The sequence below is a fragment of the Apium graveolens genome, chromosome 4 (genome assembly GCF_009905375.1).
Source record: "Apium graveolens cultivar Ventura chromosome 4, ASM990537v1, whole genome shotgun sequence".
Taxonomy (NCBI): domain Eukaryota; kingdom Viridiplantae; phylum Streptophyta; class Magnoliopsida; order Apiales; family Apiaceae; genus Apium; species Apium graveolens.
The window spans coordinates 11,730,624-11,802,712 of record NC_133650.1 but is presented as its reverse complement, the minus strand read 5'-3'; the positions used below and the strand labels follow the sequence as shown (position 1 = coordinate 11,802,712).

Sequence of the window (72,089 nt, the reverse complement as noted above, 5' to 3'; positions counted from 1 at the left end):
AAACTTAACAAGGCCAAAGGATCCAAGCAAGTCTGGGTCCTTAAAACTAATCAATAGTGGTCTTTGTGATTGCAGGGCAGCAGGAAAAACATCATGGTTCTGGACAGTGGATGTTCAGGACATATGACTGGAAATAAAGCCCTGCTATCAGACTTTGTGGAGAAAGCTGGCCCAGGAGTTTCTTATGGAGATGGCAACATGGGAAAGACTCTGGGATATGGCAATATCAATCTTGGGAATATCATAATTGAATCAGTAGCTCTTGTCTCGGGACTTAAACACAATCTGCTAAGTGTGAGTCAAATCTGTGACAGAGGTTATCAAGTGGATTTCTTTGAAGAACACTGTGAAGTTGTAAGTAATTCTACAAGCAAAGTGGTTCTGAAAGGTTATAGACATAGTAACATATTTGAAGCCAGACTTTCAACAAATTCTGATGGTTCTGCAATCTTTCTGGTTAAGCAGGGCATCAATTGAAGAAAACTGGAATTGGCACAAGAGACTCTTTCATTTAAATTTTAACAACATAAATGAGCTAGTAAAGAAAGATCTTGTGAGAGGACTGTCAAAATCAATATTTGCTCCTGATGGTCTTTGTGACTCATGTCAAAAGGCAAAATAAAGAAAATCTTCATTCAAGAGCAAAACTGAATCCTCAATTCTTGAGCCTTATCACTTACTGCATGTTGATCTATTTGGTATAGTCAATGTCATGTCTATTGCAAAGAAGAAATATGCTATGGTTATAGTGGATGAGTTCACAAGTTACACTTGGGTGTATTTCTTGCACAAGAAGAATGAAACCACATCCACTCTAACTGATCATGTTAGACAGCTGAACAAGTTAGTCAAAGATTCTGTTAAAATAATAAGAAGTGATAATGACACTGAGTTCAAGAATTCAATCATGGAAGAGTTCTGCAAAGAGTAAGGAATAAAACAGGAATTTTCTGCACCTGGAACTCCACGGCAGAATGGAGTTGTAGAAAGAAAGAACAGGACTCTTATTGAAGTTGCACGAAATATGCTTGATGAAGCAAAGCTACCAACCTATTTTTGGGCTGAAGCTGTGCAGACTGCTTGTTTTATACAGAATGCTACACTCATAAACAAGCATGAAAAAACACCATATGATATGGTGAAGAAAAAGAAGCTAAATCTGAAATACTTTCATGTATTTGGATGCAAGTATTTTGTTCTTAAGACTCATCCTGAACAGCTGTCAAAATTTGATCTAAAAGCTGATGAAGAATTTTTTGTTGGATATCCACTTTCCACAAAAGCCTTCAAAGTCTACAATTTAAGAACAAGGGTTGTCATGGAATTTATCAATGTATCTTTTGATGATAAGAAGATTACTGGACTTGAAGATTTCAATGATCATGATCAGCTGAGATTTGAAAATGAAGATGTAAATTCTGATTCTGTAAATTCTGATGACCTAAATCCTGATTCTATAAGTTCTGATGGGTTAAATTCTAATGTTATTGAAACTGTGGTAATTGCTTCAGAGGAAAATGCACATGTTCAGGGGGAGCAAGATGATGATCATACCACATCTCAAGACTCTCATGAAGCATCAGAACCAGTCTCTGGCTCTTCAAGTTCTGATTCATCAAGTTCTGATGAGTCAAATTCTGATAATTCTGAAAATTCAAATTCTTCAATTCCCGAAGAATCCAACTCAAATTCTGGAATCTCAGAAAGCATAACTTCAGGGGGAGCATTAGAAAATGCTGATGGAGACAGCATGGATCATGGGGGAGGATCCAGTTCTAAAGATCAACTTCCATCTGCAAGAAAGTGGACTAAATCACACACACTTGACTTAATAATTGGAGATCCTGAAGCAGGTGTCAGAACTAGAACAACAACAACTAATGAATGTCTCTATCATTCCTTTCTATCTCAGACTGAACCAAAGAAAGTGGAAGAAGCTCTTCAAGATGATGATTGGGTGCAAGCAATGCAGGAAGAGTTAAATGAATTTGAAAGAAATAAAGTCTGGACCCTAACACCAAGACCAAATGACAGATCCATTGTTGGTACAAAATGGGTGTTTATAAATAAAACTGACAATGATGGCATAATTACAAGAAACAAAGCAAGGTTGGTTGCTAAATGTTACTCTCAACATGAGGGTACTGACTATGATGAAACATTTGCTCCAGTTGCTAGATTGGAAGCCATTAGAATTTTTTGGCTTATGTTGCTCACAAGAAGTTTAAAGTCTTTCAAATGGATGTGAAAAGTGTTTTTCTCAATGTAGAATTGGAAGAAGAGGTAAATGTTGAACAACCTCCAGGCTTTGTAGATCCAAAATTTCCAAATCATGTCTATAGGCTTGATAAAGCACTTTATGGCCTTAAGAAAACTCCTAGAGCATGGTATGAGACTCTGACTCAATTTCTTTTGAAAAGTGGATTTCATAGAGGCACAATTGACAAAACTTTATTATACCCCAACCATGGAAATGACTTACTTTTGGTACAAATATATGTTGATGATATCATCTTTGGCTCTACAAATACAAAACTTTGTGAAAGATTTTCAAAGCTAATGCAGTCAAGATATCAAATGAATATGATGGGAGAACTTAGCTATTTTTTGGGACTTCAAGTCAAGCAAACTGTAGAAGGTACTTTCATAAATCAATCCAAGTACACCAGAAATTTACTCAAGAAATTTGGAATGCAAGACAGTTCAACTGCATCCACTCCCATGGCCCCTTCCACAAAGTTAGATAAAGATACTGGAGCATCAGTAGATATTACTAACTACAGATGTTTGATTGGCTCTTTCCTATATTTAACTGCAAGTAGACCTAATATCATGTATGTTACCTGTCTTTGTGCAAGATTTCAGGTTGATCCAAGAGAACCTCATCTAATAGATGTGTAAAGAATTTTCAAGTACCTCAAGGGTACAGCTGATATAGGATTGTGATATCCTAGGGAATCAGATTTTAAGCTAATGGGTTACTCAAATGCAGATTTTGCAGGATGCAAAATAGACAGGAAAAGCACTAGTGGAAGCTGCCAATTTCTTGGAGGCAGATTGGTTTCTTGGTTTAGCAAGAAATATAAATCAATTTCCACATCTACTGCAGAAGCAAAAATATATTTCTGTAGGAAGCTGTTGTGCACAGATTCCGTGGATGAAGAATCAGTTACTGGACTATGGGTTAGAATTTTCTAAAATACCCATTTACTGTGATAATCAAAGTATTATTGTTATTACAGGAAATCCAGTTCAACACTCAATGACAAAGCACATCAGCATTAGGTACCATTTTATAAGGGAACATATGATGGAAGGTATAATGGAATTGCATTTTGTTCCAACAGATCAACAACTAGCAGATATCTTCACAAAACCACTATGTGAAGCTACTTTTACAAGACTGGTAAATGAACTTGGAATGGTTTCAGGTTCTTTCTCAAAATCTGTTTAGTTTTTGTTCTCATACATCAGACTTTATGATCAGTGTTTACAGATTTTCTTATCTCAATATAATCTATGCTTAAATTGTAACATATTAAACACTGCTTATTATCTGATGTGATTCTATAAACTCTGAAAGTGTTTTGAATGTTCTGTGACTATTCAATCCAATGAGGATTATCTTGTTAGATGCTGACTTAGTAGTTTTTAACAAACTATGTATCCCATGTTTGAATTAGTTATTTATGTGGAAATCAATAACACAAGCAAATTCTGATTTTGATCTTAGTCAAATTTAATCTGTGTATCTTATTACTAAGTCACAAACTAGATTATTGCTTTTTATCTGTCAAATTCCGATGTCAATAAATCTTAAGGATGAACTACATGCTTGATAAGTCTCAATTATCTGAAGAAAATAAAAGAAAAGAAAAATTGAAATCAGGTACTCCTTTGAGATCTAGAGTAAATATGTGAAAGGGGAGATCCAAGTGCATTGCTGGTATTAAGTTATATGCATTAGAAAATCAAATTTTTTCTTGGTGACTTTTCACATTCTCTGATTACTAGAGAAATATTCTGATAACAACATAAATTCTGATGGCAGTTGTAACTCATTTACACTGAGAAGTCATTGTCAAAAGAATTTTAAAAGATGCCTAAAATAAGCACAAACAGTTGAGGTGGATTCTTGCATAACTTTATTCTACAGTAGACTTCACAATTCAAGACAGATTTAAAGCATTTTTCTTAGTTATGCCTTATTTCTAAGATATACTGAAGTTTATCAGAGTTTAATCTTTATCTGATCATTTGCACATACACACACTATCACTCCATATGAATGATGAAAATTACTGTGGTGATGTGGTGATTAAGTTGTTTCTGATAAACAGTTAAGCATTATTTGCATAAATTCTGAGGACAAGTTCTGATTATGTTCTGATGATTAAACTCTGAAGAAACCAGTTAGTATTTGTGTGAAGAATCACATAAACAGTCATTCATTTTTTTGAGTACAGAAGTCATGTTCTGATGACCGTTAAATTCTGATCATAGTTAAGTTCTGATGCAAATCCTGATGCTTACGTGGCATTATTTATTTACTTGACTTATCTTTGATATTTACTATAACGGTCATTTTATCTAAATAATTAAGTGAGATAAAAACAGTGATAATCATTTTATTAATGGGTTGCGTGTTGGTTTTTGCATATGCATGTGTGCAATAATTACTGCACATTTACGTGCCCACTAATGATTGCCTTGACTATTTACTGCATGACAGGTGTAATTATGTCGGTTATACTTCCAAAAAGAGTCGTTGAGTGGAAAGAGTATAAATATTAGAGATAAAAGATTATACAAATCTTTTAACTTCTCTCTTACCTAATCTCTTATTTCTTTTACTCTCTCTCTCTTTTTCTCTCTATTTACTGACGGACTTTCTTACAGGCATTTTATCAAACACCTTGCGAACACACATTATTTTACTTAATTTTTCACATAAATGGCACCAAAGGACGTTATTTTTAATGGAGCCAAGTTCGTCCCCAAAAACTATATGGCTATTCTCAGCAAAGACGATGCTCCTTCAGATCTTCACTTCATTCAAGATTTTCTGACTCGCAGTGAGATTGGATATGCTTTGACCCAACCACAAGCACTCTCAGGAATACAAATTCTGGAGTTTTGGAGGACTGCATTCTATGATGATGGTAGTGAAGATGGATCTCCAAACATCATTTTCACAACTGGGGAGGATGAGCACCTGGTTACCCTGTCTACTGTTCGACAAGCTCTGCATTTGCCAGAAAATTGTACTTTCAATGCCCAGGTTGAGGATCCACTTCTACAGAGTATGATGGCCAATCTTAGCTATGAGAAAAGTTTGTCCAAGCTGGGACAACTGAAGAGGCCATACATCAGAAGGGAGTGGAGCTACTTTTTAGATTGCATCACCAGAGCCTTTGCCAACAAATGCTCCAACTTTGATGTTATTCAAATTCCGAGTCAGCAAATAGGGTATGCACTTCTTAATCAAACTCATTTTGATTATGCTACTGTTATTTTGGGTTTTATTGGGGATAGGTTGAAAGAGGACCCAAATATTGTTTACTTTGCTAGGTTCTGTCAACTTATTTATAGTTTTTGTTGTTCTGATAAGCCCCAAGCCTTTAGTGACTTGATTCAACATTTTAAACTTCATAAAAGGGCCTTCACAGACTTGTTATCTACTGATAATAAGAAAGACATACTAAGACCTCTTCAAATTCCTCAATCTGTAAAATAGTTCTTAGTAAATTCTGATCCTCAGACATACACAACCATATATCCTGATGTTGCCTACACAGGCTACTACTCCTCAACCTCCACCAACCCAGCCTTCTAATACTCAACCACAGCCTACTATGAGAACCTACTATCAACCAGCACAATCCTCTAAACCACAACCATCAGCACCTACTATCAGAACCTCACCACTCACATCCAAAATCAAGCCAACCTCTGGTACCTCTCAAAAGGTGCCAGTTGTAAAATTTGACACATCCTCTAGGCCCAAAACTTAAAGAACTATCTCTATGCCTAAATCTCCACCAATGAGAAGAAGAAGGATGATTCTGAGAGATGAATCTGATGAGGATGAACAAGTCCAGGTTCCTGCATCAGAACCTGTGACATTAGAAGCTGAAGAGTCAACTCTTCAAAAGGAGAATGAAGCTGAGGGTTCTGGGATTTTAAAAAGGAAAAGATCTTCAAATTCTGATAAAGATCATATCACTCCACCATCTAGAAGATCAAGGAAGACTAGAGCAGGTGTGCATATTGCATAAATTCAATATGAGGATACTGAAGATATTGAGGAAGGGGATCAAGAATCTCTGATCTCATCAGAACCTACAGTCATTGAAGCTTTGACAGCTGCGCCTCAACCTGAAGACACTGTTCAAGACACAGTGATCACACCTCCTATCTCTCCATTCAAAGAAACTGCTCCAGTTGAAGATTCAGGGTTAAGTCCTGAAATTGACATTCACAGGTTGAATATTCCTTTTGTTCTCTATCTGGAAGCTCCACCAACAAAACAACCAACATCTCCTGTTTCACCAATTCTACAGGCTGAAATTCCTACTACACAAATTCTGAATTTGGAACCTGAAGATCAGAATTTGGAAACAGAAGCTCCAGAATCTCCTTCAGTAATACACGCTCTGGTGTTATCAGAAAATGATGAGATTTATCAGATTCTGGAGATAGTGCTCCAGCAAGTGCTCTAGTAAATGCTCCAATTCTTAGCAAGAAGGCACTACTTAAATTTAATGAAGAAGATGTTCCTGTTCCATGGGAGGAAACTTTCAGAGGAATTGAGTGGACAAAGAAGTGAAATGAATCTGACTTCATTCGCAGCCCACATGTTTCGTCAGAATATGTTTCAAAAGCTGATGAGTTGCTGATAAATTCTGATTTCAAAACACAACTTAAAGTCACTGCTCTCAGTACCAAAACACTTCAAGGTCTACACTCCAAGACTCATGAAAAGGTTGATAAACTTCAGGAAGCAGCTGATAAGCTAGACCTGATGCTCAAACTAGACAAGAATAGGTTTATCAGACCGATTCAAGAAAAAGTGGAGGTAATGATCTTGTTCAAGAAAAGCAGCAGGCCCAACTGGATGAGGTCCTGCAGAATCAAGCCTCTCAACAAACACAACTCAATGAAATACAATCTTCAGTGGAACTCCTTCTTTCTCTACTCCTGTCAGATGATGCCAAAAAAGGGGGAGAAGGTAGTTAAGTCAAAATGCTCACCAAGCCAAACACTGAAGAAAAAGGATGATTCTGAAGATGACCAGGGAAACCCTTGCAAGGGCAAAGGTCAAAGTCAAAGCAAGCAAGGCAACAAAGTTTCTTCACAGAAACTAATTTCTGATTCTAGCAAATCTTCTACACAGAAGAATATAAGTTCTGAAGCTGTGAATGCTCGAACTCTGATATCAAGTTATGATATTATGATTCAGTCTGGAAGTCAAGACTCTCAAAAGTTTTTACAAATTCTGAAGCTTAAGGGAAGGGAGATTGTTGTCTACTATAAGGATCCCAAGATCCAGACTCTTGATGAAGAAATTGCTAAAAAATTGTTTCTCAAGCATAATCCTGGAATGGATTTAGAGACTATAAAGGAGGAAGAAGCTAGATTTGATGATGAGAAGACAAATCTTAAATCTAAAGCTTCTAATGCAAAGAAGCCTCCCAGACCTAAGAAGCAAGGTATAATGATAAAAGAAAGATCTGCCACAGAGATTCCTACATCAAGGACTAGATCTCAAACTACTACTGATCCCAAAGACAAGGGAAAAGGAAAAATTGGGGAAGACAGTCAAGAAGCAGGAAATGAAGATTCCTCAAATTCTGATGGATCCTGTGTGCAAGTTGGTTCAAGTCTTCGATGATGCTGCTGTAGAAGATGAAACTGTTGAAACTCTGAAAAGAAGAAAGATGACAGAAGAATCAAAGACAACCTCTGACATAGCTCAAGCTGTTCAGAGTGAAGAAGTTCAGAACTTGACAAATTCTGAAGAAATTTCATAACAGCAAGCTACAGAAGAATCTGCAAATCCTGAACAAGTCATCAAGACATCAACCTCTGACAGAGCTCAAGTTGAATTGGGCAAGATGACAATTGCCGATAAGAAGAAACTCCTATGGAAAAATGTTAAACCATCAGATCCTAAGAAAAGTCAACTGCTATCTGATTTCATGACTGTTGGATTGAATGCCAGAGAAGCAAGAGACGGATCCAGGTTAGGATCAAATGAAGCCAATATCAAAATAGGAGTTGAAGTAACTATCAAAGATCCATTTTTATTAACTGACAAACCACTTGAGAAAGTTACACAGAAACACCTTGACAAGGTTATATCTGCTCAAGTGGTACTGGATACTCATGATAAGAGTAAAGTCAAGGAAAAATTGATTCTATTTCTTAAAGATGGAAGAATATACAGAATGTTATAATCAGATGTGTTGAACAAATCTCTTAAAGAACTTCAATTCATTCATTATATTTTGGAGATAAAGTATGAGGTTACCTGAAGATGGTCAAATTTCTTTATGAAGACCGTAAGGGATAAAGCCAGAATCTCTGGATCAAGGGTTGCAGAATTTATTCCAAAGATAGTTGAAGATGATGGAAGAGAAATTCCTATAAGGAAGAATTTTGCTAAGGTAGAAATAATTCTGAAGGGAAAGTATTTATGCTACAATGAAGACTCTTCACATCCCAGAGTTATCAGACTTGGAGATGGACTTGAAAGAACATCAATTCCTGCACTCAGAGCAACCATTTATCAGATTGGTAATAATGAAGATAAAGAACTGATGCAAGTCAAAGCACAGTTAGTTGAAGTTCTGAGAAATGTTGAGGACAAGCTGGTAACAGACTTTACAAGGAATCGCTTTAGATTCAGATTGATCCAGTGATATTGGTAAATCTACATCATCTGTAAGTTATATTTAGCTGTTTTAAATAATATCTCATTGCATTTGTACTTAAATGTTTTTGACATCATCAAATCTATTAACTTGTATATTTTTCATAATTTACAAGTTGGGGGAGATTGTTAGATATATTTGTGATGTCATGACTAATCTGATAAGTTTAGTTTCAGAACTTATTATCAGAATATCAGAACTTAACTGGAAATCAGAACTTACTGAAGACGGGAAGTTATCAGAACTTAAGGCATCAGAACTTATATCAAAACTTAAGTGCGAATACACTTCAGGGATGAAAAGCGGCTGATTTACAGGAGAGGATCTGGATTAAACAAATAAAGATATGCATGGAGAGTTGGACAACTAAAGGACTACAAAAGATAATATCTGATTGATATATTTTAGGAAGAGATATATTTCATATTAATTAGAAGATATCTTGTAACTGTGTACTATATAAACACGGCTTCTGGTTTACACTATATGTATTATCATTCTCGGAAATATTATTCTTTGTAACTCTAGCAGCTCTTAGTGATATCATACATCACTGAGAGAGTAGATTAACCTACTGTAACAGAGTTTGATATATTGAATAAACTTGTTTTCTGTTACATACTTGTGTTCATAATCGAATTGATTGTAGATACTATATTCAACCCCTTTTATAGTATCATTGAGGCCTAACAGTTATATTCACCATTTTATAAAACATTATTTTCTTATCAAGACGATCAAAACTCTAATCAAATTGGAGTTATTGTATAATCGGAGAAGATGAGTTGATTTATGAGAATGAAGGAAGATGCTATAATTTTACCACTCAAATTAAAGACCTTAATTTCTAAATTATAATACAATCATCTTCAACCTTCAACTCGTCACAGAGAGCAACAAATTAGATGGAGATGAAGAAAAAGCAGAACGAGCGGGAAAACGCTCCTTGGCATCTAGAATTCTCCAGAACCACTATTGTTGCTTTTTAGAATAACGACAATTCACGTATATATATTTTCACAGTAGTTGTTAGATGCCATTTTCACTATCATTAGCAGTCAAATATATTTTTAAGTATATTTCAATTATTAAATCTTCTTGTTGTTTAAGTTGAACAAAGTGGTATCTTAACCTTCATCCTATTCATATAGTCATTTTCATAACCCATTTCCCAAAAAAAACACTAACAACCATCAATTGCTAAGGAGATATTAGAGATTTAGGATACAACTACGTGGAAAAACATATATCTAGGCAAGCATGAGTGGACATAAACTACAGTCGATAAGGATGAGCTTTCTCGACTGTAAGACCCTTTACGAGTAAGGGAATTGAATTTTATTTTTCTGAAAAAGACTTCATTTTTCAGTCAGATTCTTGTTTAGTTTATTTTGACTTGGCTCTTTCCGAAAGATCGAGAGTACACTAGAAAGAAGTATTAAGTTAGTGTTAAGTGAGGGTCATAGTTTCAAATGATGTTACTTTGATGTGGCGCGTGTAAAACTCTTTCGCCGCGTGCACGATCATGATAGGATTCGAGTAAGAAGCCTCGGCTAATTCCGTGCATGTTATTGTTCACACATCACACGTGGATTGGTGGTTATGTTAAGAGATAATTGAGTATGCCATGAAGATCCTCTCATATTTCTAACCAATGAATGAAGAGTGTCTCGCCCAGAAGGTGAGAAGTAGAGGTGGCCATAAGTGCGGTTCTGAACCGCCCGCTCGGGACCGGACCGTACGGAAACCCGAATTTATTCGGCTCGAACCGGGCCGGTTCAAACCCGCACAAGTTGCTGAAATAAACGAACCGAATACGAATATATAAATCAGGAGCTCGGACCGAGCCCGGCCCGCACTAACCCGCACGACCAACGAGCCGTACGAGCCGCACATGCACAACCCGCCCAACCCGCCCAACCTGCCCAAACCACACTAACATTCATTTGATTACTTAAAATAATTGCTTCCAGTAAATATTGGTAATACTACAAAAACTTAACTTCCTTAATTTATGGTGTGTAAGAATAATTAACAAGATGATTACTTAATTCATACATTACATCATTTTTGCAATTTTTTTAAATAAAAAAAAATTATACAAGGTACCGTCCTCTTTTAAATTAAAAAATTAAAATAAGAGAATTAATCAAATATTCATTTGAGTAATTAAGTTAATCAAATATTAGAAATTAATCGAATATTTAATTTGAGAATTTATCGAATATGCAGTATTAGGAAATGTTAGGAATTCAGACATATAAGCTGCTAGTCTTGGATTATTCAATCACATTCTGCTAGACTGCTATTGTCTATAATATTTAAATAATCAAAATTTGTTTTTGTACTATTCAAAGCATATTCAGCCCGCGTGAACCGTCAAATTCGGCACGCACGACTCGCACAAGCACGCGAGCTCGCGAATCTCAGTGCCGATTATGAGTCTTATCTTCTTTATTCAAGCCCGGCCCGGCCCGGTTCGTGAATCATATGTGTCGGTTCAGTGTTCATATTTCACGAGTTCAACCCGCATTCAGCCCGGCCCGGTCCGCACGGACCGCCCAACTGGCCAGCTCTAGTGAGAAGAGTTGAGAACAAAGTGGCGAACGGGTGCGTCCTTTAATCTATTATTTTTCTGAAAAAAGAGTCAAAATTGTTTTGATGATTAAAGCCGACTAGGCCCTAGCAGGCTTGACCAAGAAATCTTATGTCGTATGAGTCAACTTCTATGTAAATATTAACTCTTCAAACAAGAATATTAGACTCTCGGATAAGCTATCAGAAACAAGATGTCAAAGCCCGTACCTGCAATTATTTACAAGTTGCTTATGGAGTGTCGTTGTTCACGCACATGCGTTCTTGATGGAAAAAATGTGAATGAAAGATCCTAATGGAAAGTATGGAATGAAAGTCATTCTTCTGTGCCAATTTTCGTAGCACAAATATTCTTAGTTAGAATGAGACTCCAACTCAGCAATTTGAAATCTCTAATTCTATGAAGAAGATTCTACAGAAGCCACGAGCCTTTGAAATTTGAATAACCTTTTAACCTCACCCGTGAAATTCAAAAGGCCAACTTAGCGAATCATGTCCGGAGCCACTATGATGGCCACTTTAAAAATATTCAGTTATCATGTTGTCTCAAATAAAAATTTAGTCACTTTCATACAAAAATAAGAAATTTTAAATTATGTATAGTGCAATTAAGTCTAAATAATATGTATTATATATTTGAAATAAAATTTGAAATTAATATTTATGTATACAAATAAAAGTAGTAAAAATTAATGGATTAAAACCTTGATAACTGAGTAATTGGGCTATTAGACAATTTGACCGAGCCTTCAGCCAAAAATTAGTTGAAAAATTAAGAGTTATGATGTAGTTGAAAAATAGAATATGAAATTGATTTCTAGAAAAAGGTGGGTAAACTCGTCAGATGTAATGAGGCAAAGAACAGTGTATAAATAATAATAAAAAATTGGAATGTAAACAAGTGAGTAAAAAATTAATTAAATATCAAAACATTAAAATAAAATGACAAGGGCTGTAGCTGCTACGATGGGACTGACCGGACGTTTTCCACAACATATCCAATGCAATATTTTATAAAGTATATTATCAGGTCATTTTTGGAGTTCCGAGACAAGAAATAGGGCTCCACTAAAATTGCTTTTAATTATATGCTAACCGGACCTAAAGTGATTTTTAATTGGAGTGATCATTTTTGTTACAATACACAAGACACATTTTTTGTACCATTTCAACTAATTTGGGTTCATTAGTATGTAACACGATGAAATTAAGTAATTTTTATATACATTAAAAGTGGTGATGATACGGAATATCGCAGTGATGGGAAGAATGAGCTGACCACTTTTTTTCCTTCCTATTCGGCGCAGTTAAAAAGGGGCATTTCCACTTTTCTATTCCTAATGCGCTGCAGATGCTCTTAGATACCATGTTTAAAATATAAATTTTAGTTCTTATTTTTCAAAGTCATTTTTTTATTCACCATGCTTGTCTTAATCTTGTTTACTAGAATATCTAATTTATGAAATTAATTTAATTTTAATTAGAAATACTGTATTTTATTTCATAACTTATATACTATAAGTAATTTTTCTAATGTGCATATGTTATTACTTTTATTTTTTTGGACAAGGACCAATTTGATAGTTTAGGATTTTATGAAACTAAAGAATTAACCGTTGAAGTCTATTATTAAAATCTTATATGCTTATTTTGAAAGAAAAATATTTTAGTAAATTTTATATATTTTTCAACAAGTACCATATGTTTAGATTAACTTCATACGGCTCTGATCTAGGGTTTATTCTCTCATGAGAATCAGCCGCCCCATCTTCCTCTAATCTTAACCGCTTCATCTCCTTTTCCAGCATTTCTACCCATCTCCATCTTCATCCCTTTCTTCACATCTAAACTCTCACACTCTCTCTCTCATACCCATCTCAATTCCTAGCCGCCCCTTCTCCATCCATATAACACCTCTTCTCTTATTTTTTATTTTGTTTCAATAAACATCCTCCTTTTGTTTGCTTCTTCTTCAATGAAATCGAGTTTTGTTCTGCAAAACTCAAAAAGTTCATTTGAGTTTTCACTTTATTTTTCAGATCTAATGAGATAAGAGCCCGAATTTTATAATGAAATCTAGTTTTTGAATTCGAAATCTATGGTGTAACAACATATTAAAATTAGGTATCATTCTAAGACCTTTAAATTTTGGGTTTATTTCATTTCATTTTGTTTGAGTTATAATTTGTGTGTTTGATTAACTCGCTTTATGTGATGTGTCTCGTTTTATGCAATGTGGTAATTGTGTTGAAATAATTAGGGTGATCGCGGTGCGGGTGATGCGGTTTTTTCCTCAAAGCGCAAACCAAAACTACACATGCGGTTTGATCAAATTTTCAAACCGCACCGACACCGCGTAATCTCAAAAACCGTATAAATCATACCACGAAAATGTGGTGAGGTGTGGCGCGGTTTGTGCGATTTATTTATTGAAAAAATTAATATTTACATACAAATATAATAAATATTTATCTAATAAAAAGCTAAAAATAATTGAAATTTTGTGACAAAAAAGAAGGCAATTCTCAGTATTTAGAAACATAGAGCAAAACGTTGTTTGATAGAAAGTTGGGTACGTTTATTAAAAATAAAAATAAGTTGGTAATTTGTAATATGTAAGCTATCATTTATAACAGAAAATCATACTAACAAGAAATGAATCTATAATATATATATATATTAAATTGCGATGCGTTGGAGTTTGAGCCGCAATGTTAAAATGTCAAACCGCAAGCGCAACCGCACCACAAAAAATAAAAAACTACATTTTGCGGTGCGGTGCATGCGGTTTCTGTGCTTTGATGATTACCCCTAGCTGAAAATAAATTTTACGGCGTATTAAGAGATCTGGATATCTCGCAGTAACAATAGTTTTGACAGGTTTATTGCTGGTGTCCGACAGCTAGATAGCTTGAGTGTGTTCTAAACGGTGGTGAAAATCACATGCGCTCGCCTCTCACAATAATATTTGTTCATAATATGAGGCCTTTAAGCTCAATTTTTGCAACTGAGTCTTGTTATCGGTTTTACAACATTAATACCAGAGCAGTATCGCAACAAGTGGTATATAAATTCGTTCCCACGAAGACTATTGATAAGTTGTTAAATACCAGTTACTATATTTCTTTCAATTCAAGTCAAATAAAAATCAAGAAAATATTTACTGAATTATCGCTAGATAATTAAACTAACACAATGTCGAATAATTAATTTTAAAAATGAAAACTAGGTCTTTAACTTCATCCAATGTTCTTCAACAAGCTTGTTCTTTAACCTCTATTCTCGTGATCTAATTGCTAGTATAAGACAATCATGTATTCACAAGGATCTTCTCAATCTCAAGTAACGCTAATTTATGCAATAACCCCCTTATTCCTATGTAAAATTCAAAAGCATAAATAACATTAAGTTTCGTCTTAATTGGACTGCTTAGGGTGTTTAGGTATATTCATATCCTAACCACAAATTAATATAAATAGTTATCACAAAATATATTGATTAGGTCTTAACTTAAGGATCTCTTTTAAATCCGTCCATATTACGAAATCAATCTCAGGGGTGATCAGTATTTGAGAAGCATTAAACACAAATCACTACAAACAACTAATGCGACCACAAAAACACAGTGAAAAAAAAATTATATATAACAAAATAATCCATTAAAGGCATAGAGAGATAATTAGGTTATCATCTCGAAAGAAACAATACACAAGAGTATGTAAACATGGTGGAAAAGTAAGAAAAAAGATGAAAACTGTAGATGCAACAATATCTTTTTCTTCTTCAGTTCAAATTAAGCTTTTTATTCCCAATCCTTCCAAATTTATGATTTCTTACTTCATACAATAAAACATTAAATTTATGTAAAAACATATAATTAAATGTAAAATATAATAGATATGATGAATTAAAATTATGTTATATATATAAATATATATTCTATCAAACATTGCACTATCCATGCAATTAATATTAGGGTCAATTGTGAAACTACTATTTTCAGGGGGAGATGCGGTCTGGATTGCTCGGGAAACCATTATTTTCAATTATAAATTTTCGGAATATTTTTATGTAGTTAAGTAAGCAATCCGAAAATAAAGAACCTAATTATTTAACTCGTTTATTTATATTTATAACATGATTTCATGTTTAGTTGGGGATTTGTCCCGAATAAATCTCCTTGAAAATATTAATGAAATCTATTCTAAATTTGGGGAAAAAAGTGTTTGCTTTGTCATTTTTATTGAGGGTGCTTTGTAACGGGAACTCAATAAATCATAACTGAATCAACCGAGATCTCTGAATAAAAACTGAGTTGTTGACATTGTTTGTTATTTTTTTGGGATAAATAAATATAATTAGCATATACATTTAATCAATTTTTTAAGGTGTGGGGTCGTGAACTTTGTGCACACAATAAATTCTTGGGCGATATTTTTTATCAATACTTATCTTATTAATAATGATGGATTCTTCTATACACAAAATTTTCACCGATAAAAATAAGCAACTCACAAAAAATATATATATAATAATTTAGTACGAGGCCGTGCCCGAAAAAACTTATTTAGTTATTATTAATAATTGTTGCAATTGGTTTGGGCCTAGACAGGGTGATGATATGTAATCGGGCAGGGCTTAAAAAAGGAACGACATTGGGCTACACAAACGAGCAAATAAAACCCAAAATCACATCATCCAAACAAACAAACCCTAATCATTATCATCATCATCAGAGATCTAGTTACGAGCGTGAGATTAAACACAAGCAATGGAGGCTGCTGGTAAGACTGTTAAAGATGTGTCACCGCACGAGTTCGTCAAGGCCTATGCTGCTCATCTCAAACGCTCCGGAAAGGTACCATTCATTTCGTTAATTTTCGAGTTAGATTAATTTCTTATGTTATCTGTTTTAATTATGTACATCATGAATTAAGAAAGGATTTGCATTTTATTAGTATGAATATTGTGTTTCGAGCTCCAGATTTTAATATTTGTGTTTTGTTTTACGAATAAAGGCCTTGATTTAGTATTAATGCAGTAATATGTAGGAAATCATGTACATTTTTCAAGTTCTAGCTGCTTTCGGTGAATGAGTTGGATTTGGATTATATTGAATCCTACTTGTTCGGTGTTTGGTTATGTCGTTAATGTTAATGACACTATTTTTGGTGTTGTACTGTAAATTCCTGCAGTTATTGTATGAAATTATGAATGGGTTGGAAAGTTTGTGTAATTTGTTTTTTTAAGTATGAAGACGGTAGTTTTGTTGCAAACATTAGTACTGTTTTTAACTATGGAGTGTATCAGATGGAGCTTCCGCATTGGACTGATATAGTAAAGACGGGTACTTTTAAGGAGCTAGCACCGTATGACAGTGATTGGTACTATATTAGAGCTGGTATGTTGGTTCTTCACTTTTTTAGGACTATAACCAAATTGTGCTGTATGGATTTTTACTAATTTTATATGATTTGATCTGCAGCATCAATGGCAAGGAAAATCTATTTGAGGGGAGGTCTTGGTGTCGGTGCCTTCAGGAGGATCTATGGAGGGAGCAAGAGGAATGGCAGTGCTCCACCACATTTTTGCAAGAGCAGTGGAGGTGTTGCCCGTCACATTCTTCAGCAGTTGCAAACAATGAACATTGTTGATTTTGACAGCAAGGGGTGAGTGCTTTATTTTTTTGATTTTTCGATCCTGCAAAGCCAGGTTGCAATTATTTTGGCATTCTTAGTGCTGATGAGTTACATGTCATGTTAAATATATCATTCCAGAAGTGATGACATGTTTTTTATGTTAAATGATAAGTCTACTTAAGCTTTTGTCATGTGTCAAAAAGTCTATATGTCTAAATGGTTCGGTAAACAATTGAAGGTTAAAGGACTTGGGAATCATAGTCATTTGAGCTCTCTATGTCGTGCATGTGGGGCTGATGATAAAAGAAGAGTTTTCAAAATCCAGACGTGAACAATTTTGAAGAGCACGTTTTTTTTTGTTGCTTAATTACCTCAGTTTAAGATCCACATTGCTTCCAGCTAGACCTGGAAAATTGGATAAAAAACCATGAAAACCATCCAAACCAAACCAAACTTTTGGATTTGGATTGAAACAAAATCACATTTGTGAATATGGATTTGGTTAGATTTTTATCACACATTTCCTCCACAAATATGGACCGAAAGAATGAGAACCATATTTGGATCCATATTTGGGTCTCCTTCTTAGATTTGTCTGAGACACACCTCAACTGGAATATATATATATGAGGCTGAGCATCCATTCTGTCTCGTATTAGTCATCCGCAGTTCTTCAAATCAGCTTATAGGTGTTTGTCTATTTATGTATACTGGCCTATAACTCGTGCGATGCACGGACTAATTATAATATTTATAATTTTATTATTTTTTATTATATAAAATAAAATTATAGCAGATAATAAATATGTTTTTTTGAAATTCATGACAAAGTTAATAATTTATATATCGTGTTATTGACAAATTCAAATTTTAAATAGTTAAAGTAATAAAAAGTCCTCCGGCCGTGGGCGCTTATCGGAGCAGTATATGCGGTTGATTTGGTGTATGCGGATGATGTGATAAAGATTTTTTTTTAATTTGTTCTGGATTTGTTACTAAATTGTTATTTTTAAATTTGAATTATCTTGATTTGTTAATAAATTGTTGTTTTTAAATTTGAATTATTAAAATTAATTTTGAAAGTGTTTGGTTCCCTACGAAAAAGGTGAAAAAGAAGTTGAGTGCGATTAGAAATCAAGTAAAATTATCATTTAAAGAGTTTGTAATTATATCAAATACATGATTTAATTTTTTTCAATAAAATATATTTACTTTAACTTTGTTCTGGAAAGTGTTAACAACCATTTTAGGAAGGTGTTAACAAACCGACCAAACGAAACCATGTTTCGCTTATAATAGTATAGTATAGATTTATAGTACATGTTATGAATTTATACTTGTAAATGAAAAAGTTTAATTTACCATTTCAAATTCTGAATTGCTTTCTTATTTATTATTAGCCTATTAGGAGGAACACGTATTGTTAATTATACTTACATTTTACTAATTTTGAATATTATATAATCTAAGTTTATTTGTAAAATTATATTTATTTAATTTATAATATATACTTTCTTTTAGTTTTTTATAACACGTAAAATAATTACTTGTATATTTTAGATATGGTACATATTTTAAATCGTAGAAATCACTGGGACCATTTGGTTTAATTTGTACGGTCACTGCATCAAATTTCTCACTTACCCCAGTATTATTGGCCTAAGCCACAACACACAGCCCACACATCTGGAACACAATACAGTTGAGTTTTGGCACACTTTGGTAAAAATATTTATATATATATATATATCCATATTTGGATCCATAACCACAATGATCCAAACCCGTCCAAAACTATTTTCAATTAAAAATAGACTGAATATGGATTTGGATCAAAAACCAATCCACGTCCATATTTAATCATCCAAAACCATCCATATCCATATTTTGCCACCTCTACTTCCAGCACCCTTGAATTTGGTTATGTTATGTTTGCTTAATATTGTTTTTGTGCACCAGTGGGAGAAAAATCACATCCAGTGGACAACGCGACCTTGATCAAGTTGCTGGAAGGATTGTTGTTGTTGCAGCTTGAAAGGGACAAATGACCTTGTTTTAGATAACATTTAGTACTCAGTGTCGCTTTTGAACTACATTTGCAAGCTCGGTCTGCCATATTTTGTCATATTGCAACATTTTTATATTAGTATTTTTTTTTGAATTTTACAAATGTTTTGTTTCTAAAACTCAGTCTGCATTTGTAAGCTTTCAGTTTTGAGATGTTTATTGCCTTTGAAGCTCATGCTAGATGCTTAAGATGAGAACTGCATTTATAAAGAATGGAGTGGGAAGAGTATTGTGAATACGTCTCATTTGGTTTCAAATGCACACCAACTGCCCAACCAACATAAAATATATGTTTTCCTTAAAGTGTTTCTTATTTTTATGCCAAACTGGAATCACTAAACTTGTTGTTTTTTATATCATTAGACTTGCATGTGTTTGAGATTGAATCAGAATCAAGACACCGGATTTGTAAAGTCTGATAATAATAAATTATCACATTATAGTAAATTTTAGTAGTAATTAATATTAAAGATGAAATTGTAATAATTATAAAAAAAAGAAGTTATAATAATAAAATTAATAGAGTAGTAATCCCAATTTTCTGTATGGAATGAAAGTCATTCTTCTGTGCCAATTTTCGTAGCACAAATATTCTTAGTTAGAATGGGACTCCAACTCAGCAATTTGAAATCTCTAATTCTATGAAGAAGATTCTACAAAAGTCACGAGCCTTTGAAATTTGAATCAGCTTTTAACCTCACCCGTGAAATTCAAAAGGCCAACTTAGCAAATCATGTCCGGAGCCACTATGATGACCACTTTAAAAATATTCAGTTATCATATTGTCTCAAATAAAAATTTAGTCACTTTCATACAAAAATAAGAAATTTTAAATTATGTATAGTGCAATTAAGTCTAAATAATATGTATTGTACATTTTAAATAAAATTTGAAATTAATATTTATGTATACAAATAAAAGTAGTAAAAATTAATGGACTAAAACCTTGATAACTGAGTAATTGGGCTATTAGACAATTTGACCGAGCCTTCAGCCAAAAATTAGTTGAAAAATTAAGAGTTATGATGTAGTTGAAAAATAGAATATGAAATTGATTTCTAGAAAAAGGTGGGTAAACTCGTCAGATGTAATGAGGCAAAGACCAGTGTATAAATAATAATAAAAAATTGGAATGTAAACAAGTGAGTAAAAAATTAATTAAATAATATCAAAACATTAAAATAAAATGACAAGGGCTGTAGCTGCTGCGATGGGACTGACCGGACGTTTTCCACAACATATCCAATGCAATATTTTATAAAGTATATTATCAGGTCATTTTTGGAGTTCCGAGACAAGAAATAGGGCTCCACTAAAATTGCTTTTAATTATATGCTAACCGGACCTAAAGTGATTTTTGAATGGAGTGATCATTTTTGTTACAATACACAAGACACATTTTTTGTACCATTTGAGCTAATTTGGGTTCATTGGTATGTAACACGATGAAATTAAGTAATTTTTATATACATTAAAAGTGGTGATGATACGGAATATCGCAATGATGGGAAGAATGAGCTGACCACTTTTTTTCCTTCCTATTCGGCACAGTTAAAAAGGGGCATTTCCACTTTTCTATTCCTAATGCGCTGCAGATGCTCTTAGATACCATGTTTAAAATATAAATTTTAGTTCTTATTTTTCAAAGTCATTTTTTTATTCACCATGCTTGTCTTAATCTTGTTTACTAGAATATCTAATTTATGAAATTAATTTAATTTTAATTAGAAATACTGTATTTTATTTCATAACTTATATACTATAAGTAATTTTTCTAATGTGCATATGTTATTACTTTTATTTTTTTGGACAAGGACCAATTTGATAGTTTAGGATTTTATGAAACTAAAGAATTAACCGTTGAAATCTATTATTAAAATCTTATATGCTTATTTTGAAAGAAAAATATTTTAGTAAATTTTATATATTTTTCAACAAGTACCATGTGTTTAGATTAACTTCATACGGCTCTGATCTAGGGTTTATTCTCTCATGAGAATCAGCCGCCCCATCTTCCTCTAATCTTAACCGCTTCATCTCCTTTTCCAGCATTTCTACCCATCTCCATCTTCATCCCTTTATTCACATCTAAACTCTCACTCTCTCTCTCATACTCATCTCAATTCCTAGCCGCCCCTTCTCCATCCATATAACACCTCTTCTCTTATTTTTTATTTTGTTTCAATAAACATCCTCCTTTTGTTTGCTTCTTCTTCAATGAAATCGAGTTTTGTTCTGCAAAACTCAAAAAGTTCATTTGAGTTTTCACTTTATTTTTCAGATCTAATGAGATAAGAGCCCGAATTTTATAATGAAATCTAGTTTTTGAATTCAAAATCTATGGTGTAACAACATATTAAAATTAGGTATCATTCTAAGACCTTTAAATTTTGGGTTTATTTCATTTCATTTTGTTTGAGTTATAATTTGTGTGTTTGATTAACTCGCTTTATGTGATGTGTCTCGTTTTATGCAATGTGGTAATTGTGTTGAAATAATTAGGGTGATCGCGGTGCGGGTGATGCGGTTTTTTCCTCAAAGCGCAAACCAAAACTACACATGCGGTTTGATCAAATTTTCAAACCGCACCGACACCGCGTAATCTCAAAAACCGTATAAATCATACCACGAAAATGTGGTGAGGTGTGGCGCGGTTTGTGCGATTTATTTATTGAAAAAATTAATATTTACATACAAATATAATAAATATTTATCTAATAAAAAGCTAAAAATAATTGAAATTTTGTGACAAAAAAGAAGGCAATTCTCAGTATTTAGAAACATAGAGCAAAACGTTGTTTGATAGAAAGTTGGGTACGTTTATTAAAAATAAAAATAAGTTGGTAATTTGTAATATGTAAGCTATCATTTATAACAGAAAATCATACTAACAAGAAATGAATCTATAATATATATATATATTAAATTGCGATGCGTTGGAGTTTGAGCCGCAATGTTAAAATGTCAAACCGCAAGCGCAACCGCACCACAAAAAATAAAAAACTACATTTTGCGGTGCGGTGCATGCGGTTTCTGTGCTTTGATGATTACCCCTAGCTGAAAATAAATTTTACGGCGTATTAAGAGATCTGGATATCTCGCAGTAACAATAGTTTTGACAGGTTTATTGCTGGTGTCCGACAGCTAGATAGCTTGAGTGTGTTCTAAACGGTGGTGAAAATCACATGCGCTCACCTCTCACAATAATATTTGTTCATAATATGAGGCCTTTAAGCTCAATTTTTGCAACTGAGTCTTGTTATCGGTTTTACAACATTAATACCAGAGCAGTATCGCAACAAGTGGTATATAAATTCGTTCCCACGAAGACTATTGATAAGTTGTTAAATACCAGTTACTATATTTCTTTCAATTCAAGTCAAATAAAAACCAAGAAAATATTTACTGAATTATCGCTAGATAATTAAACTAACACAATGTCGAATAATTAATTTTAAAAATGAAAACTAGGTCTTTAACTTCATCCAATGTTCTTCAACAAGCTTGTTCTTTAACCTCTATTCTCGTGATCTAATTGCTAGTATAAGACAATCATGTATTCACAAGGATCTTCTCAATCTCAAGTAACGCTAATTTATGCAATAACCCCCTTATTCCTATGTAAAATTCAAAAGCATAAATAACATTAAGTTTCGTCTTAATTGGACTGCTTAGGGTGTTTAGGTATATTCATATCCTAACCACAAATTAATATAAATAGTTATCACAAAATATATTGATTAGGTCTTAACTTAAGGATCTCTTTTAAATCCGTCCAGATTACGAAATCAATCTCAAGGGTGATCAGTATTTGAGAAGCATTAAACACAAATCACTACAAACAACTAATGCGACCACAAAAACACAGTGAAAAAAAAATTATATATAACAAAATAATCCATTAAAGGCATAAAGAGATAATTAGGTTATCATCTCGAAAGAAACAATACACAAGAGTATGTAAACATGGTGGAAAAGTAAGAAAAAAGATGAAAACTGTAGATGCAACAATATCTTTTTCTTCTTCAGTTCAAATTAAGCTTTTTATTCCCCAATCCTTCTAAATTTATGATTTCTTACTTCATACAATAAAACATTAAATTTATGTAAAAACATATAATTAAATGTAAAATATAATAGATATGATGAATTAAAATTATGTTATATATATAAATATATACTCTATCAAACATTGCACTATCCATGCAATTAATATTAGGGTCAATTGTGAAACTACTATTTTCAGGGGGAGATGCGGTCTGGATTGCTCGGGAAACCATTATTTTCAATTATAAATTTTCGGAATATTTTTATGTAGTTAAGTAAGCAATCCGAAAATAAAGAACCTAATTATTTAACTCGTTTATTTATATTTATAACATGATTTCATGTTTAGTTGGGGATTTGTCCCGAATAAATCTCCTTGAAAATATTAATGAAATCTATTCTAAATTTGGGGAAAAAAGTGTTTGCTTTGTCATTTTTATTGAGGGTGCTTTGTAACGGGAACTCAATAAATCATAACTGAATCAACCGAGATCTCTGAATAAAAACTGAGTTGTTGACATTGTTTGTTATTTTTTTGGGATAAATAAATATAATTAGCATATACATTTAATCAATTTTTTAAGGTGTGGGGTCGTGAACTTTGTGCACACAATAAATTCTTGGGCGATATTTTTTATCAATACTTATCTTATTAATAATGATGGATTCTTCTATACACAAAATTTTCACCGATAAAAATAAGCAACTCACAAAAAATATATATATAATAATTTAGTACGAGGCCGTGCCCGAAAAAACTTATTTAGTTATTATTAATAATTGTTGCAATTGGTTTGGGCCTAGACAGGGTGATGATATGTAATCGGGCAGGGCTTAAAAAAGGAACGACATTGGGCTACACAAACGAGCAAATAAAACCCAAAATCACATCATCCAAACAAACAAACCCTAATCATTATCATCATCATCAGAGATCTAGTTACGAGCGTGAGATTAAACACAAGCAATGGAGGCTGCTGGTAAGACTGTTAAAGATGTGTCACCGCACGAGTTCGTCAAGGCCTATGCTGCTCATCTCAAACGCTCCGGAAAGGTACCATTCATTTCGTTAATTTTCGAGTTAGATTAATTTCTTATGTTATCTGTTTTAATTATGTACATCATGAATTAAGAAAGGATTTGCATTTTATTAGTATGAATATTGTGTTTCGAGCTCCAGATTTTAATATTTGTGTTTTGTTTTACGAATAAAGGCCTTGATTTAGTATTAATGCAGTAATATGTAGGAAATCATGTACATTTTTCAAGTTCTAGCTGCTTTCGGTGAATGAGTTGGATTTGGATTATATTGAATCCTACTTGTTCGGTGTTTGGTTATGTCGTTAATGTTAATGACACTATTTTTGGTGTTGTACTGTAAATTCCTGCAGTTATTGTATGAAATTATGAATGGGTTGGAAAGTTTGTGTAATTTGTTTTTTTAAGTATGAAGACGGTAGTTTTGTTGCAAACATTAGTACTGTTTTTAACTATGGAGTGTATCAGATGGAGCTTCCGCATTGGACTGATATAGTAAAGACGGGTACTTTTAAGGAGCTAGCACCGTATGACAGTGATTGGTACTATATTAGAGCTGGTATGTTGGTTCTTCACTTTTTTAGGACTATAACCAAATTGTGCTGTATGGATTTTTACTAATTTTATATGATTTGATCTGCAGCATCAATGGCAAGGAAAATCTATTTGAGGGGAGGTCTTGGTGTCGGTGCCTTCAGGAGGATCTATGGAGGGAGCAAGAGGAATGGCAGTGCTCCACCACATTTTTGCAAGAGCAGTGGAGGTGTTGCCCGTCACATTCTTCAGCAGTTGCAAACAATGAACATTGTTGATTTTGACAGCAAGGGGTGAGTGCTTTATTTTTTTGATTTTTCGATCCTGCAAAGCCAGGTTGCAATTATTTTGGCATTCTTAGTGCTGATGAGTTACATGTCATGTTAAATATATCATTCCAGAAGTGATGACATGTTTTTTATGTTAAATGATAAGTCTACTTAAGCTTTTGTCATGTGTCAAAAAGTCTATATGTCTAAATGGTTCGGTAAACAATTGAAGGTTAAAGGACTTGGGAATCATAGTCATTTGAGCTCTCTATGTCGTGCATGTGGGGCTGATGATAAAAGAAGAGTTTTCAAAATCCAGACGTGAACAATTTTGAAGAGCACGTTTTTTTTTGTTGCTTAATTACCTCAGTTTAAGATCCACATTGCTTCCAGCTAGACCTGGAAAATTGGATAAAAAACCATGAAAACCATCCAAACCAAACCAAACTTTTGGATTTGGATTGAAACAAAATCACATTTGTGAATATGGATTTGGTTAGATTTTTATCACACATTTCCTCCACAAATATGGACCGAAAGAATGAGAACCATATTTGGATCCATATTTGGGTCTCCTTCTTAGATTTGTCTGAGACACACCTCAACTGGAATATATATATATATGAGGCTGAGCATCCATTCTGTCTCGTATTAGTCATCCGCAGTTCTTCAAATCAGCTTATAGGTGTTTGTCTATTTATGTATACTGGCCTATAACTCGTGCGATGCACGGACTAATTATAATATTTATAATTTTATTATTTTTTATTATATAAAATAAAATTATAGCAGATAATAAATATGTTTTTTTGAAATTCATGACAAAGTTAATAATTTATATATCGTGTTATTGACAAATTCAAATTTTAAATAGTTAAAGTAATAAAAAGTCCTCCGGCCGTGGGCGCTTATCGGAGCAGTATATGCGGTTGATTTGGTGTATGCGGATGATGTGATAAAGATTTTTTTTTAATTTGTTCTGGATTTGTTACTAAATTGTTATTTTTAAATTTGAATTATCTTGATTTGTTAATAAATTGTTGTTTTTAAATTTGAATTATTAAAATTAATTTTGAAAGTGTTTGGTTCCCTACGAAAAAGGTGAAAAAGAAGTTGAGTGCGATTAGAAATCAAGTAAAATTATCATTTAAAGAGTTTGTAATTATATCAAATACATGATTTAATTTTTTTCAATAAAATATATTTACTTTAACTTTGTTCTGGAAAGTGTTAACAACCATTTTAGGAAGGTGTTAACAAACCGACCAAACGAAACCATGTTTCGCTTATAATAGTATAGTATAGATTTATAGTACATGTTATGAATTTATACTTGTAAATGAAAAAGTTTAATTTACCATTTCAAATTCTGAATTGCTTTCTTATTTATTATTAGCCTATTAGGAGGAACACGTATTGTTAATTATACTTACATTTTACTAATTTTGAATATTATATAATCTAAGTTTATTTGTAAAATTATATTTATTTAATTTATAATATATACTTTCTTTTAGTTTTTTATAACACGTAAAATAATTACTTGTATATTTTAGATATGGTACATATTTTAAATCGTAGAAATCACTGGGACCATTTGGTTTAATTTGTACGGTCACTGCATCAAATTTCTCACTTACCCCAGTATTATTGGCCTAAGCCACAACACACAGCCCACACATCTGGAACACAATACAGTTGAGTTTTGGCACACTTTGGTAAAAATATTTATATATATATATATATATCCATATTTGGATCCATAACCACAATGATCCAAACCCGTCCAAAACTATTTTCAATTAAAAATAGACTGAATATGGATTTGGATCAAAAACCAATCCACGTCCATATTTAATCATCCAAAACCATCCATATCCATATTTTGCCACCTCTACTTCCAGCACCCTTGAATTTGGTTATGTTATGTTTGCTTAATATTGTTTTTGTGCACCAGTGGGAGAAAAATCACATCCAGTGGACAACGCGACCTTGATCAAGTTGCTGGAAGGATTGTTGTTGTTGCAGCTTGAAAGGGACAAATGACCTTGTTTTAGATAACATTTAGTACTCAGTGTTGCTTTTGAACTACATTTGCAAGCTCGGTCTGCCATATTTTGTCATATTGCAACATTTTTATATTAGTATTTTTTTTTGAATTTTACAAATGTTTTGTTTCTAAAACTCAGTCTGCATTTGTAAGCTTTCAGTTTTGAGATGTTTATTGCCTTTGAAGCTCATGCTAGATGCTTAAGATGAGAACTGCATTTATAAAGAATGGAGTGGGAAGAGTATTGTGAATACGTCTCATTTGGTTTCAAATGCACACCAACTGCCCAACCAACATAAAAAATATGTTTTCCTTAAAGTGTTTTTTATTTTTATGCCAAACTGGAATCACTAAACTTGTTGTTTTTTATATCATTAGACTTGCATGTGTTTGAGATTGAATCAGAATCAAGACACCGGATTTGTAAAGTCTGATAATAATAAATTATCACATTATGTATAGTAAATTTTAGTAGTAATTAATATTAAAGATGAAATTGTAATAATTATAAAAAAAAAGAAGTTATAATAATAAAATTAATAGAGTAGTAATTCTAAAAAAATAAAAAAAAAATACAAATGTGATGCAACACATTATATATTGGTCAACAGTCAACACGGTCTTAACGTCACCTCAGCCAGCTGACCTTATAGTATTTGGGTATATTCTGGTTTAAAAGTCGCCGATGAAAATATAAATTGAAAACCCAGCCAAAAATCAACAGCACATTGTTAATTTCTGGCTGGGTTTTATATTGTTTGTCCAATTCACTGTACAACACCCTGGTAGTGATTATACAATAATTATTATTGTCTCTGTGTATTCATCATCATCGGAATAAAGGGTGGGATGGGGTGTTATAATAGCAAAAATGGGGATTCTTCTGCTTCTCGTCTTGCTCGTTGGCGATCAACTGGCATTGTTGCTCTACGTGACTCCAAATTGAAGGTCTCTCTCTCTCTCTCTCTCTCCCCCCCCTCTCTCTCCCTCTCTCCCTCTCTCCCTCTCCCTCCCCCTCTCTCTCCCTCTCTCTCCCACGTTGATTAAGTATCTTCATAATTCTCTCTGATCATAAACTAATGAAGTTAACTTTTTGACAATAAATATTAAATTTTGATTCTCATTTTTCATCTGGATTTGTGTTTTTGACACGAACTACTCATTTCCCCTCACTTTGTTTATACGTAGGATTATAAAGTTTTGATCTTTACTTTTACTGGGTATCACTGTAATTCCTTTGTACTTTCAGTATTAATGATTTCTTACTGTGCTGATTGTAAAGTTTTGATCTTTATGTTTTTGGGTTTTATTTTTTTGCAAATAGGATGAGCTGATTTTACTCTTTGATTGTACACAGACTTTTCCTAGTGAAGTACTTAACTTGGACAAATCTGTCAGAACTCTTGATTTAACGCACAATCGGCTAGGTAATGCTATTCTGATGAGGCATTGCTTTTTGGTTTTGGAGTTGTTTTTGTTGCTTTTCTTCGAATAAAGCTTATGCTAAAAAACGATCATACACTTCCATTCTTTATTTGCTACTACTTGTATAACTTTTTATCCTAATGACTAATTTGGCAATCTTCTCCTTGCTAATCTGATGTGTATCTAGTGTCTGTTCTTTCTTTCACTCTCAAGTTCTGACTCTCTCTATCTCATTCTATTGGGCTGCTGCAGTTGAAATTCCAACCGAGATTAACAAGTTGATAAATATGCAAAGACTGGTAAGAATCAAAGCTTTATTCACCAGAAAAAGAAAAAGACAAGCTTATAATCCATGACTATATGGTCAAGACTCAAGAGTCAAGACATCAAAGATCTAGACATCTAATTAACAAATTTCATGCATTTCAGATTTTAGCTGATAACATTATAGAGCGCCTCCCCATGAACTTGGGAAAGCTCCAGTCTTTAAAAGTTATGACAATGGATGGAAATCGCCTCACTACTCTGCCTGATGAATGTAATTTTCTTAAACTCTTGTAGGACAATGCCTTATTGTGTGCTATATTCTTAAGTGTTCCAACCTATCTTTTTTATTACATCTACGAGAGTTGGAGTCTAATATTTTATCATTCATCTACTTATCTAGTTATTTTCCCATCGTTCAAGTTGATACCTTATAAATAACTGATACAAACTATTATGCATTCCAGTGGGCCAGTTGGTGAGACTTGAACAACTATCTATCTCTGGAAATTTATTGACGAGCTTGCCTGAAACTTTAGGAAGTTTGCGCAATGTGAGCAATTTGTAAATGGCGTACCACTAAATCTATCTGTGATGTTAATCGTTATCATGGCCTGGCAATTAGAAAAACTATTTTGGCTGACTTTATGAAGTGCTCATATGTTTTCTACCAAAAACTTTTTACAGATACTGTTAATCTTCAATAATATACACTGTGTACTTCATTTGTTTCAATCCTTAAATAAATATTGATAATGCAGTTGATTCTGCTAAATGTGTCCAATAATAAGTTGAAGTCTCTTCCGGAATCAGTCGGGAGTTGCTTTTCTATGGAAGAACTACAAGCAAATGGTAACTTTAATTTGTCTTCTTCATTATTCTTCAAAATATCGGTCTTGTTATTTGCAATGTCTTTTGACAACCGCTGTTATATACTAGTATGCAGTATCCACAAAACAATATTATAATAAATAATTTACAAGAAACTCTAGCTTTTACGATAGAGAGACAGCAGGTTAGATTATGAACATAAAGTCTAAGACATGGTGATTATTCCAACAACATAACTTGGAATCAATTTGAGTCAAATCTCACCAAGCTTCACGTTTTAATATCATGTTAAATCACCATTATGCTAAATTAAGACTTCTAGATAACGAAGCGAAAATTGCAATAATGTTACACTACCTTCTTGGTTGGTTTAGTGTCAGAACCAAGTGGTGGTTGTTTTTCTATCATTATATAGAATTTCAAGTAACTATTAATTTTTTTTGGTCTTGCATTTTTAAACTTGACCCTGAAGTAGGTCGCAGTTAAATTGAGCACAGTTATTAGTTTATTTTTACTTATCAATGCAAAGCTATACTCGAGAACTGACAATATTAGTTCTACCTAATGTTTAATTTATTTTTTTAGGTATTGCCTTGATATTGCAATTAATTTATTCAAACAAATATCTCCATGTTATGAATTTTGATGAGTACTTAAACTTGTCATGTATTTGCAATGTTTTATTTGATTAATTCTCCTTTTCCCAGTTTAACTAAGCCTTTTCCTATTTTAATTTTTACAGAAAATCAAATTGACGAAATTCCTGCTTCAGTTTGTAATCTGATTCACTTGAAGTCACTATGCTTGAACAGTAATAGCGTGCAAAAGGTGTTTGTTTACTATTTCAATTGAATTAGACTTCGCTTCTTTCATGATTAAATAAGTTTTCTGCTTTGTTTCATTGGTCTTGATAAATACTTGTTCATAAAAGACGCGCGCACAAGCATTATTATCTATTGTATTCCAATAAATTCCATAGAGATTCTCTGAATTTACTTATCATTGATACACATTGCTAATAATTACAAGCACTGAGCACTACTAATTGCTAATGCAATAAAGGTTATGAATTTTACAACTATAAAGCTTTAGGAAATGGCGGTTCGTCATTAGCCAAACAGTGTCCACTTTTATGTCAGATATTATACACTTTTTAGAGGGATTTAGCAATATAGGGAGGTTGCTCTGTTATGGATGATTGTTTTATATGTTTTACAATTCTTTGTAGTTTCAGTGCTAAATATTTGTTAGTGAATATGAGAGCCCGCCTCATGTTTATGCGTGGGTGCATTCTTTTCATTTTTTTTTCCTTCTAGGGGGTTTGATCCATCTCTAGTTTTTTAAAGGTGTCTTGTTCCAGATTGCATATGAGAATTTATTTCGTTGTTTCTCTCTATCTAATAACAATATTTTAAATCACAACATGTAGAGTTTATTGCAAATATTCATGTCTATAGCATAATAGCTTCCTTCTAGGTGTAATATATTTGTCGGGGTCTGTTGTATCGTTAGCGTTGTTAAAGTGCTTAAATTTATTTAGCAAAAAAAAAGTGCTTAAATTTAAAATTATAGTTTGGTTTTTGAAACTGTGCAACATCCTTCCAACGATAACATGAGATTCTACATCTCTGGCATGAATTTTTGAGATAAGATTATAAGTATGCATAGAAGCAGGAGGTTCCTTGTGCCACATATTGACATGTTACATATTCTTTATCTTGCAGATTCCTACTAATTTATTGAAAGAATGCAGAAGTCTTCAGAATATCTCCCTTCATAATAATCCTATTTCTATGGAACAATTCCAGCAGGTAAATCGTAATTACTTTGAGCGTTGATAGTTGCATCTTTCATGCGACACATATCACAATTTCACATATTTTTTTAAACTAAATTTTACCAAATTGCTCTCAGATGGAAGGGTTCCAAGACTTTGAAGCTCGGAGGAAAAAGAAATTTGACAAACAAATAGATTCAAATGTGATGATCAGCTCGAAAGGACTTGACGAGGGTGTTGATCTCTGATATTTTGATGTCACACTTCTAATTCGTGAGTGTTTACATTGAAACGTCGTGATTTATTTGGATTTGTTTTGCATATGAACTGTTTATCTTGCTTGATTTTTTTTTAAAAATTTCAGAATTCCGTTACTTGATTTGGAATCACAATTTCATTGCTCTTATAATTTTTAAACACTAATTTTCATGTGATGCCTATTGATTACACCCCCCCCCCTTCTCACACATTCTCAGCAAGTCCAAGAGTGCCCTAAAAACTTGTCCTAAACTAAAATTTGAGGCACTTTGGATAAAAGAGTGCTCCAACAATGTCCTAGCGGTGCCTTAAAACACTAGGACATTCATTCATGTGCCTCATTTTTAAGGCACCACTAAGCATGCCCTATCTCATTTATTGCAATTAAAATATTATTCCCCTCCCTTTTTTACACATCCCTCTCCTCCCATTATTTACTTTCTCTCCTCATTATAATTCAAATATATTATTACTTCAATAATAAGGCACAAATATAAGGCATATTATTGGAGTTGATGTACAACAAATTTGTCTTAAATCACTAGGACACAATATTTTATTATATTTATGAGGCATTTACTAGGATACTGTTGGACTTGCTCATTTTTTCAGATGCTCACTATCTCTTACCTTATGATCTGAGTTTATGGAATTCCCTGTATATTGATTATTAAGATATCTGAAAGATTTCAATGCATCATGCTATGCTGCTCTCTGTTTTGTGTGTGATGCTGTTTTGTTTTGTGTACGATACTGTTTCCTTTATCATTTTTGTTGTGCCTGACTGACCACTTAAATCTCTCCAGGTCTGGTTCCATTATGTATACTGAAACTCTTACATTCAAGAAATTTTCTTCGTATGTTAATGCGGTTATCCAGCCTTCCTTTGAAGATTTTTGATGTGCATCAGTAAACTGCAATGTATAGAGTATCACCAATGGGGCTGTCTTACATAGTTCAAATTGTGGCTTATCTATGAATTGTTTTTCATGCTAATATCAGCAATATATGTGAGCTTCAAACTCGTAAATTGTTGTTATAAACTCAATTCATTGTAAACTCACAGTTGCATATACCTAGAATACAATGTACCCTATCAAATTCCAATACAGTGTTTAATGAATCTCACATTTTCTCCCCAAACTGCATCTAAAGTTCCAAATCTATAACATAATTGAATTCAGTTGAACTTTACAAAGTAGAAGGTAACATAGCTTTAGCTAGGTAGGTAGAAATGAGGACAAGTGCCTTAACCTCAAAGACAAACAATGAGATTGTAGCTTAATGTTTTTTGAACTTATGATGAAAGTTTATTACAATTATCATAATTGCCAACAAGTAAGAACTAACATGATTCAGGAGAAGATAACTGCTTTTAGGGTGTAATTAGTGATTATAATTAAGCTCCTCATTGTCTAGCTAATGAGCAGACATCATTGTCTCTTCCAACTAAACCCACTTTCTTAGTATATGAAGGCAACTAGATACCTACCTAGTTCTCTAGCTTTGACTTGTTAAATAAGGGTGTTCTCAGTTGCTGGTTCTGATTCCTGCTCCACTTGTAAAACATGATATTCATTTAAATTAAAAATTCATAGAAAATAAAATTTATCTAATAAGATATGATTTCTGTGAATGCACTAACATGCACACAGAAGAATGTGCCTGCAAATGTCAGTTGTTAGTAATGAGAGTCAATAGCATGCTTAAGAAGGTGGCAACCACGTATATTCATACTAGTATTCTATTGTTCTGTATACTTCTGTTAGCAAGTACACGAAGTACTAGGGGGTCGTTTGGTTCGTAAGATGGTGTCAGTTTGGAACGAGCAATCGGGTTAAGACAGTATGTGATTCCTGTAGCTAGTGAATATAAAGTTAGGGACTCGGTGTATGTGAGCGAGTATCTTGAGCATCTGCTACAAAATCTCTAAAGTTCGAGATTCAGTAGAAATGTGCGATAATGCCTGTCAAATTCTGCAAGAACGGCACAATTTAAAAAGTTTAACTTAGATGACAGCATAATATGCATGATCGATATTCTTAACAAGACATCTGTATGACGGTCAAGGCAATCGAAGAGCCGGCAGGTTCTTCATTAGGATTACAGTGGCCGGCAGTAGAAGCGTATCTATCCAAGTATATTCATGTACTTTTAGTTCTTCACTAATCACTAGTTGGCCAGTAAGTGACAACTTATAGTGAACATTACCTAAATTCCAACCCATATACTAGTAATATTTATCTGTTAGTTTTAAGATTAATTAGCACTCCTAAGACTCAGATAGTGCCAACATCATGTTAACTTTATGTTAAGTGTACTTTGGGATTAGTGATTAACCTTGTAGTACATTATCAAACAGCTAATCAGCTTGTTCAGAGATGAAATCTACTTACAGTTTTGAGCTGGATTCTTCAAGTTATATAATAATGTTCAACAGTGGATTTATAATCTGTATATAACTTTTCTTTTGGTTTCAGTTTTGTCTCCATTTACAGACAGCCTTGCTAATTGCATTTTTAGTCATTAATTTTCTTAGGATTAAGTTCTTAGAATAGTTCCATGTAGCGAATAAACAATTTTTGCATTTTACGGAATCAGATCGAGAAAGTATTCGAGATACTAGTGACCCAGATGGAGCAGTTTGCATCATGAAGCAATGTTGATCCTGCTGAATTGTATAGGAAAGAATGACAACATACAATTATAAGATACAAAAACCTCAGAATAGTGAGATGCTGAGTATAAACTAAGTGGCTTCCAGCTCCACTTGTAGAATTTTTTAACTAGCTTCACTTTATTTCTTGTCTTCAAGTAAAATCACAAACTTAAGTCCAATTATACTATTCTCTTTGTATCCTTCGATGCAATTCAGACATCGATTAGTGTTGAGTACGTCTGGTTTGGTTTGGTTTGGTGTGGTTTAACGGTAGAGCTTCGAGCAAACAAACACAGAGTTTTTTGTGTTTGGGGGGCGGTTGGTCCAGCCTGGAGACTGGAGTAGAGCTCCAACTGCAGGCTTGTAGTAGGAGCAACATATGAGTGCAGTACCATGTTCCAAATCATTTCCCACCAATCATTTGCACAACAACTAGGGTAAATAACAAAACTACCCTCATTCCTTTACTCATATTACCAACTGTCATCAAACAGATTTTAAACTATTCTCAACTTGCCCTGCTGTCAATGACCATGTACTTGAAAGAAAGCCTACTAGTTACATATATATCATCGGTTATCCATAATGTCAACAAATACTACTAATACTACCTTTTTATATACAACATGATTCTCTTAATATGACAGACTTGATCAGTTTATCCCTGAGCTAAGAATCTTTATGTTTGTAATATGAAATTAAATATGATTGTGGTTAAATATATTTAACACGGTAACAACTAGTGTGTGTTGGTAGTGGCGGAACCTGAATTACAAAACTGTCGGGGTTATAAAGAGTTGTCGCAAATTTTTGGACGTTAACCGGGGCTAAAAATTTGCTAGGCAGGGGGGGGTGCTTGAGACTTGAGAGTGAGAAATGAATAAAGAGAGAAATGAAGCAAAGAATAGAGTTGAAGCTTCTACTTGATCACTTGGGGGTGGTGGGGGCTTTCCTTAGTAACTAGACAAAGGAAAGAATAGTGAGGTTAGAGTAGGTTGTTGTTCCTCAATCATAGGGATGCTCAATGTAGGACACATCCTCAGCCGTCTGATTAGTTTGGCGTAGGATCCTTAGTTGAGTACACGTGCTGCTCTTTCCCTTTTCCTCTTTTCATCTATCTTTGCTTCCATGCATGGATTTCTCCTTCAATTTCACCACCCTCTTTTTTTACATATAGACAGCTAGAGAATGAAAGCAAAAAGGGATCAGAGCTGAGAGAGTAAACAACTCTCTTATTCTTCTTCTTAATTCTTCCATTTGTTCATATATCTCTTCAAGTTTTGATTTTTTACTTCAATCTTTAGCTACTAAAAGTTGCTAGTAAGACAAAAGGGGGGCAACTGCAATATTCATGTTACATATATTCTGTCATTTGCTACCCTGTCTTTGCTTTTCTTGACAGCTGATCTTGTTGCAGCCTAAACTTTGATGTGTGTTTCTCAGATCAGCTCATTGAACAAGCACATTTTCGATTTTAGCTTTTGATTCAGTTTCTTCATCCGGGTATTTGAAATTTCACCTCGTTTAATCTGAATTGTAGTTCTTCTGCTTCAGGCCTTTTATTTCTGTAATCTGGATTTTTACTGTTCAGTTAAGTAATATCAATGGATATAGATCAAGAACTGAAATATATGTGCAAATTGTGCGACAAGAGCTTCCCTTGTGGCAGATCATTGGGGGGTCACATGAGGTCTCATGTTATATATACATCTGATCAAGCTGATCACCAAGAAAAGCTTCACAGAAAGAAACTCTCTTTAGTCAACTGCGGTGATAACAATGATCCTGCTAGTTATCGTCTTAGAGAGAATCCCAAAAAGTCATATCGATTTGAAGATTTAAGTGGAGCTAGCCTTCTCGATGACAAGATTTGCAAAGAATGTGGTAAAGGTTTTGGGTCTTTGAAGGCAATGTTTGGGCATATGAAGTGCCACTCTGATAAAATTTCTCGAACTCGGCTGGAAGAACAAGATTCAGGGACTAAAGCTGATCAATCAGATAATGAAACCGCTCCAAGTCGGAAAAAGAGAACATCCAGAAAAGTCAGACGCTTTGACAATAATAACATGGTTAGCGCTGCTACCCCAACTTCATCTTCATTATCTTTCAATGCAAATGCTTCATCATCTGTGTCCGGGATTGAGCAAGAACAAGAAGAGGTTGCCATGTGTTTGATCATGCTTTCGAAGGATGTTAGTCATCGGAATGGTCTGAATTCTGTTGGAGAGTCCTCTGGTAATAATTCTGAGCTGCTAGAAACTAAGATTTCAGCGAGTAACAGTGGTGAGCTAGTCAACTTAAAAAATCCAAGTGAAGGGAAGTTGGAGTTGGAATATGGACCTAAGATGAAGATATCAAATATGAAGGTTGGTGCGCTTCTTCTGAATGACAAATTGGAGACATCTGGGATGGTTGAGGTATCAGATTTTCAGGATTCTATTCTGGAAACTGATAAGATTTTGCCAAAGAGAAGTGAAAATGATCTAAAAGCTGATTTGGTCACTAAGAAGAAACAGAACTCAAGAAAGAGAAGAAGTCCCGAATTGTTCAATCCTGATTTGGGAACCAACTACTCAGAAATGTACAGTGAAAATCTTGAGAAAAAGAGCAATTTCGAGTGTGCCTCTTGCAACAGGGCCTTCCATTCATACCAAGCTCTTGGCGGCCATAGAGCTAGTCACAAGAAACATAATGGAAGCTGCTACGATTCGGGCCGTGAAAGCAACACCGGGACTGGTAAAAGTCTATTACAAAACCACACTGCTGATAAAAGCGGCCAGCTTGATCAAGAAGTTATAGCAGAGACAAGTAATGGGAGAAGGAAGTTAATAAACAATGGAGTCTCACATGAATGCTCAATTTGCTTCAGAGTTTTCTCATCAGGACAAGCTTTGGGCGGTCATAAAAGATCACACTTAATTGCTGATGCCAAAAACAATCAGAGCACAAGTACCAGCACTGTAATTGATCAGAAACCAGTTCTAGAAACTCGCAACTTTCTTGATCTCAATCTGCCAGCTGCTGATGAAGAAAATGACACTTCAGCGCTAGATTTCAATCGATGGTGGATCGAAAGCAACCACAAGCATGATTCCTTCCTCAGTCTTCTGACAAACTGATGATACATGTCATTCAAGAGTGTACAGATGCATTCATTCTTTACATTCTGGAGTGTCACCTGCAGTCTGCATTTGACAGTTAACACTATTCTTTCAGCTTAAGTAGCTGCATTATTCTTATCCGGGGCTGAAGTAGCTGCAATCATACTTATTTTGTCTGTAATTCTTATTGTCTGCATTTTACCATCCTTGCTCTGAATAAGCTAAAGCAGGGCATATAGGAAGTCCTAAATTTTACTTGTGCTACATGTAATTTGGATATCAAGACTTGTTTGTATTAAGCACTTTGATGATTTAATATTAAAACTACCTTTTAAAGAATGTATAGTACAAATTTCAGTAATGCACTTTGAATAATGCATTGCATATATATATATGTACAGTATGACAAAACAAACAGTAGAGTAGTTGACTATAAAAGTGGAACCACCAGGATCATTTTCTTATCTTTTCTTTTAGAGAGTGAGGTGTCTAAACATGGATTGAGCAAATGTGCAGTGCTATATCTTAAAAAGTAGTGTGCTAGAAAGTGGCCTAATGTAATGTGATTGTTTAGTCACCAACCTTTGAACATGACAACTATTTCCACTCTCATCTATTTCATCCCATATGTATATTACTTATTTATGTTAACCATAATTATTGTTGCCTTAATAATCTATATAATTTAAAATTAATTGGACAGACACTTGCGAGCCTCCCAACCTCACCTGCATATTTCAAAACAAGTACTCCAATACGGAAAATAAATACTTGAAAAATCGGTCAATTATTCGAATTTTAGAGGGGGCAACGAACGGATTTTCCAATTTCATAAATTTAGTTACGTAAGCAGGCCCGCATGCATGAAGCCCAAAACGTTTTTAACCGACTGACGTGAAAGACCAAAACAATTGATTGAAATTAACTACACTTCTGGAAACATTGACACTCAAATTTTCTATTGCTCCAGAAGATTAAATTAATTAACATTCATTAACCATAACACCCTTAATTCATTTCAACTCAAATCTAAACTTTAACAATTACAAATTACAATTAAACCTCTTTCAAACAATAGATTCGGTACCAAGAAAAAAATTACTTTCACAAATTTATTACTTTATCGAAAATAAAAATATACTGTATTCATTATGTTGCAACCGGGTATTTTAACGAAATTATTACTTTATTGATTATTACTTATTTAACTTATCAAAGAATCTAACAAAACATAACTGCTCTCCTACCAATGGCCTGGTCAGCACTCAGCAGAATGGGCTCCCACAGAATAAATGAATAAAAACTGAGAATACCTAAAAAGGGGGTCTATTTTCGTGTGCTAATCTGCTTAGAACTCGCATGAGCACGACGAGTTCAAAGTCAACTTCCACGCGCTACTTTTCTATTTCCCTATTAATATTATTTCATAATTAAATTAATTAAAATCAGTTATATCTTGTTTTATAATAATTTATTTCTTTTTTTATTTTAGCAGTTGAATATTTCCTCTTTCAAAAAAAAAGCAGTTGAATATTTCGTTCATATCTTTATTATTACCCCTTCTGTACTATTTTCCCCACTAATGCAATACTAAATGACAAATTTTTAATTTTTATTAATAAAAATTAAAGAAGAAAAAATAAAATATTTCCCAAGTTGTGTACATGTATGAAAGAATAGAATAAATCTTCCAGAGTTAAACTGCTAAACCATGATTAAAGGGAAACTGGTAAACAGACTTTCTTGAAGATATAATAAGTCCATTTTCAAGAATTTCTCAACACTTTCCACCAACTAGACCTTTCTTTCCAAAGATTTTATTTACTTACATACATACATACATGTATATATACACTGCAGATTATGGGTTTTTCCCATAATTTACAATCCCCAATTCTTTTGGCTGCAACTCAAGATTCTTGAAGTTGTTTCTATACATATCAAGTTTCAATCTTTTGGTCAAATCTCAGGTACCCTTGTCAAATATTTATTTTCTTGATTTTGGGTTTGACTTTTTATTAGAATTTATTGATGATTTTGTTGGTTTGATTGAGTTCTTGAAATGGCTGTTTTGGAGTTTTTGTGTTAAAGTTGTGTTCTTTGATGTTTATTATGGGTTTAGTTGTGTTTTGGATTTAAGGGTTTTGTTTGATTGCTTGTATATTAATGAACATGATTAGACAAGATGTTATGATGATGATGATATGGAAGTGGTTTTGGGAATTATTAGTTAAGAGTAAGGCATTTTTCTGATCAAGAATCTATGTAGTAGTGTATATATACATGTACGGATAAGTACACCATACAAGTACAAATTTTCCCACCAAGAAGTTGAGTGTATCAGATATGTTTGGTGAACAATTCATGACTCCAAACTATTGATCAAATGATTTCAATTCCGCTGAATTGTTTTTTTTTTGTTCCGTGGACACTATTTTAAATTTAACTGTTTAGATTAGGTTGCCAAACACATTGTGATACTATTGATAAGAAAAATAGCTAATGAACAAAAATTAGATGCCAGAAGTAAGCATGTCAGAAAAAGAAACGCAGGTTTGATTTTCTTGGTTTAAGGTTATAGATAATCTGGGGTCAAACTTAAGATATCTGTAAGTTTAGCTGGTGCTAGATTGTTAATTAAGATTGTTCATTTCATAACTTTTAGTTTTATGGATTTGTTCCTTTTGATTAAGAGAGTTACGCTATGGTAAAATGTTCTTATTTTGTTTGTTTTTAATTAGGAGGTCCTAATTTACAACCCTGATTCTGTTTAACAAACTGGATTGAGCTATTTACTTCTCCAGTATATTCTGATAAATTGTTTCTGTTTTCATTTTTCTCCTCCAGGCACTCGGTTTCGTAACTGAACAACTGATTGTTATACCCTAGCAGTATCAGTACACAAATCAATTTTTCTTTAGAATCATGTTTAGTCATAGGAAATCTCCTTTAAACAAAATCTCTAAACAAACCTCAGTTGACGCCGGATTCCCTAATAAGCAAAGCACCAATCCTTTCGATAATGACAGTGAGTTAGATAAGCAAAGGGTTAAGCCCGCAAGGGCTTCATCAGACCCATCTCAAGCGAATTCTGATAGCCGTGCTAGCCTTTTTGATCTCAATGAGGTGAAAGGAACCTCCAAATCTTCTTACTCTCTTTATTCAGCTAAAAGCAAATACAAGAATGATTTTCGTGATGAAGGAGGATTTGAAAATCAGAGTGTACAAGAATTGGAAGATTATTCTGTATATAAGGCTGAAGAAACTACAAACACAGTCAACAACTGCTTAAAGATTGCAGAGGACATTCGAGAGGATGCTACCAAAACTTTAGTCACCTTGCATCAGCAGGGTGACCAAATTACAAGAACCCATGCAACTGCTGCTGACATCGACCATGATCTGAGTAGGGTACGTCTTGTATACTTCTATGATTTGAATCCATCAGACAGTTACCGTATTCTGCTCTAGTTACAAACATCAATGGTTTCCCTTCATTCTGTGAATTGCGAGGCAATAGTTCTTTGGTTTCTTTAAAACAATTGGATAAATAGTACTAGCTCTATACATGCTGGAGTAGAATAGTTAAAGCTTAATTTGCATTGGCCTCTACTCTAGTGGCCTACGTTAATTGTAATATCTGAATATCAGAATATGTTATTGAGATGTCAACCTTACATTTCTCAATGTGATTGCAGGGGGAGAAGCTTTTGGGAAGTCTTGGAGGTATTTTTTCTAAAACCTGGAAACCAAAAAAGAATAGGCATATTGCAGGCCCTGTTACATTTAGAGGTCAGTTTGTCACTTACTCAGCTGCTGCTTCGCTTTCTTTATCCCAATCCAGCTCAGAACCCCTCCCTCTTGAACAAATTGAAAATGAAATGCTTCTAAAACTCTAGGGACTTCTCTTTTCTTCAGATGATCCAGTGCTAAGAAAGGGTAATCACTTAGAGCAGAGGGAGAGATTAGGATTGTCTTCTGCACCCAAGGGACAATCTAATGGACGAACACCGCCTCCTGAACCAACAAATGCAATGCAAAGGGTCGAGGTATGTGTTTAATATACTTTATAACTGATTGGAATGATACATGGACTTGTATCAAACTGATTTGTTTCAAAAGCAAGTGCAGTTATCACGTTAAAGTTTTAGTTTAAACTGATTCCGTTATGAAGCTAATGAAATTTGTTTTCCAGCTAGTTTTGGTTACATTTGTACGGATATCTTTTTCAATAGAGTTTAGGTTGCCTGGTAATTTCAAGGTACATTTATTGTCTGTAAAGTAGTAACTAAGAATTTCCTTGTACCTTTTCGTTTACAAACATAATAGAGAGAGAAGACAAAGCAGGATGACTCGCTATCAGATTTAAGCGACTTACTGGGGGAGCTCAAACATATGGCTGTTGACATGGGATCTGAAATTGAAAGGTTAGACATTTTTCTTTGTAACTAAATGTTTTCAGATTTACCTGATAAAAAAAATGTTTTCAGTTAGAGATCCGTCTCTTTATCTCTCCTGCACTCTAGATTAATGCAACTTTTTAGCAACTAATCATTTCATTATATAATATATGAAAGTAATTCGTGGTTGTTTCTTCAGGCATAACAAACTCCTGAAACCTGTTGAGGATGATGTGGAAGAGCTAAACTACAGAGTAAAAGGTGCTAACCAGCGTGCTCGCAAGTTGCTAGGGAAGTAAAACAGTTTAGACCTTAATGGAATTCTCAGAACAAACCATTGATGACATTGATCAGTTCTGTTCAGTGTTTAAACCCTTTCAGGATTGTATTAATTCACTTGTTTAATTTTGTACTTTCCTTTCTACACCAGAGTAAATTTGTCAAATTTTGGCTTATCATTAGTTCAGTGCTGTTGTCAGAATTATCTATGGCAAATTAGACTTCAAGAGACTTGCATTTTCCTAATAACTATAAGGTTAGTTACAACAGACAGTTAAATGCCCTCAAAAGAAATTTGATACAACACGTGGAAGCATTTTGTGAATTCTATTTTAACCACTAAAGATCCAGAAATATGCAAGTAAAACAGTCATATTTTCTGCATTAGAGGGCCAGTAGAATCTTTAGCTTAAATAGCTAGGCAATTGTAATGTAGGTGACCATCTTAAACTATAAACTTGTAGACACTGCTCCTTGTCCAACAAAAAGCTCCCATCTACTTTTGTGAAAGAAACATGGTTGCACATCTCAACTTTGGGGAGACAATGTTTGATATGACCCTGAACAATATTTGATTTCACAGACAAAATGTGAAAACAATTAGCCCCGATATGGCCTGCTTATTAAAAAGCTATTACTTCAAGATTATATACCTGATTCTATAAAATTTCACTGAATTTTTTAGCGCCACAAGATTGAAATGTTTACGAACTCAAACAAGTTCTCAAATCCAAAACTTGTACACCTCTCCAACTCTATAATTGCATTCTGCGTATGCCAGAAGTAAGATTCTACAAGGGATGGAGGGAATGACATTTTTCCACAAGCTCAGGCCTTTCAAGTTTGAAAGTGGCAAGGCAAAGAATTTCACCAAGACCCCATGCTAAGTTGCTAACCTCCATTTAAGGCAACACCTCATAAGGATGCCATTAATGTCTCAAGGACCTTTTATCACACTGAATTCTCTAAAAGCCTGCCCAATTCCACCGGACCATAAATATCACTACTAAATACTTGTACACCTCCCTAAAATCATATTAATTTTTCTCTTTATAGTACTAAAGCAGAAGCCCAACCTTAGCATTTATGTAGTTTAGTCCTTTCTAATGGGGTGCAGCTATTCTTTGCAACCCCCATCACTTGGAACTCCTCTCTCTCCATAGATTTGAACAAATCATGCAGAAAACTTCAGCTTCTTGGATTCTTGCAGCAGTCATCTTCATTTTTCTGGTAAACAATTTATACATGGAAATCTCTCAGCCAACACAACATCATTACCAATACCAGCACATACGCTTCTCTCGCTTAGTAACTGGTCAAGTTTACAGAGAAAAACCATCATGGAACACAAGGAATGATCCAACCTCATCTTTGCAGCTTGTTGCGATTGATCCTAGGTTCGATACTGACACAAGAGTGGTGCCTAGTGGACCGAACCCCCTTCATAACTAAATGATATCTCCTAATGTAACAAGGTGAGCTTCATGTATATCCAAATCTAGCAACTCTTCAATCCATCCTTCAGAGGACTAAGTATGCTCCTGAATTAAATAGCTTTGCCAGATGTTCAACCGTAGAAAAAGATGTTTTGAAATCAAACTTGTTAGCTGATCAAGTTTCACTAGCAGTTTTTCCTTTCACTATTCTTGTAATAGTCAAGAAACTGGCCATTAGGTCAGTAGAGAAAATCCAATATGATTTTTTTTTCCTTGATCTGGGGACCTTATTTCTTTTTGTTGATGCCATGAATCTGCAGAAGTATGCTATCACTAGTGCATGGTCTGTGAAAGTCTTTGGGATCCCCAATACTATTTTTAGTAACCAGCTATATTGACTCGATAATCCAAATCTTAAGCACAAGAAAGCTGCTATTTTGTGCAATCGATTGTAAGCTTGCTATACACTTAACTATCAATTACATAAACCGCCAGAAGCTCTTTCTGTTACATCTTACATGTGCAAAAATCTGCTAGACTTGTAAAACAATAGCAGATCCTAGGACCCTTAACTCTATTAAATTGAGAGCCTACGCCCTACGGCCATGTAGTTCCCACGATAAGCTTACTGTCTGACTTTAGCTAATGAGTATGAAAAGGATAAATCCAGTACTTATTTAAATGCACTATTTATTTTATTTTCATTTTAGTAACTTTTATGTTTTGCAAGTCATATATTATTTCTAATTCATCCAAAGTAATAGATTATTCATTATAAATAACTTTCTTAAGATAATTCAAACAGATCCTAAGACCTAAGCGAATCACATTTCAAACTCACTTGCAGCAAAAATGCAAATGTCAAGCCTCAAACTGCTGGTCTAAGACACGTATGTGTGTCTATTATTCATTTAACAATAATTTTTTTGTGCTTTTCTTATGATAAGTAAACCAAGAAAAGAATGCTGCGGAAGTACATTACAATGGAAGTAATTGGAAACACGGCAGGATCAGAGATTATAAACAACCTCTGGAAAAGATTTGAAGGTTTTGAGCCAACTTAGTTCAGTATTTTGACATGGCTACGTAGTTGCTTCTAACTATGAGAAAAAATCTTCAAGGGAAGAATTGCTTTAAAAAAATATCTGTTTCAACTGACAGTTCACTGCATAGTACATATGTTAGTGCAAAAGATCTTTCATCATCAACCTTCATTATACACAAGGTTCGTGACATTGGAGCTCTTAGTAATAAAACTGGAAGTAAAGCACATTTATTGAGTTCTTCTGCGGCGTCAACACTAAATAGTGCTAAGCTATTTGGATTTCAACACAAGACACAAATGGAAAATCAGCTGTATCACAAACTAAACTACAGGACAAAGGTTATTTTGATCATTTGCGAATTCTACTGAAATACTGAGATAGTGATAATTAAAGGAATAATAATAACATTAACTTAAAGATAGGGAACTGCTTTTCATCATGAAAACACAACTTAACATTCGTAACCGTAACTTTAATAATACTACCGAAATACAAGACACATTCATAAAAACCAGCAAAAGAACGATTACATCAAAGAAGTTCAAAATTTTAAATTTCGTCTCTGATAAGATGTGCAATATTCACACTACCCTGCCTGCATCATTACACAGTCTATGCCAGGCTGACTAATTTCATAATTTCCAGTTCTTAAATTGGGCACAAATATTCCCTAAACATACCATATCATCAGAAACTTTTCTCACGTTTTCGCTCATAAAATTATTAATCAGAATCAAGATACTAAAGCAAAAATTACGCTTAATCATCAAACCAAGTTCAACCGATACATAAACCAAAATCACGTAATCAACATTAAAATCAAAATCAAGCACAAGCACATTCCGAGACCCCGAAACACGAAATCCAACAAAACCACAAAAACAGAAACACAACAAAGTTCACAACTTTATCATCATATCAAAAACAGCCAACTGCCAAATTTGTCTGTCACATAAATTTATTAAAAATTAATATCCAAAAAAACACTTACAATACAAAAGGGCTTAATAGTCAATTTAAGCACTCAACTAATTGAGTTCCATGACGCTTTTAACTTTGGGTGCGTAAAGCGAGTAAACAAGAACCTGTCGTTTCGCCACCTCTAGCTGCGACTTGCCGTCGGAAAAAGCGGCGGCGGCGGCGGATGGGTCGGAGAGTAGCTTGTTCATGCGAAAGGCGTCGATTGTACGACGTTTGCTGTACTCTCTTATGTTGTAGTCAGAGAATTGACGAGATGTTCGAAGAAGTGACCGGAAGAGAGAGATGATTTGGGAGCGTGACGGCGACGCAGCTGCCATTTTTAGCTGCTGCAGGTATGTATGTGTGAATACGATTTTGTAACTAAACGTAACAAGGTGCAAAACAAATACAGCAAAAAATGGCTTTAATTAAATTTTTAAAAAACCTAAAAAAAATAGTGGATATCAACGTTACAGTAAAATGTACTCCTAGTTTTTAATTCTCATCTTATAATATAGTTACACTTTGAATTTTTCACAAATCGTGCCGTGAAATAGGTTGAAATTTAGGTTTTTGATATTATGATTCACCCGCACCGCAATTTCATAATATATATTTATATTAATTATATATTAATAAATTTTTAATATAATTTTTATATTTTTTAATATAATATTATTACTTTTGTATCCATAATTTCATACAACATTATTAAGTTAATGTATCTTGAACTTGTGCTTGAACTTTGTTATTGATTCATTCTATTTGTCTTATTTTCAATGTTATAGTTATTATAATAATTTAACAATATTTATTTTAGATATGAATGTTTTGAATTGTAATTACTTGTACAACTTAGACTTTTAATTATTAATTATTTTTTAATATTTAATATTTAATAATTAATATTTATTTTAGATATGAATGTTTTGAACTTTGTAATTAATTGTAATTACTTGTACAATAATTAGACTTGTACAAAAAGAAATAATAAGTGCATTTTAAAAGTTTGGAGATGGGTGGAAAGAATATCTTAATAATTTGAATGATCGTGCTGATATGTTGATTGAAGTAAGCGGAAAGATTCGCATACTATTAAATGATTATGCTCGAAATATATAAATTATATTGCAGTCGATTTCCTGTGATGGTATATTGTAATAGTTCTAGTTGGAGAAGTGTAATAAACGCTTTTATGCAAAACATTTAAATATAAATGATTGCTTATGTTGGATTACTATCATGTTATGTTTACTGTAGATGCTTTAAATAATATATATACATTGCACAACCATTTCTGCAGTTTATTCTATTTACACATATGTTTTCCTTACATGAACTGTATACATCAAATTACATGGATTGAAAGATTTCTGTACTTATACAACCTGACCATCGTTTGCTGGTTCGGGATCATTGATTTCAACGTCTTGAAATCTTGCTTGCTCTGGCCCAATACCTAAATCCATGTTTAGGAAATTCTGTATATCTGCAACAGACCTATCAAATGTGCGAAGGTCATGCGAATCCTCTCTGCCAAGGGTTGCCAAACGATGCGCAACTGCAATCCTATGAGGGTGAACCAAATTAAGTTCATAACGGATATTATAATCATTAAGCCTCGAAAGAATAAGCCTGAAAGTCTGTCTAGTATGTGGTGTAATTCCTTCTTCTTTGTAATATTTGCATTCACGATATGCTTGTATATTGTCGGTTTCAATGATAACACGTTCGTAAGAATCCGGGAATGCACGACGCATGCCTAGTAGAATAGTCCATAATGCACTATTCAAGTTTGTAAGGCCTGGAATTGTGCCATAAGTGTAACACCCACAAATCCGGGGTCGGGGATCCGGCTTGTCACGAGTTCCATTTCCCTTAATAACACTTAATCTTAATAAACAACCCACTACTGTGTACGATGACCCCACAATATAAACACACACCACAAGTTATAGTCTCAGAGATGAATATCAAAAATAACACAAGTCATTTTATTCCACAATTATAAGTCATTACACCTTAAAAAGAGTTTCTGAATAAATTTACATTTCTTTGCCATTATTATAATTCATAAATATACATAAGTCCGGTACATCAAAAGTTGAAAAACTAGCCTATTGGTAGTTCCTACCTCAACTACAACGACATCAACGCCTACAGGAAACTGCGGGACATTTCCTATCCGCTCGCGAATTGGGAGCTTGGTCATGTTCATCTTGTCTAGCTGTTGTTGTGTGATGAAAGAATAAAGTAATGGTGAGCAACAAGCCCACCAAAATAACATGTATACTAATTAACAATATATGAGCATTCTTATAGTACTCATGAAAGTCTTGGTCAAGCAAAAATGAACCAAGTTTGATATCTTAACGCGACCAAGTCGCAAAAAAATCAGTATATATGTATATATACTTTTCAAAATCTTTAAAATCCTCTTCCATGCATAATATACACAGAGTTCCAGTTTATAACTGTATAAAAATATCGTTACAAGGTGATCTCATATATCTAACCTTGTCTCAACGTTTTTCTAAAATTTTTTGTCATGCATAAGATAATCCTTTACTAGATATAAGTTGAAAAGATGAAGTCACAAGATACTCCCATATACTTATATCTTTTACGAATACTACTTGAACTACCACCGTTCAAGATATAATCAGTTTCAAAAGTTCATGACATAGACGAGACTACAAGATAAGATTTGAATAGATTCAATATTTGAAATATCATTTGAAAGAAATGAAGTTACGAGATACTTCATTAAGTCCCGATATATATATACACCTATATATATATATATCTATATCTCATACTTTTCTTGAAAAGCTCTTTTATGAACAGTATAAACAGAGTTGTAATACCTAATGAATTTGGAAAAAAGAAAAACTTTGACATAAACCCGATATCTTGCTGATCATGCAAAGATATCCATTAAGTAATATTTTCTACTAGTAGATGGATGAATTCCTCGCCTGTCATTACCCTGGCCGCATTAGGACCTCATGCTAGACCGTTACCCGGCCACTCACGCGTTGATGGACTGTCACCCAGCCTCTTGCACCTTGATAGACCGTACCCCGACATGTCGCTTATGTCGACTCATTTAGATGGACTTATTTCCCGAACGTTGGGCAAGTAATCAAATTTCTTTATCAAACAGCAACCTCGTTGCGAATATGTTATATATATTTGTGATGTCATGTCTAATAATGATTTGTGTTTAGTTTTCAGATCTTGACTAACAGGACAAATCAGGACTTAACTGGAAATCAGTACTTATACTGAAGTCAGAGCTTAAGATATCAGAACTTAAGTTATCAGAACTTAAGATATCAGAAGATATTCATCATAAGATAATATCAGGACTTAAGAAGACTTTCAGATAAGGAAGGCGGCTGATTGAAAGGAAAGAAGATCAAGAATAAAATAAGAAGAGATATGCATGGAGAAGAATTCTATGAAGAATAGAAGACTTGGAGGAAAAGATAACTAATTGATATATTTTAGGATGCAGACTTATATTCGATATCAATTAGAAGATTATCTTGTAACTGTGTGTCTTTAAAAACACAACATAGGGTTTACACTAAAAGTGTTATATTATTCGAGAATATTATTCATTGTAACCTTAGCAGCTCTCGTGATATTTGTTCATCACTGAGAGAGGACGGTTCCATTGCAATACTGTCTTATTAATAAGATTATTCTTTTTTCATACTTGTGTTCTTAATTTGATTAGATTGTACTATACACTGTATTCAACCCCCTTCTACAGTGTGTGTGACCTAACAAATGGTATCAGAGCCAATCTGTTAACACAAATACAGTAAAGATCCAAAACAATCATGTTTGAAGAAGAACAAACTCCAACCAAGCCCACCAAAACTGAAGAAACTCCAAAGACTTGAATCCGTAATCGATATGAGACTATTAGGGTCCCCATACTGAGACCTTCTGAGTATCCCATATGGAAAGTGAGGATGACTATGTTTCTAAAAGCTACAGATCCAGAATAACTTGACAGAATTAAAGAAGGACCACATAAGCCAACCAAGCTCTCCGTTGTAGTTGCAGATCATCTAGCAAAGACCGAACCAAAGGAGAAAAGTGAATATACAGCTGAAGATATCTCATCTATTGCTAAGGATGCAAAGGTAAGGCATTTGCTGCATAGTGTGTAATAACCCCAATTTTTGGAAATTTTTGAAACCCTTATGAATAGTGTTTTTGCTGAATGAGAAAACTGTTCATGCCACACTATGTAGGGGTTCTGATATGGATATTCTGAGATTTTATTAGTACTTTATATGAGATATAAGTGTATGTAAAGATCGTCAGAATCCAAATCCGAACACTTTGATTTTTCCCGGAAATACACTAGATACGGAAAGATTTGAGAAAAAGGTAACAGGATAAAAATGATTTAAATAAAAGGATTATAGGAGAGGATCATAAAAGGAATATAATATATTGAGAAAGGTTAAGGGAACCTAAGTAATAAGATCCCGGGTATGATCCCTCAAACGATAAACGAAAACGAAAGTTAAGCGAACCGTATAACAGATCAGCGGTCATTAGGCAAACGATTAGGAAGTTAATCAAAGGGATTAGTGGGAATGATGTCATCCAACCAATAGAAAGGGGACAAGGAAGGGAGGATGACATCATGAAGATGACATAGGCATGACAAGAAAGGAAGGAGATGTGGTGACTTTTTAACCACACAAAACCAAGGGCAACTAGGTAATTCACTAAAGCAAACAACAAAAATCAACCAACCAAAAGCAAATCAAGCCAAAACACAAAAATCTCTCTTCTTCTTCTTCATGCTCTCGGGTTTTTTCTTAAGAAATGGGAAGTCCAAGCTCCTCCACTTACTATTTAGCAAGGTAATTATCTAAGCTTCCCCATGGATAGTTACATACTTCCTATAAGTTTAAGCTTCTAATTCCAAGCCAATCTTTTTCTATAAATCATGAAAGAAGATGGTGAATAGTGTTTTCAAGAACTAAAATTTGTGTTCTTGAAGTTTTGTTTAGATTAAGCTTGGATAAGGGCTTTAAAGGTGATTCCAAGCCATTCTCTTGATTCTCCACTCTCCAAGGAAGGTATAAACTACAAACCCTAGCTTTAGTTTTGAGTAATTAGGATTGAATGTGTTTGATATAGCATATGTGAAGCATGATGCTTGATTGGTTGAGGTTTGGTTGAGTTTGTAGAGATTAGTTGGTTTTATTGCATTGTTGGAGTTGTAAATCTTGGTAATTAGTTAAAGAACCTAAGTAAAGCCTTTAGTTCATGTGAGGAATAAGTATAAATGGTTAATGTGGATTTGTTGGGGCTGTTATGATGTGGTTTGGAGGGATATTGGTTGTATGATTGATTTGGGGTTGATTTGTGGTTGGTATTGAATGGTTTAAAGTTTGGGAAATCGCGTAAACATAGCCGTCGTAACGTCCGATTTCCTGTAGACTGTTTTTGTGCATAACATTAGGACCCGAGAACCCCCTGCTAGATTATGACCACTGCCATGTTTAGATAGCTCATGTTACGAGCTTCGTTTTGATATGTAGTTGGTTCGATTCCGATGCACGGTTTAGGAGAAACGACCGTTTCAAGTAACGGCGTTTCGCAAATGAAACTTTTCCCCTCGCCTTACTTTGAAACATAGATTAAAGACCAAAAAGGGTTAATTAATGTATGAAACATTTATGGTAAGTGTGTTAGGCAGTTGGTAAGAGACTCGCGAAGGAATCGCTTTAAAACTCGTAAAGGTTAAATTATTAAAAATGGTGGAGCCGAGGGTACCCGAGTGACTTAAGCAAATCAGTGAGCGCAAAACAAGCGTTAGAGTCTAAGTTAGTTAAAGTATAGATTTACAAGTGACTTTGGTTTAATTCCAACTTACTTGTTGTTTATAGGTTACCAGACTCGTCCCGAGCCATTCGTAATCCCAGTCGCTCAGGCAAGTATTCTATCCGTTATACTGTTGTTGTGATGAATATATGTATTTGCATTATCTTGCGATAGATGCATGTTGGTTAATTAGCAAATGATGCAATATATTGAAGCATGCTGCTATGGTATATATATATGCATGCCTGTTTCACATTCTTTCCATATATATATATATCTGTTGGTTCAGTTGATAATACCTATGCTAGAGGATAGCGGTAGCTTGCATATACCCTTAGTATAGGGACCCAAAGGTGAAAATATTTTCTAAAACCGGGAGTCGAGGATCCCGAGTAGATTTTTGTATATATGGATATGGATATATATATATATATATTTATATATATATATATGGTTATAGTTTTTCCAAACTATTAATCGAATAAGGTTTATTCGATAACTTTAAACTTTATTTTATTATTGAATATTATTTCGAATATCATTCGAAGGCGTATGACTCCTTTTGTTTATTTATCTGAATATTACTTGAATATTCATCGGAGGGCTTATGACTCTTTTATATTATTTATTGAATATTATTTGAATATTCATTCGAAGGCTTATGACTCAGTTTATATTATTTAATGAATATTATTTGAATATTCATTTGAGGATCTATGACTCCGATTATTTGTCGAGGTATATTCTTTATTTTATTAAAGAATAAGGTGTCAATAATCAAACTTATTTTCGATTATTCAAATAAAGATAGTACTTTCATATAAGTATATCTTTGGTTATTTAATACTCGTTTCAAGTATAAGTTTTAATACTTCTACTTCAATTATTTTTATAAAGATTATTCTTTATGGGAATATTATTTTAAATATTAACATTCAGTCATTTTCTAAATATTCTGGGGACTGATTTACTTCATTAAATCAGTTTTACTCCAAACACTCTTTAAAATGTTTTCGAGTCTTTAAAATGATTTTCAAAAGTTAGAGCGGATCCCAAAACTATTTTTATATTTAAGATCTTCCTTTTAAAAAGGGGATTTAAATACTCGCTCAAAACATGGGGGATCCAGCTCGGTGGTGTGTTTTATATTCGCAACAAGGTTGCTGTCTTGGTAAAAGAGTTTTTGATTACTTACCCAATATTCGGGAAGTAAAATTCTTGGAACAAGTTAATCCATTAACAGGCATCGCCTGGGAAATATCGGTGAGTTTTCCTTTCCAACTAGATACGACTTCTTGGTGGAGCCGTATCAACAAGTTTCTACTTGGGGAAAGGGGGAAACGAGCTTTACGTTTCAGAGTCATGGATTTCATCTGAACTAGGAGTGGCGTAAGTGGTCGAGTAGCGCCGGCCCAGCCTTATTATATTGGCCCAAATGGCCTGGAAGTTCCGCTAAGGCGGTCCATTCCTTAGGAGTTCAGTGTTCGGTTGACAAGTAAATCCGACAGGTTCTCCTCTACATGTAGAAAATGGTGGGGTTGTACTACTACGACTGATCATCGTAAGTGGTCTTCCTGGCGCGGTAAACTCCCGTAATGAGTTCATCATCCATTTGGATAATTCTGCAACACTACCCGTAGCATTTCGATTGAAAGGCTACTAATGGGTGGTTGCCGAAGCATTGACAGGGTCAAACATTTTTACTGGTGTATCCATTGAATGAAGTATCTCGTAACTTCATCTCTTTTCAAAATATTTCAAAGATCAAATATTTTCAAGTTTTATTTGTGGTCTCATCTATGGGATGACCTCGTGAATCTTATTATACTTTGAACAGTAGTAGTTCAAGTAGATTTCTAAAAAATGATATAAGTATAGTGAAGTATTTGGTAACTTCATCCCTTGTTTTAAAACTTATATCCAGTAAGTAATTACCTTACTCACGATAAAGATTCTAGTAAGTATCCATTTAGATACTTATATTATTGTTATCACTATGTATTATCTTGCGAGCTGTAAGGCTCACTCTTGCTTTATTTCTTCATCACACAACAACAGTTAGGAAAGATGGCCAGACTCCAGCAGACCCAGCGCAAGCGCGTGGGAAGCGTCCCGCGTCTTCCCGATGATGTTGTGGCTGCTATAGCTGCAGAGGTAGATCTATTGGTAGATCAGGCATTCTACTTTTGAGAATCAATTATGTATAATTATAACTTGTGGCAGATAATGGCAATTAACTGTAAATTTATCAAGTAATCGTTTTGGGTTGTAATAACTTTTAAATTGTGGATTCAAAGACTTGTACTTATTTGAATTTCATCTCTGAGACTATAACGGGTTGTGGTGTGTGTTAGTGTGGGGTCACAGTTTAAGGTTATTATTATTAATTAAGTGAAGTGATATTGTGGAAAGAAAGACCGTGACGACCCGGATCCCCGACCCCGGATCTGGGGGTGTTACAGAAATGGTATCAGAGCTAAGCGTTATAAACCTCAGAGATGATGGGACGTTAAGATAATAAGTTAACTAAGATAATAAGAACTCTTGCCAAGTTCATAGTCGGACTACCTAACGTAGTACTGACAGTTAAAACCCTTATGGGAACCCTTATAAATATCGTGATAGGAGCGTAGTTCGTTATCGTATATGGTAGCGGGACTCCGAACCCTGAGGTTGAGGAGCAACATCGCGATGATATTTTATTACTAATTGGAGATCGGATTGTGGATCCGATAGAGTGTCCTAATGCAGGACCGGATGATGTTGATATTGAGGATTTAGCGGTTGAGGATGTTGTCCTAGAAGGGATAGTTGTTGAGGAGGATCCCATGGAGGATCCTGACAGGATTGGATAAAGGACCACTGATGAATTGATGACCATGGTTTGGTCGACTACCAGAGGTAGGATTGGCCGGTCACTACCAGAGGTTCGTTCAAGTTGTAAAGATAGTAGCCCCTTTAACGCGGCTTACTCATAAGACTGAGAAGTTCGAATAGGCAGAGAAATGCGAGAGCAGCTTTTAAGAACTGAAGCAAAGGTTGGTGACGGCCCCTATGTTGGCGTTGCCGGAGGGAAAAAGGAGATTTTGTGATTTGTAAGTGACGCTTCGCATAAGGAATTAGGGTGCTTCTTATATAGCACAGCAAGATAATCGCGTCTGCGTTAAGACAATTAAGGGAATTTAAAATTCGATATCCCCACCCATGAGCTTGGGCTCGTGGCAAAAGTTTTGCCCTAAAGATTGGAGGCACTACTTGTATGGAGAGAAGTGCGAGATTTACCTAAGCCATAAGTACTCTAGTACATTTTCCCGTAGAGAGAGCTCAACATACGCCCGAGGAGGCGGTTAGAGCTAATCAAGAATTATGATTGGGAGATTCTGTATCATTCGGGGAAAGCCAATGTGGTGGCTGATGCCCTTAGTAAAAAGGAGAGACTCAAGATGATAATGACTTTGGGAGGGTTGATAAGAGATTTTGAAAAAAAAAAAAATGAAGGTAACCGGAGCCGGTACCGAAAAGTTGTTTGAGATTGCAATACAGCCCGAATTATTGGAAAGGAACATATTGTGCCAGAAAAAGTGATGAATGAAGGCAGAGAGCCAACAAATAGATATGAGATTAATACCGAGAGAGATGATAAGGGAATAATGAGGTATTCCTATAGAATTTGGGTTCCAAAGGTTTAAGAGCTTAAAGATGAAATCTTAGATGAAAGCTAGTTTGAGGAATAAGAGTTAGAGCAAACCCTGAACGTGATAGTCAGGGAGGTTGCCACCAAGACAAAAGGTACCCATAACATGATGAAGTGGAAAATGAGGATTTTAAATTAAAAGATGACCCCAATTATGGGGAGTAGGATGAAACATTTCATACTAAGGAAACAGAAAGTCGAGTAAGGAAAGGGGACCCGAGACGATACTCCTATACGGCAATTCATGGACCTGTATAAAAAGAACTTAGACTATTATCCCCAACCACCACCCTGAGGAGACAGTGCGGTGAGAAATTCTTTCATGACCTTTAAGTCGCTAAGCTCTCAGAGTTCCAAGGAACAAGCTGACCCAGTCGAGGCAAGAGCCTGGCTAAAGGAAATAGATGAATCATTTGAGACTCTAAATGATTGACGAACCACAAAAGACTGTTTTGTCACTTACCCTCCTAAGAGAGAGACCACCCGTTGGTGAAAGACCAAGAAAGGCACGGAGCCAGAGGTTAGAATAAACTGATTTAAGTCCAGTCAATTGTTTTCGGGAAAGTAATTCCCAAAGATAAGGAGATAGTGTAAAAGCTTTAGAGCCAGAACAAAGGCAGACAAGTATGATAAATTATGAATCTAAGTTGTAAAAGTTGTCAAGATTCGTTCTGAGGACACGAATCCAGAATGACGGGATGTTTGAAATCAATGATTATATTGTGATTGATTTGTGAAATAATGATAAGAGAAAAGGAAAATAAAAAGAAACTGAAGTGGAAAGGAATATAAAGGCAATAGAGTTTGAGGAATGATAAGGGAGTTGGGTATGAGGAAACCCTAAAGACTCATAGCAATAGAAATAGAAAAGTATGTAATCGTCAGGATGATGATCCACCATGAGTTAAAATTGATGGTTGAAGGCATAAGAGATACATATATTGTACCCCCTTTAAGTTGGGAGGATTCGAGGAAACCTTGAGATAGTTCGAAGGATAAATATTGAGACACGGATAGACTGAGGAGACAAGAAAGTAAGAAATCAGGAAAAATTGGATGAAGGAAGTGACCTTCAATAATGTGAAATGTAAGACCGGTGGCTCGATACCCAGAAAGGGAGACGCCAGGTATGGGAGGTATCCCAACATTGAGGTGACTGTTGAGATAAACAACAAAAGTAAATAAGGAATTATTAAGAAGAAGTTCACGTTGAACATGACCAATATCTTCCAGAACATCCATGTTATCATTACCAAATCAGGAAAGAAAAGCGGATGACCATTGTTATCTTTTGGAGGCCATATGGATTGACCTCAATTTGAATAAGGATGCTATTATGAAGTTAGGTATAGACTATCGAGGTGGGAATGATGAATAAGATAATCTATCAAGGATATATGACTTGATTTATCCATGGAAGGACGCAGGTACCTTTTAAAGGTGGAATTAAGGATAGAACATTGGTAACTTAAAATGAATCCTAGGGGACTGCATAAAGGTTGGCATGTCACCCTTAATAGGGACAGTATGAGTTTTGACAGTATGATTGGGAAAGGGTTAAGGTAACAACAACCTTTAAGAATCAGTGGAGAAATTTTTCAGAAGAATATAGACAATGGTTCTAGTATTAGTAAATGGTATTGTGATATGCCCTGTATCTAGGGAATACAGGAGGAACGATTGAAGGATAACCTTAGAGGTTTTACAAGGAAAAAGGTAATATTCAAAATTCTCAAGAATAGAAATGTTGATAAAGGAAATATGACGTAATTATAATGTTGCCAAGTGAGGCACGTGCTAAACCACGAGAAAGTATGGATCGAACCAGTAATGGTCGAAATTGTTCAGGGCAATTAGGACTTAAGATAAAAGATGTTCTAATTATGATTGAGCGTCAGTCATGACAGTGATTAACCTCTAAAGACTGAGGCAATAACTTATGGAAAAATGGTGATTTTTTTTTACTCATCAGATTTTAAGGAAAACATCTTCACATAAGCTGTGATTGAAATAAGGTAGAAAATATATTTGGAGGTGGTTAAAATGACATTGACTGTAAGGAAATTTTACTATCAGGAAAGGCTAAAGAGGTGGCCGACACTTTAAAGGTAAGAGGATAATTATAGGCGCTTGTGCCAAAAGAATACAGTGATGATGGTTAAAACTGTGAAGGTTATATTATGGTTTGGAAGATTGACATTCCTCCTGATGACTGTGCAATACCCAACCGTAATAGTAGTTGGTAAAGGTTTAATTCGTGTAATCGCCATGAACGGGCTATCTATCTTATAAGGTCCTATCTTGAGATAAGCCAGAACCATGTTTCAAAAAGGACTAGATGAACCCTTGAGTTAATTCTTCTATTTAGGGCGTATGATTAAGAATGGTATTAACCTGCTATCGTTGCTTCGATTGAAACTCTTCTGCACTTTTATTTGCTTCATGTCATGTATGTATGTCAGGATCAGGAGTGTTCTTCATGAATCAGGAGTGGTGATTATGTTACCTCCTTAGAATGATTTGATACGACATGGATAGACTCCGTATGGTTAGCTATTAAGACTTCATGGAAAATGAATGACTACAGTAGGTCAGTGGTGGACCATAGTAAGGCAGCAATGATTCTGTGAGTAATGAGTTGATTACAACCGTGAGAGTTGTATTGGAATGGGTGTTGAGATTGAGTACCACTAATCGGGTCGTGGTAGTGTATAAGTTATCATTGATAGACTAATTAAGTAGAGTATCTACCTAGTGAATAATTATTCTTTCTTATCAATAGAGAGTCGTATTATTATACGAGGAAGGTTGCGGTGCAAGCATAGAATTCTAGTAACGATGATGTATAGAATGAGATCCCAGATTCGATTTTCGATGTCGAGGGAGTTTCAAAGGTGATTATGTATAAGCTCAAGGAAGAGTGTGGGTCCATAGAATGATGGACGGGATAGCGAAAATATTTAGGCATGGGAAATACGAGGCTATAATGCTTGATGCTGATATAAATACATATATGTTTTGTTCTCCTATGACAAATCTCTATAGTTCAGAGGTAGGTTCCAAGCCAGATATTTTGTGGCAGTATATTTTTTTCATATATACAATTCTCTTCAGTTCGTTCTTTTCTCTTCTTTTCATTTCATGTAAGCTGAGAAGAACAACCCTTCCAAAAGGGGAGGTATTGCCGAATGACTATCTATCTGTGTGATAGAAGCCGAGTAGGATACCAGCTATTGTTTAATTGCTTGTCAAGTACTAAAGGCTGGCCACCTTCTGTACTAACTATGCAATATAACAAGTGTTCATGATCATAGTGATCTCTCAACAAATTCCTTTACTTCTATTTGATTGATCAAATTTTGGAAAATAGAAACAACTGAAAAAGGAGTAATAAAGTGGTGGTAGTATGCGGAATGGGAACACATTCGTGATACTAAGGTTGACGTGGTTATTAAAAGGTTATAGAACGCTAACGAGCAAAAGTATAACCAGTATAATATTAGGAACGGAAGGTGATAGCGATTACGAACTGGAAAAGAATGGGTATTGAGAAGCAAAAGCTATAATGATTAGAAGCTATGATGAGAGTCTGTGTAATAGACTTGAAAGAATTTGGAATGATCACTTAACGCGGATTAAGTTATCTTACGACAATAGATCATATGTCATTATCGAGATGTCGCCTTATGAGATCCTTGAGGGAAGACAATGTCGATCTCCCTTATGTTAGGATGAAGTTGTAGAGCGCAAGATGCTCAGACCAGTAGTGGTCCAAAGGACCAAGGATATAATAGATCTAATCAGAGGATGGCTGGTAGTAGCCCAAGATGGATATAAAAATTATGTTGATTTGACACGAAAGGACAAGGAATGGGAAGTAGGGGACCTAGTGCTGTTATAGGTATTCCCTCAGAAAGGATTGATGAGATTCGGAAAGAAAGGAAAGCTAAGTCCACAAGGTGTCGGACCCTTGGATATGTTAAGAAGTATTGGGAGGTTAGCATATGAGCTAGCCTTACCCCCCGAACGTGTAGCAAGTCGTAACATGTTTCACTTATCAATGTTAAGGAAGTGTAATTCAGATGCCAGATAAATAGGGGCATATGAGCGCATAGACATGCAACCAGACGTAACCTATATGGAGCAACCAGGAAGGGTTATAGAGTGAAAAGGAACGAGTGCTTAGGAGAAGGGTTATCAAACTAGTAAGAGTTTGATGGTAGAACCACAATGTGGGAAAATTGACTTGAGAGTTAGAAAGTGCAATACTAAGAAAGTATCCCTATTTATTTCTATCCGATTCCGGGACGGAATCCTTTTAAGGAGGAGAGACTGTAATAACCCCAATTTTTGGAAATTTTTGAAACCCTTATGAATAGTGTTTTTGCTGAATGAGAAAACTGTTCATGCCACACTATGTAGGGGTTCTGATATGGATATTCTGAGATTTTATTAGTACTTTATATGGGATATAAGTGTATGTAAAGATCGTCAGAATCCAAATCCGAACACTTTGATTTTTCCCGGAAATACACTAGATACGGAAAGATTTGAGAAAAAGGTAACAGGATAAAAAAGATTTAAATAAAAGGATTATAGGAGAGGATCATAAAAGGAATATAATATATTGAGAAAGGTTAAGGGAACCTAAGTAATAAGATCCCGGGTATGATCCCTCAAACGATAAACGAAAACGAAAGTTAAGCGAACCGTATAACAGATCAGCGGTCATTAGGCAAACGATTAGGAAGTTAATCAAAGGGATTAGTGGGAATGATGTCATCCAACCAATAGAAAGGGGACAAGGAAGGGAGGATGACATCATGAGGATGACATAGGCATGACAAGAAAGGAAGGAGATGTGGTGACTTTTTAACCACACAAAACCAAGGGCAACTAGGTAATTCACTAAAGCAAACAACAAAAATCAACCAACCAAAAGCAAATCAAGCCAAAACACAAAAATCTCTCTTCTTCTTCTTCATGCTCTCGGGTTTTTTCTTAAGAAATGGGAAGTCCAAGCTCCTCCACTTACTATTTAGCAAGGTAATTATCTAAGCTTCCCCATGGATAGTTACATACTTCCTATAAGTTTAAGCTTCTAATTCCAAGCCAATCTTTTTCTATAAATCATGAAAGAAGATGGTGAATAGTGTTTTCAAGAACTAAAATTTGTGTTCTTGAAGTTTTGTTTAGATTAAGCTTGGATAAGGGATTTAAAGGTGATTCCAAGCCATTCTCTTGATTCTCCACTCTCCAAGGAAGGTATAAACTACAAACCCTAGCTTTAGTTTTGAGTAATTAGGATTGAATGTGTTTGATATAGCATATGTGAAGCATGATGCTTGATTGGTTGAGGTTTGGTTGAGTTTGTAGAGATTAGTTGGTTTTATTGCATTGTTGGAGTTGTAAATCTTGGTAATTAGTTAAAGAACCTAAGTAAAGCCTTTAGTTCATGTGAGGAATAAGTATAAATGGTTAATGTGGATTTGTTGGGGCTGTTATGATGTGGTTTGGAGGGATATTGGTTGTATGATTGATTTGGGGTTGATTTATGGTTGGTATTGAATGGTTTAAAGTTTGGGAAATCGCGTAAACATAGCCGTCGTAACGTCCGATTTCCTGTAGACTGTTTTTGTGCATAACATTAGGACCCGAGAACCCCCTGCTAGATTATGACCACTGCCATGTTTAGATAGCTCATGTTACGAGCTTCGTTTTGATATGTAGTTCGTTCGATTCCGATGCACGGTTTAGGAGAAACGACCGTTTCAAGTAACGGCGTTTCGCGAACGAAACTTTTCCCCTCGCCTTACTTTGAAACATAGATTAAAGACCAAAACGGGTTAATTAATGTATGAAACATTTATGGTAAGTGTGTTAGGCAGTTGGTAAGACACTCGCGAAGGAATCGCTTTAAAACTCGTAAAGGTTAAATTATTAAAAATGGTGGAGCCGAGGGTACCCGAGTGACTTAAGCAAATCAGTGAGCGCAAAACAAGCGTTAGAGTCTGAGTTAGTTAAAGTATAGATTTACAAGTGACTTTGGTTTAATTCCAACTTACTTGTTGTTTATAGGTTACCAGACTCGTCCCGAGCCATTCGTAACCCCAGTCGCTCAGGCAAGTATTCTATCCGTTATACTGTTGTTGTGATGAATATATGTATTTGCATTATCTTGCGATAGATGCATGTTGGTTAATTAGCAAATGATGCAATATATTGAAGCATGCTGCTATGGTATATATATATGCATGCCTGTTTCGCATTCTTTCCATATATATATCTGTTGGTTCAGTTGATAATACCTATGCTAGAGGATAGCGGTAGCTTGCATATACCCTTAGTATAGGGACCCAAAGGTGAAAATATTTTCTAAAACCGGGAGTCGAGGATCCCGAGTAGATTTTTGTATATATGGATATGGATATATATATATATTTATATATATATATGGTTATAGTTTTTCCAAACTATTAATCGAATAAGGTTTATTTGATAACTTTAAACTTTATTTTATTATTGAATATTATTTCGAATATCATTCGAAGGCGTATGACTCCTTTTGTTTATTTATCTGAATATTACTTGAATATTCATCGGAGGGCTTATGACTCTTTTATATTATTTATTGAATATTATTTGAATATTCATTCGAAGGCTTATGACTCAGTTTATATTATTTAATGAATATTATTTGAATATTCATTTGAGGATCTATGACTCCGATTATTTGTCGAGGTATATTCTTTATTTTATTAAAGAATAAGGTGTCAATAATCAAACTTATTTTCGATTATTCAAATAAAGATAGTACTTTCATATAAGTATATCTTTGGTTATTTAATACTCGTTTCAAGTATAAGTTTTAATACTTCTACTTCAATTATTTTTATAAAGATTATTCTTTATGGGAATATTATTTTAAATATTAACATTCAGTCATTTTCTAAATATTATGGGGACTGATTTACTTCATTAAATCAGTTTTACTCCAAACACTCTTTAAAGTGTTTTCGAGTCTTTAAAATGATTTTCAAAAGTTAGAGCGGATCCCAAAACTATTTTTATATTTAAGATCTTCCTTTTAAAAAGGGGATTTAAATACTCGCTCAAAACATGGGGGATCCGGCTCGGTGGTGTGTTTTATATTCACAACAAGGTTGCTGTCTTGGTAAAAGAGTTTTTGATTACTTACCCAATATTCGGGAAGTAAAATTCTTGGAACAAGTTAATCCATTAACAGGCATTGCCTGGGAAATATCGGTGAGTTTTCCTTTCCAACTAGATACGACTTCTTGGTGGAGCCGTATCAACAAGTTTCTACTTGGGGAAAGGGGGAAACGAGCTTTACGTTTCAGAGTCATGGATTTCATCTGAACTAGGAGTGGCGTAAGTGGTCGAGTAGCGCCGGCCCAGCCTTATTATATTGGCCCAAATGGCCTGGAAGTTCCGCTAAGGCGGTCCATTCCTTAGGAGTTCAGTGTTCGGTTGACAAGTAAATCCGACAGGTTCTCCTCTACATGTAGAAAATGGTGGGGTTGTACTACTACGACTGATCATCGTAAGTGGTCTTCCTGGCGCGGTAAACTCCCGTAATGAGTTCATCATCCATTTGGATAATTCTGCAACACTACCCGTAGCATTTCGATTGAAAGGCTACTAATGGGTGGTTGCCGAAGCATTGACAGGGTCAAACATTTTTACTGGTGTATCCATTGAATGAAGTATCTCGTAACTTCATCTCTTTTCAAAATATTTCAAAGATCAAATATTTTCAAGTTTTATTTGTGGTCTCATCTATGGGATGACCTCGTGAATCTTATTATACTTTGAACAGTAGTAGTTCAAGTAGATTTCTAAAAAATGATATAAGTATAGTGAAGTATTTGGTAACTTCATCCCTTGTTTTAAAACTTATATCCAGTAAGTAATTACCTTACTCACGATAAAGATTCTAGTAAGTATCCATTTAGATACTTATATTATTGTTATCACTATGTATTATCTTGCGAGCTGTAAGGCTCACTCTTGCTTTATTTCTTCATCACACAACAACAGTTAGGAAAGATGGCCAGACTCCAGCAGACCCAGCGCAAACGCGTGGGAAGCGTCCCGCGTCTTCCCGATGATGTTGTGGCTGCTATAGCTGCAGAGGTAGATCTATTGGTAGATCAGGCATTCTACTTTTGAGAATCAATTATGTATAATTATAACTTGTGGCAGATAATGGCAATTAACTGTAAATTTATCAAGTAATCGTTTTGGGTTGTAATAACTTTTAAATTGTGGATTCAAAGACTTGTACTTATTTGAATTTCATCTCTGAGACTATAACGGGTTGTGGTGTGTGTTAGTGTGGGGTCACAGCTTAAGGTTATTATTATTAATTAAGTGAAGTGATATTGTGGAAAGAAAGACCGTGACGACCCGGATCCCCGACCCCGGATCTGGGGGTGTTACATAGTGTAATTGATAATGTCCTGCAAGACTGCAAAGGAGGTATGGGATGCCTTGGATACAAGATGCCAGGGAACTGATGCAATTAAAAAGAACAGGAGGACTATACTCACTCAAGAGTATTAGCACTTTGACTCAAAACCTGATGAGTCATTAACTGGTTTATATGACAGATTTGTCAAACTCTTGAATGATCTGTCACTGGTGGATAAAGAATATGATCTTGAAGATACTAATCTTAAATTCCTTTTAGCTCTTCCTGAAAGTTGGGATTTGAAGGAAACTACTATAAGAGACAACTATGCTCTTGATGAAACTACTCTTGATGAAATTTATGGTATGCTAAAAACTCATGAACTTGAGATGGATCAAAGAAGCAAGAGGCATGGGAGAAAGTCAAGAACAGTTGCTCTTAAGGCTGATGAGGAATCTCCCAAAGTGGCTGTCTCAAAGAAAGGCAAAGGAAATGCTCTCATCACAAAGTCTAATACTGAGTCATCAAGGTCTGATAATGATGAGGATTCAGAAACTGAAAGTCTATCTGAGATGGATGTTGATGAAGAGATGATGAAATTGTGTGCTCTTATGGTGAAGGGTATCACAAAGATAGCCTACAGGAAATTCAGAAGGGGAAAGAAGTTTTCCAGGAAAAGTGGAAGTTCTGATAAGAAGGGATTCAGAAAATCTGAAGGCAAAGCAGGAAAGTCTGACAGAGGAGATTACTCAAATGTTAAATGCTACAATTGTGGTGAGAAAGGCCACATATCTCCTGATTGCAAGAAAGGAAAAAGTGACAAAGGCAAGGCACTTGTCACAAAGAAGAAAAGCTGGACAGACACTTCAAATTCTAAAAATGAGGTGAACTATGCCTTGATGGCAAATGCTGATAGCAGTTCTGATGCTGCTGAGTTAAAAGTACCTCAAACAACTTATGCTTTTCATACTGATGATATTACTGAGTTGAGATCTTATCTTAAAATCATATTCATTAGCTATAGAGATCAGACTTTAACATGTGATAGGTTAACTTCTGAAAATCTGGCTTTTAAGAAAAGGAATGACTATTTAGAAAAAGAGTTAGTTATGTTCCATCAAACTTAGAAAGAAAGAGATGATGATTTTTATGTTAGAGATGAAGTGTTAAAATTGAATCAATCTCTAAAAACTGAGCTAGAAAAGGAAAGAGAGATTATCAGAACTTGGACTAACTCTGGCAGAACAACTCAGAATTTACTAAGTAGTGGAAACTGGAAAGAGGGCTTAAGTTATGGAGATGATAAAAGTGAAACAGGAACTGAACATATTAAGCCAATTATTGTTAAACAGACTACTAAGCCAAAGGTAAATCCTGTTAAGTTTGTAGCTAAAACTGAAAATTCTGATTCTGAAAAGATGAAAGATATTGAAATAGAAGTTAAGGCAGAGTCAACTTTTGACAAATTAAAACAGGATAAACCAGCTGAAGTTAACATAGGCTTAATGACAAAGAAGCAGCTTAAGCATAAGCTGAAAGAGATTAAGAATGTAAACAAGGTAAATCCACCTAGGAAAAATAGGAATGAAAAGGAAGGTGTGAATAAAAGCAATAATTATATGCCTATTCCTAATGCTCCTAGAAAGAAATGATATAACTGTGGAAATTCTAACCATCTGGCTTCTTTTTGCAGGAAGAATAAGAATATAAACTCCTTAACTTCTAAGTCTGGAGTTAAGAGTCAGTCTGTTAGGTTTAAGCCACAAAATCCTTATTTTTATTGTGGTAGTTTATGGCATTCCATTTATACTTGTAAGGAATATCATAGTTTGTACTATGATTATTATCAAATAAAACCTTCTTTAAAGAAAGTTAGCATTATTCCTTCTAGTGTAAGTTTTGATGAAAAGTCTGATACTGTAAATTCTGATAAAAAAAATGTTAACATAAACTCTGATGTTAAATCCGCTGCAAATGTTAACAAACTTAATAAGGCCAAAGGATCCAAGCAAGTTCGGGTCCTTAAAACTAATCATTAGTGGTCTTTGTGATTGCAGGGCAACAGGAAAAACATCCTAGTTCTGGATAGTGGATGTTCAGGACATATGACTGGAAAGAAAGCCCTGCTATTAGACTTTGTGGAGAAAGCTGGCCCAGGAGTTTCTTATGGAGATGGCAACATGGGAAAAACTCTGGGATATGGCAATATCAATCTTGGGAATGTCATCATTGAAAAAGTAGCTCTAGTCTCAGGACTTAAACACAATCTGCTGAGCGTTAGTCAAATCTGTGACAGAGGTTATCATGTGGATTTCTTTGAAGAACACTGTGAAGTTGTAAGCAAATCTACAGGCAAAGTTGTTCTGAAGGGATACAGGCATGGTAACATTTATGAAGCCAAGCTTTCAACAAGTTCTGATGGTTCTGCAATCTGTCTGTTAAGCAGAGCATCAATTGAAGAAAGCTGGGATTGGCACAAGAAACTCTCTCATTTAAATTTCAACAATATAAATGAACTAGTCAAGAAAGATCTTGTGAGAGGACTGCCAAAATCAGTATTTGCTCCTGATGGCCTTTGTGATTCATGTCAAAAGGCAAAACAAAGAAAATCTTTATTCAAAAGCAAGACTGAATCTTCAATTCTTGAGCCCTATAACCTACTACATGTTGATCTATTTGGTCCAGTGAATGTCATGTCTATTGCAAAGAAGAAATATGTTATGGTCATAGTAGATGAGTTTACCAGATACACATGGGTGTATTTCTTGCACACAAAAAGTGAAACTGCATCTATCTTGATTAATCATGTCAAACAATTGGATAAATTGGTCAAAGACTCTGTGAAAATCATAAGAAGTGATAATGACACTGAGTTCAAGAATATGATTATGGAAGAGTTCTGCAAAGACAATGGAATAAAGCAGAAATTCTCTGCTCCTGGAACTCCACAGCAAAATGGAGTTGTTGAAAGAAAGAATAGAACTCTTATTGAAGCTGCACGAACTACGCTTGATGAAGCAAAGTTACCAACCTACTTTTGGGCTGAAGCTGTGCAGATTGCTTGTTTTACTCAGAATGCTACACTAATCAACAAGCATGGAAAGACATCATATGAGATGGTGAAGAAAAAGAAGCCAAATCTGAAGTACTTTTATGTATTTGGATGCAAGTATTTTGTTCTTAAGACTCATCCTGAACAGCTATCCAAATTTGATCTAAAAGCTGATGAAGGAATTTTTGTTGGATATCCACTTTCCACAAAAGCCTTCAGAGTCTACAATTTAAGAACAAGAGATGTCAAGGAATCTATCAATGTCTCGTTTGATGATACAAAGATTACTGGACTTGAAGATTTCAATGATCATGATCAGCTGAGATTTGAGAATGAAGTTTTAAATTCTGATTCTGTAAATTCTGATAGTCTAAATCCTGATACTGCAAACTCTGATGGGGTAAACTCTGATGTTATTGAAACTGTGGTGACTACGCCAAAGGAAAATGCACCTGTGCAGGGGGGGCATATTGAAGATCCAACCACATCTCAAGAAGCATCAGAACCTAGAACATGCTCTTCAAGTTCTGATTCATCAAGTTCTGATGGGCCAAGTTCTGATAATTCTGGAAACTCAAATTCTGATTCATCAAGTTCTGATGGGCCAAGTTCTAATAATTCTGGAAACTCAAATTCTAAAGAATCCAACTCAGAGAGCATGATTTCAGGGGGAGCATCAGAAAATGTTGATGGAGACAACATGGATCATGGGGGAGCATCCAATTCTAGAGATAACCTTCTATCTGCAAGGAAGTAGGCTAAAGCACATACACCTGACTAGATTATTGGAAATCCTGAAGCAAGTGTTAGAACTATAACAACAACATCAAATGAATGTCTCTATCATTCTTTTCTTTCTCAGGCTGAACCAAAGAAAGTGGAAGAAGCTCTTCAAGATGCTGATTGGGTGCAAGCAATGCAGGAAGAGTTAAATGAATTTAAAAGAAATAAAGTCTGGACCCTAGTGCCAAGACCAAAGAACAGAACAAATGTTGGTACAAAATGGGTGTTCAGAAATAAAACTGACAGTGATGGAATAATTACAAGGAATAAAGCAAGGCTGGTTGCAAAAGGATATTCTCAACATGAGGGAATTGATAATGATGAAACATTTGCACCAGTTGCTAGACTGGAAGCCATAAGGATATTTTTGGCTTATGCTGCTCACAAAAAGTTTACAGTCTTTCAAATGGATGTAAAAAGTGTTTTTCTTAATGGAGAATTGGAAGAAGAAGTATATGTTGAACAACCTCCTGGTTTTATAGATTCAAAATTTCCTAATCATGTCTACAGACTTGATAAAGCACTTTATGGCCTTAAGCAAGCTCCAAGAGCATGATATGAGACATTAGCTCAGTTTCTTCTAGAAAGTGGAGTTAACAGAGGGACTATTGACAAAACTTTATTCTATCTCAACCATGGAAAGGAATTACTTTTGGTGCAGATATATATTGATGATATCATTTTTGGTTCTACAAATGAAAGACTTTGTAAAAGGTTTGCCAAGCTAATGCAGTCAAGATATCAAATGAGTATGATGGGAGAACTTAGCTATTTTCTGGGCCTTCAAGTCAAGCAGAATGAAGAAGGAACTTTTATTTGTCAATCTAAGTACACCGGAAATTTGTTGAAGAAATTTGGAATGCAAGACTGTTCAAGTGCATCCACTCCTATGGCCACTGCAATAAAATTGGATAAGGATACTAGTACATCAGTATATATTACTGATTACAGAGGTATGATTGGCTCATTACTCTATTTGTGATATCATGTCTAATAATTATTTGTGTTTAGTTTTCATATCTTGACTAACAGGACAAATCATGACTTGACTGGAAATCAATACTTATACTGAAGTCAGAGCTTAAGATATCAGAACTTAAGTTATCAGAACTTAAGATATCAGAAGATATTCATCAGAAGATAATATCAGGACTTAAGAAGACTTTCAGATAAGGAAGACGGATGATTGAAAGGAAAGAAGATCAAGACTAAAACAAGAAGAGATATGCATGAAGAAGAATTCTATGAAATATAGAAGACTTGGAGGAAAAGATAACTAATTGATATATTTTAGGATGCAGACTTATATTCGATATCAATTAGAATATTATCTTGTAACTGTGTGTCTATATAAACACAACATAGGGTTTACACTAAAAGTGTTATCTTAATCGAGAATATTATTCATTGTAACCCTAGCAGCCTCGTGATATTTGTTCATCACTGAGAGAGGACAGTTCCATTGTAATACTGTTTTATTAATAAGATTATTATGTGTTTCATACTTGTGTTCTTAATTCGATTTGATTGTACTATACACTGTATTGAACCCCCTTCTACAGTGTGTGTGACCTAACAGAATATAAAATACATCAAAGAGCCGGATCCCTCAGATTTTTAAGCGAGTATTTAAATCCCCCTCGAAAGAAAGATCTTAAATTTGAAAACAAGTTTTTGGGATCCGCTCTAACCTTTAAAATCATTTTGAAGACTTGAAAATATTTTTGAAAGTGTTTGGAATAAGGATGATTTGATAGAATAAATCAATTCCAAGATAATTAAAGAATATCTGAATATTATGCTTTAATTAATATTCCAATAACGATTAGCTTTTGTCAAAGCAAATGAAGTAAAAGTTTTAAAAATAACTTTATGAAAATATTTAAGGTAAGAATATTGACGATATCAATCATTTCTCGAATACTTGGCGAATAACGAAACATTATTCTTTAAGAAAATAATGAATATTATTTAATAAAATAAACGAAGTCATAAGTTCTCGAATGAATATTCAAACTAATATTCACTTATAATTTAAAACTATCGAATAAACATTATTCAATTAATAGTTTTGAAAACTATATATATATAATATATACTCGGGAACATCGCCTCCCGGTTTAGAAAAATGTTAACCTTTGGGTCCCCTATACAAAGGGTATACGCAAATAATGCTTTTCTCTAGCATAGGTATTATACAGTTTATAAACAATTGAATCGATAACAAGATATCAACATTACGAAACAGGCATGCATATATATATATATATATATATCATATCAACATGCTCCAATATATCACAAGATTTGATAATAACAATAATGCACTTATCACAAGATAATGCATATACATATATACATCACAACAACAGTTATACAGGTAGAAAACTTGCCTGAGTGTTCCGGGGTAGACTTAAGCTTAGAGTGGGTCCGGTAACCTATGAACAACAACATAAGCCGGAATTAGACCATGGTCGCTTAAGAAAGTCAAAACTCATTCATACCCTAACGGTCGCTTATACGCTTAACGATTTGCGTTAATCGCTCGCGTACCCTCAGCTCCACCAATTTTAATAAATTAACCATCTCGAATTTTAAGGCGACTCTTTCGCGAGAACTTTACTAAATACCTTATTCACTTGACATAATTCTCTCATATTTAGATTAATCATTTAAGAGTCTTAATTATGGTCTCAAAGTTACTCGAGGTTTCGGGGTTCGCTCGCGAAATGCCGTTACTTTAAACGGTCATTTCTCATCGCTCGTAACTCGAATTTAGGCGAACGACATATCAAAACGAAGCTCGTAACATGAAATATCTAAACATGGCAAAGGTCAGAATCTTACAGTGAGTTCACGGATCCTAAATTTAAGCACAAAAACATTTAAGGAAAATCGGGCATTATGACGGCTAGAACTTAACGATTTCCAATATTTTTACCACTCCAAATCAATTCATTTCAACTACAATCCATTCACAACTTCAAGATCCAACCCTAGGATACTGATCTTAGCAAAAATGAGCCCAAGATCCTCAATCCAATTAAATATTATACCATCTCCATAATCAACTAATCTACTTAACAATCAAAGTTCAATTCAAACTTAATCATTCAAACAACTACTCATCCATCCAAACCATCCCAAAATTCAAGGAAACAAACTTAGTACTTAAAGGTCCAGAAGTTTTATACCTTGATTTTTGAGGGGAAAGTTGATAGTAAGCCTTAAAACCTTGATCAATCCTTATACAAGCTTGGATCTCACAACTAATCAAGAAAACAAAAAGTTAGATTTTGAAGTTTCTAAAGGTCCGACTGAAAGAACTATAAAAATGAGGGTCTTATCATGCTTATTTGGATGAGACTTGTGAACAAGAATTGTAGTCCATCTCAATACCTTTCCAAATATCTATATAACACAATATTTGAGTGAGAATTGAAAGAGATAAGGCAGTTTGAAGTTGCTGGTATTGTTTTGGCCGGGAGCAAGCTTTCAAGGGGGAGAAAGAGTGAAATGCTTCTTGTTTTGCCCATTGATTAATTGTGTGGTGATTTTAGGATTTGGTTAAGATAATCTTGTCTTAATCAAGGTTAGTTTGTATGGCCACAAATAATCCTTGCAAAATATCTCTTTAACCTTGCTTATGCAATGTTTATGCCATCTTACTTGCATCATCCTTATGCCACATGTCCACTCCTTGTGTGATGATGTCACTTGCTCTTATCGACTTGTATAATCCCCTTGCTTCTTGTACAATCTAAATTCCTGGTCACTTACTTATTTTACGGTTTGCTTAACTCTCGTCCTCGTTTTTCGTTTGAGGGATCATATCCGGGATCTTATTACTTGGGTTTCCCCAAACCTTTCTTAATATTTTATATTCCTTTAATGATCCCCTCTTATAATCCTTGAATTTAAATCATTTTAATCATGTTACCTTATACTCAATTCTTTCGGAATCTGGTAGATTTTCGGGAAAAAATCAAAGTGTCCGGATTCGAATTCTTGCGACCTTTACGTACACTCATTTAGTTTATGGAATACTAATACATTCTCAGAATTTCCATAACAGTACTCCTATATAGTGTGGTCTGATAATTTTACTCAATCAGCAAAATCAGTAAAAGTTACTATTCATCACGATTTCAAAAATTCCAAGAATTGGGGTTATTACAGTCTCCCCTCCTTAAAAGGATTCCGTCCCGGAATCAGATGGAAAACAGTTGGGGATGCTTTTCTAGCATTGCGCTTTCTAACTCTCAAGTCAGTTCTTCCCATATTATGGTTTTACCATAAAACTATGACTAGTTTGATAACCATGTTCATAAGCACTTGCTCCTTTCAATCCATAACCCTTACTGGTTGCTCCATATAGGTCAAGTCTGGTTGCATGTCTATGCGCTCGTATTCTCTTATATGTCCCACATTCGGATTAAACTTCCTTAACATTGATACGTGGAACATGTTATGAACTTGCTACAGGTTGGGGGTAGGGCTAGTTCATTTGATAACTTCCCAATACGTCTTAATATATCCAAGGGTCCAACAAATATAAGGGAGATCGACATCTTTTTTTTATACAGGGCCTCGTAAGGCGATATTCCGACACTGTCATATCATCTATTGTCGTAAGAAAACTCAATCCGTGCT

The 72,089-nt window shown here is 34.5% G+C and overlaps 6 protein-coding genes across 6 annotated transcripts; 5 read left to right on the top strand and 1 right to left on the bottom strand.

The window, feature by feature from the left end:
* Positions 1-16,209: 16,209 nt before the first annotated feature.
* LOC141717758 (small ribosomal subunit protein eS19x-like) lies at positions 16,210-19,475 on the top strand. The gene is made up of 4 exons (XM_074519956.1): positions 16,210-16,389; positions 16,842-16,932; positions 17,017-17,200; positions 19,130-19,475. The coding sequence occupies exons 1-4, from the start codon at positions 16,303-16,305 to the stop codon at positions 19,203-19,205; spliced, it is 438 nt and encodes a 145-aa protein (XP_074376057.1). The 5' UTR covers positions 16,210-16,302; the 3' UTR covers positions 19,206-19,475.
* Positions 19,476-24,158: 4,683 nt separating this feature from the next.
* On the top strand, positions 24,159-27,428 carry LOC141717756 (small ribosomal subunit protein eS19x-like). Its single transcript, XM_074519955.1, has 4 exons — positions 24,159-24,338; positions 24,791-24,881; positions 24,966-25,149; positions 27,083-27,428. Exons 1-4 carry the CDS (start codon positions 24,252-24,254, stop codon positions 27,156-27,158), a joined length of 438 nt encoding a protein of 145 aa, XP_074376056.1. The 5' UTR covers positions 24,159-24,251; the 3' UTR covers positions 27,159-27,428.
* A 296-nt stretch (positions 27,429-27,724) lies between these two features.
* Positions 27,725-32,873, top strand: LOC141717755 (plant intracellular Ras-group-related LRR protein 7). The gene is made up of 10 exons (XM_074519954.1): positions 27,725-28,123; positions 28,533-28,602; positions 28,853-28,899; positions 29,030-29,138; positions 29,332-29,417; positions 29,626-29,716; positions 30,438-30,523; positions 31,420-31,506; positions 31,610-31,745; positions 32,537-32,873. The coding sequence occupies exons 1-9, from the start codon at positions 28,025-28,027 to the stop codon at positions 31,718-31,720; spliced, it is 786 nt and encodes a 261-aa protein (XP_074376055.1). The 5' UTR covers positions 27,725-28,024; the 3' UTR covers positions 31,721-31,745; positions 32,537-32,873.
* Positions 32,874-35,377: 2,504 nt separating this feature from the next.
* On the top strand, positions 35,378-37,829 carry LOC141717754 (uncharacterized). The gene has a single exon (XM_074519953.1). The coding sequence runs from the start codon at positions 35,994-35,996 to the stop codon at positions 37,506-37,508; it is 1,515 nt and encodes a 504-aa protein (XP_074376054.1). The 5' UTR covers positions 35,378-35,993; the 3' UTR covers positions 37,509-37,829.
* Positions 37,830-39,208: 1,379 nt separating this feature from the next.
* LOC141717752 (SNAP25 homologous protein SNAP33-like) lies at positions 39,209-42,351 on the top strand. Its single transcript, XM_074519951.1, has 6 exons — positions 39,209-39,460; positions 40,338-40,901; positions 41,189-41,282; positions 41,409-41,539; positions 41,820-41,917; positions 42,090-42,351. The coding sequence occupies exons 2-6, from the start codon at positions 40,416-40,418 to the stop codon at positions 42,187-42,189; spliced, it is 909 nt and encodes a 302-aa protein (XP_074376052.1). The 5' UTR covers positions 39,209-39,460; positions 40,338-40,415; the 3' UTR covers positions 42,190-42,351.
* A 3,186-nt stretch (positions 42,352-45,537) lies between these two features.
* On the bottom strand, positions 45,538-46,026 carry LOC141717753 (uncharacterized). Its single transcript, XM_074519952.1, has one exon. It carries the CDS (start codon positions 45,947-45,949, stop codon positions 45,680-45,682), a length of 270 nt encoding a protein of 89 aa, XP_074376053.1. The 5' UTR covers positions 45,950-46,026; the 3' UTR covers positions 45,538-45,679.
* Positions 46,027-72,089: the final 26,063 nt, after the last annotated feature.

What these genes read in the sequence shown, in the direction of transcription:
- LOC141717758 (XM_074519956.1), top strand. Translation starts at nt 16,303, where the DNA reads ATGGAGGCTGCTGGTAAGACTGTTAAAGATGTGTCACCGCACGAGTTC. An exon ending in TTGGTACTATATTAGAGCTG is followed by an intron (nt 16,933 to 17,016) that starts GTATGTTGGTTC and finishes TTTGATCTGCAG; the next exon opens with CATCAATGGCAAGGAAAATC. An exon ending in GTTGATTTTGACAGCAAGGG is followed by an intron (nt 17,201 to 19,129) that starts GTGAGTGCTTTA and finishes TTTGTGCACCAG; the next exon opens with TGGGAGAAAAATCACATCCA.
- LOC141717756 (XM_074519955.1), top strand. Translation starts at nt 24,252, where the DNA reads ATGGAGGCTGCTGGTAAGACTGTTAAAGATGTGTCACCGCACGAGTTC. An exon ending in ATCTCAAACGCTCCGGAAAG is followed by an intron (nt 24,339 to 24,790) that starts GTACCATTCATT and finishes GGAGTGTATCAG; the next exon opens with ATGGAGCTTCCGCATTGGAC. An exon ending in TTGGTACTATATTAGAGCTG is followed by an intron (nt 24,882 to 24,965) that starts GTATGTTGGTTC and finishes TTTGATCTGCAG; the next exon opens with CATCAATGGCAAGGAAAATC.
- LOC141717755 (XM_074519954.1), top strand. Translation starts at nt 28,025, where the DNA reads ATGGGGTGTTATAATAGCAAAAATGGGGATTCTTCTGCTTCTCGTCTT. An exon ending in CACTACTCTGCCTGATGAAT is followed by an intron (nt 29,139 to 29,331) that starts GTAATTTTCTTA and finishes TATGCATTCCAG; the next exon opens with TGGGCCAGTTGGTGAGACTT. An exon ending in ACAGTAATAGCGTGCAAAAG is followed by an intron (nt 30,524 to 31,419) that starts GTGTTTGTTTAC and finishes TTTATCTTGCAG; the next exon opens with ATTCCTACTAATTTATTGAA.
- LOC141717754 (XM_074519953.1), top strand. Translation starts at nt 35,994, where the DNA reads ATGGATATAGATCAAGAACTGAAATATATGTGCAAATTGTGCGACAAG.
- LOC141717752 (XM_074519951.1), top strand. Translation starts at nt 40,416, where the DNA reads ATGTTTAGTCATAGGAAATCTCCTTTAAACAAAATCTCTAAACAAACC. An exon ending in AGGCCCTGTTACATTTAGAG is followed by an intron (nt 41,283 to 41,408) that starts GTCAGTTTGTCA and finishes TCTTTTCTTCAG; the next exon opens with ATGATCCAGTGCTAAGAAAG. An exon ending in ATGGGATCTGAAATTGAAAG is followed by an intron (nt 41,918 to 42,089) that starts GTTAGACATTTT and finishes TTGTTTCTTCAG; the next exon opens with GCATAACAAACTCCTGAAAC.
- LOC141717753 (XM_074519952.1), bottom strand. Translation starts at nt 45,949, where the DNA reads ATGGCAGCTGCGTCGCCGTCACGCTCCCAAATCATCTCTCTCTTCCGG.